Source organism: Abramis brama (assembly GCF_963993115.1).
Source record: "Abramis brama genome assembly, chromosome: 6".
In the NCBI taxonomy this organism is placed as follows: domain Eukaryota; kingdom Metazoa; phylum Chordata; class Actinopteri; order Cypriniformes; family Leuciscidae; genus Abramis; species Abramis brama.
The window spans coordinates 22,317,335-22,378,282 of NC_139968.1; the positions used below are offsets into that span (position 1 = coordinate 22,317,335).

At 36.5% G+C, this 60,948-nt stretch overlaps 5 protein-coding genes across 5 annotated transcripts; 1 reads left to right on the top strand and 4 right to left on the bottom strand.

The window, feature by feature from the left end:
• Positions 1 to 25,075: 25,075 nt before the first annotated feature.
• On the top strand, positions 25,076 to 27,355 carry nphs2 (NPHS2 stomatin family member, podocin; the record flags this gene model as incomplete). The annotated part of the gene is made up of 8 exons (XM_084117934.1): positions 25,076 to 25,382; positions 25,455 to 25,558; positions 25,676 to 25,748; positions 26,076 to 26,158; positions 26,526 to 26,729; positions 26,804 to 26,859; positions 26,936 to 27,014; positions 27,089 to 27,355. 8 exons carry the CDS (start codon positions 25,076 to 25,078, stop codon positions 27,353 to 27,355), a joined length of 1,173 nt encoding a protein of 390 aa, XP_083974060.1.
• A 197-nt stretch (positions 27,356 to 27,552) lies between these two features.
• axdnd1 (axonemal dynein light chain domain containing 1) lies at positions 27,553 to 35,715 on the bottom strand (the record flags this gene model as incomplete). Its single annotated transcript, XM_084117935.1, has 25 exons — positions 27,553 to 27,736; positions 28,850 to 28,980; positions 29,060 to 29,151; positions 29,238 to 29,351; positions 29,463 to 29,591; positions 29,681 to 29,782; positions 29,876 to 29,960; positions 30,048 to 30,247; positions 30,737 to 30,830; positions 31,059 to 31,275; positions 31,358 to 31,592; positions 31,687 to 31,741; positions 31,823 to 31,989; positions 32,075 to 32,176; positions 32,297 to 32,417; positions 32,534 to 32,638; positions 32,722 to 32,862; positions 32,948 to 33,069; positions 33,735 to 33,843; positions 34,019 to 34,075; positions 34,157 to 34,242; positions 34,327 to 34,429; positions 34,522 to 34,625; positions 34,964 to 35,136; positions 35,622 to 35,715. 25 exons carry the CDS (start codon positions 35,713 to 35,715, stop codon positions 27,606 to 27,608), a joined length of 3,069 nt encoding a protein of 1,022 aa, XP_083974061.1. The 3' UTR covers positions 27,553 to 27,605.
• Positions 35,716 to 36,567: 852 nt separating this feature from the next.
• Positions 36,568 to 47,594, bottom strand: nrd1b (nardilysin b (N-arginine dibasic convertase)). Its single transcript, XM_084116741.1, has 31 exons — positions 47,476 to 47,594; positions 47,072 to 47,259; positions 45,938 to 46,124; positions 45,785 to 45,866; positions 45,550 to 45,703; positions 45,385 to 45,458; positions 45,211 to 45,306; positions 45,000 to 45,122; positions 44,850 to 44,907; positions 44,686 to 44,759; positions 43,629 to 43,698; positions 43,331 to 43,408; positions 43,121 to 43,241; positions 42,949 to 43,007; positions 42,669 to 42,723; positions 42,463 to 42,567; positions 42,258 to 42,381; positions 41,246 to 41,332; positions 41,048 to 41,167; positions 40,912 to 40,963; positions 40,658 to 40,808; positions 40,444 to 40,571; positions 40,205 to 40,367; positions 40,090 to 40,121; positions 39,394 to 39,532; positions 39,254 to 39,301; positions 39,113 to 39,165; positions 38,943 to 39,026; positions 38,642 to 38,849; positions 37,545 to 37,634; positions 36,568 to 37,415 (listed from the first exon to the last, which is right to left on the bottom strand). Exons 2-31 carry the CDS (start codon positions 47,242 to 47,244, stop codon positions 37,191 to 37,193), a joined length of 3,213 nt encoding a protein of 1,070 aa, XP_083972867.1. The 5' UTR covers positions 47,245 to 47,259; positions 47,476 to 47,594; the 3' UTR covers positions 36,568 to 37,190.
• An 899-nt stretch (positions 47,595 to 48,493) lies between these two features.
• Positions 48,494 to 54,072, bottom strand: rab3b (RAB3B, member RAS oncogene family). Its single transcript, XM_084116386.1, has 5 exons — positions 53,865 to 54,072; positions 52,991 to 53,215; positions 51,471 to 51,589; positions 51,267 to 51,391; positions 48,494 to 50,600 (listed from the first exon to the last, which is right to left on the bottom strand). Exons 2-5 carry the CDS (start codon positions 53,213 to 53,215, stop codon positions 50,416 to 50,418), a joined length of 654 nt encoding a protein of 217 aa, XP_083972512.1. The 5' UTR covers positions 53,865 to 54,072; the 3' UTR covers positions 48,494 to 50,415.
• A 799-nt stretch (positions 54,073 to 54,871) lies between these two features.
• Positions 54,872 to 58,628, bottom strand: atpaf1 (ATP synthase mitochondrial F1 complex assembly factor 1). The gene is made up of 9 exons (XM_084117562.1): positions 58,413 to 58,628; positions 58,216 to 58,324; positions 57,944 to 57,991; positions 57,786 to 57,848; positions 57,625 to 57,675; positions 57,408 to 57,455; positions 55,673 to 55,768; positions 55,487 to 55,594; positions 54,872 to 55,402 (listed from the first exon to the last, which is right to left on the bottom strand). The coding sequence occupies exons 1-9, from the start codon at positions 58,619 to 58,621 to the stop codon at positions 55,226 to 55,228; spliced, it is 909 nt and encodes a 302-aa protein (XP_083973688.1). The 5' UTR covers positions 58,622 to 58,628; the 3' UTR covers positions 54,872 to 55,225.
• Positions 58,629 to 60,948: the final 2,320 nt, after the last annotated feature.

Here is a 60,948-nt window from a genome sequence, read left to right on the forward strand (position 1 = left end):
CGTTATATGAATAATCACATCAATATATTATTTATTCCAAGGTTACCCAGTTGCCAGATATTGTATGAAACCCATCCTACTCGCGCAATTAACACATCATACAGATTTCAACCCTCAACCTGGCAACCTACAACTAAGTAGCGCTGTTGACGTGCGCAGATCGACGCGGGAAGTTGGAATTAAGCGTCACTGGTAGAAATGGGAAGAGAAGTAGCCTATATAAGTATAAATATTTAACGCAATTAACGCAGCATCCGTTTCTTCTGTCATCCTTTGGCTGGTGTTGATGCGCTCTTATTCTTGCAAATGCTTTTAAACCATTCAAGCAAAGACTGAGCGCCAGCATTGAGTTCTCTTTCGGCTTGAAGTTGACCGAACACTAACACACGCAATTATGCCAAAATATCCGTTTTGTCGAGTATCCTCCTCATAAGAGCAGACTGAGCTCAGATCTGTGCTCTAATTATTATAAAATATATTAAAAACATTAGTTTTTTTAATGGCGATTCATCGTGAGTAATCACAGAAAAAAATGTGTGATAATCTAGTTTTTTTTTTTTTGCAATCAATAAAAATAAATAAATAAACATGATTAAGTCTTATTCATGTTTATTTTTATTGAATATTATGCATTTATTTATGTTAATATCTGCGCAATTAATTTCTATTTAGACTGCCTCTGCCATCCAGCACCCCCCATAATCCCCAGCATAAACTGAGCCAAAAAAAAGTGCTGTTGATAGCCTTGTGGTCAGCACACTGACATTTATTGCTTTTGGTTTTTCGGCGAACCGAGATCAAATCCAGGCTAGTGGACTTTTCTGGATCCCATACTGTCCTATCATATTAAAAAGCAAAGACAGCAAAAAAAAAAAAAAATCTTTAAATTGTTTCCGGATAAGCTCCATCCACACAAAGAACAGAATAAGCATATTTGAAGCCACTACCTCAACATCTCTCATATTGGGACTGGGGGAACGGATTTCGACAGCTGGTTTGTTTGCCGTCGGATTCTGTTCCCCCGATGGTTCTAACATAACGAGGTTCTAATATTTAACAACCTGCAAAAGAATAAGTGTTGTTGATAGCCTAGTGGTCAGTAGGCTACACTGACATTTAGTGATTTAGTTTTTTGGAGAACCGAGTTCAAGTCCAGGCTCGTGGACTTTTCTGGATCCCATACTGTCCTATCATATTAATAAGCAAAGACAGCAAAAAAAGATTTTTTAATTTGCTGCCGGTTTAGCTCCATACACACACAGAATAGCATCTTTTAAGTCACTATTTCAACATCTCTCATATTGGGGGTGGGGGAACGGATTTCGACAGCTGGTTTGTTTGCCGTCGGATTCTGTTCTCCCCATGGTTCTTACAAAACGAGGATCAAATATTTAACAATTTGAACCAGATTAAGTGTTATTGATAGTGGTCTGACTGACATTTAGTGCTTTTGGACATTTTAGACATTTTGGAGAACCGATTGCAAGTCCAGGCTCGTGGAATTTTCTGGATCCCATACTGTCCTATCATAATAAAAGGCAAAAAAATATATTCTTTAAACTGATGCAAGTTAAGCTCCATCCACACACAAAAATTAAATCAGCATTTTTTAAGCCATTACATCAACACCTCTCATAATGGGAGTTGGGGAACGGATTCCGACAGCTGTTTTTTTTGCCGTCGGATTCTGTTCCCCCACATATTTTCGACACACTGAGGTTGTAATATTTATCAAATTGATGCTGTTTAAGCTCCATCCACACAGAGAATAGAATAAGCATATTTTAAGCCGATACATCAACATCTCTCATCATTGGGGTGGGGGAACGGATTTCGACCGCTGAACTATTTGCCGTCGGATTCTGTTCCCCCTATGTTTCTTACACAATGAGGTTATAACATGTATCACATTGCAATTATTTACTAAACCCAATAGCCTAGTGGTCAGTACACTCTGCACTGACATTCATTGTTTTTCAGCTTATTGCGACCCGAGTTCAAGTCCCGGTTCGTCAAACTTTCTTGATACTATACTGTCCTATCATAATAAAAGGCAAAAATATATATTCTTTAAACTGATGCAAGTTAAGCTCCATCCACACACAAAAATAAAATCAGCATTTTTTAAGCCATTACATCAACACCTCTCATAATGGGAGTGGGGGAACGGATTCCGACAGCTGTTTTTTTTGCCGTCGGATTCTGTTCCCCCCATTTTTCTGACACACTGAGGTTGTAATATTTATCAGATTGATGCTGTTTAAGCTCCATCCACACATAGAATAGAATAAGCATATTTTAAGCCGATACATCAACATCTCTCATCATTGGGGTGGGGGAACGGATTTCGACAGCTGAACTATTTGCCGTCGGATTCTGTTCCCCCTATGTTTCTTACACAATGAGGTTATAATATTTATCACATTGCAGCTAAGTACGAAACCCAACAGCCTAGTGGTCAGTACACTCTGCACTAACATTCATTGGTTTTCAGTTCAAGTCCCGGTTTGTCAAACTTTCTTGATACTATACTGTCCTATCATAATAAAAGGCAAAAATATATATTCTTTAAACTGATGCAAGTTAAGCTCCATCCACACACAAAAATAAAATCAGCATTTTTTAAGCCATTACATCAACACCTCTCATAATGGGAGTTGGGGAACGGATTCCGACAGCTGTTTTTTTTGCCGTCGGATTCTGTTCCCCCACATATTTTCGACACACTGAGGTTGTAATATTTATCAAATTGATGCTGTTTAAGCTCCATCCACACAGAGAATAGAATAAGCATATTTTAAGCCGATACATCAACATCTCTCATCATTGGGGTGGGGGAACGGATTTCGACAGCTGAACTATTTGCCGTCGGATTCTGTTCCCCCTATGTTTCTTACACAATGAGGTTATAATATTTATCACATTGCAATTATTTACTAAACCCAATAGCCTAGTCGTCAGTACACTCTGCACTGACATTTGTTGTTTTTCAGCTTATTTCTATCCCGAGTTCAAGTCCCGGTTCGTCAAACTTTCTTGATACTATACTGTCCTATCATAATAAAAGGCAAAAAAAAAAATTCTTTAAACTGATGCAAGTTAAGCTCCATCCACACACAAAAATAAAATCAGCATTTTTTAAGTCAATACATCAACACCTCTCATAATGGGAGTTGGGGAACGGATTCCGACAGCTGTTTTTTTTGCCGTCGGATTCTGTTCCCCCACATATTTTCGACACACTGAGGTTGTAATATTTATCAAATTGATGCTGTTTAAGCTCCATCCACACAGAGAATAGAATAAGCATATTTTAAGCCGATACATCAACATCTCTCATCATTGGGGTGGGGGAACGGATTTCGACAGCTGAACTATTTGCCGTCGGATTCTGTTCCCCCTATGTTTCTTACACAATGAGGTTATAATATTTATCACATTGCAATTATTTACTAAACCCAATAGCCTAGTCGTCAGTACACTCTGCACTGCCATTAGTTGTTTTTCAGCTTATTTCGACCCGAGTTCAAGTCCCGGTTCGTCAATCTTTCTTGATACTATACTGTCCTATCATAATAAAAGGCAAAACAATATATTCTTTAAACTGATGCAAGTTAAGCTCCATCCACACACAAAAATAAAATCAGCATTTTTTAAGCCATTACATCAACACCTCTCATAATGGGAGTTGGGGAACGGATTCCGACAGCTGTTTTTTTTGCCGTCGGATTCTGATCCCCCCATTTTTCTGACACACTGAGGTTGTAATATTTATCAGATTGATGCTGTTTAAGCTCCATCCACACATAGAATAGAATAAGCATATTTTAAGCCGATACATCAACATCTCTCATCATTGGGATGGGGGAACGGATTTCGACAGCTGAACTATTTGCCGTCGGATTCTGTTCCCCCTATGTTTCTTACACAATGAGGTTATAATATTTATCACATTGCATCTATTTACTAAACCCAATAGCCTAGTGGTCAGTACACTCTGCACTGACATTTGTTGTTTTTCAGCTTATTTCGACCCGAGTTCAAGTCCCGGTTCGTCAAACTTTCTTGATACTATACTGTCCTATCATAATAAAAGGCAAAAAAATATATTCTTTAAACTGATGCAAGTTAAGCTCCATCCACACACAAAAATAAAATCAGCATTTTTTAAGCCATTACATCAACACCTCTCATAATGGGAGTTGGGGAACGGATACCGACAGCTGTTTTTTTTGCCGTCGGATTCTGTTCCCCCACATATTTTCGACACACTGAGGTTGTAATATTTATCAAATTGATGCTGTTTAAGCTCCATCCACACAGAGAATAGAATAAGCATATTTTAAGCCGATACATCAACATCTCTCATCATTGGGGTGGGGGAACGGATTTCGACAGCTGAACTATTTGCCGTCGGATTCTGTTCCCCCTATGTTTCTTACACAATGAGGTTATAATATGTATCACATTGCAATTATTTACTAAACCCAATAGCCTAGTGGTCAGTACACTCTGCACTGACATTCATTGTTTTTCAGCTTATTGCGACCCAATTTCAAGTCCCGTGTCGTCAAACTTTCTTGATACTATACTGTCCTATCATAATAAAAGGCAAAAAATATATATTCTTTAAAGTGATGCAAGTTAAGCTCCATCCACACACAAAAATTAAATCAGCATTTTTTAAGCCATTACATCAACACCTCTAATAATGGGAGTGGGGGAACGGATTCCGACAGCTGTTTTTTTTGCCGTCGGATTCTGTTCCCCCCATTTTTCAGACACACTGAGGTTGTAATATTTATCAGATTGATGCTGTTTAAGCTCCATCCACACATAGAATAGAATAAGCATATTTTAAGCCGATACATCAACATCTCTCATCATTGGGGTGGGGGAACGGATTTCGACAGCTGAACTATTTGCCGTCGGATTCTGTTCCCCCTATGTTTCTTACACAATGAGGTTATAATATGTATCACATTGCAACCATTTACTAAACCCAATAGCCTAGTGGTCAGTACACTGTGCACTGACATTCATTGTTTTTCAGCTTATTGCGACCCAAGTTCAAGTCCCGTGTCGTCAAACTTTCTTGATACTATACTGTCCTATCATAATAAAAGGCAAAAAAATATATTCTTTAAACTGATGCAAGTTAAGCTCCATCCACACACAAAAATTAAATCAGCATTTTTTAAGCCATTACATCAACACCTCTAATAATGGGAGTGGGGGAACGGATTCCGACAGCTGTTTTTTTTGCCGTCGGATTCTGTTCCCCCCATTTTTCAGACACACTGAGGTTGTAATATTTATCAGATTGATGCTGTTTAAGCTCCATCCACACATAGAATAGAATAAGCATATTTTAAGCCGATACATCAACATCTCTCATCATTGGGGTGGGGGAACGGATTTCGACAGCTGAACTATTTGCCGTCGGATTCTGTTCCCCCTATGTTTCTTACACAATGAGGTTATAATATTTATCACATTGCAGCCATTTACTAAACCCAATAGCCTAGTGGTCAGTACACTCTGCACTGACATTTGTTGTTTTTCAGCTTATTTCGACCCGAGTTCAAGTCCCGGTTCGTCAAACTTTCTTGATACTATACTGTCCTATCATAATAAAAGGCAAAAAAAAATATTCTTTAAACTGATGCAAGTTAAGCTCCATCCACACACAAAAATAAAATCAGCATTTTTTAAGCCATTACATCAAAACCTCTCATAATGGGAGTTGGGGAACGGATTCCGACAGCTGTTTTTTTTGCCGTCGGATTCTGTTCCCCCACATATTTTCGACACACTGAGGTTGTAATATTTATCAAATTGATGCTGTTTAAGCTCCATCCACACAGAGAATAGAATAAGCATATTTTAAGCCGATACATCAACATCTCTCATCATTGGGGTGGGGGAACGGATTTCGACAGCTGAACTATTTGCCGTCGGATTCTGTTCCCCCTATGTTTCTTACACAATGAGGTTATAATATTTATCACATTGCAGCTAAGTACGAAACCCAACAGCCTAGTGGTCAGTACACTCTGCGCTAACATTCATTGGTTTTCAGTTCAAGTCCCGGTTCGTCAAACTTTCTTGATACTATACTGTCCTATCATAATAAAAGGCAAAAAAAAAAAATCTTTAAACTGATGCAAGTTAAGCTCCATCCACACACAAAAATAAAATCAGCATTTTTTAAGCCATTACATCAACACCTCTCATAATGGGAGTTGGGGAACGGATTCCGACAGCTGTTTTTTTTGCCGTCGGATTCTGTTCCCCCACATATTTTCGACACACTGAGGTTGTAATATTTATCAAATTGATGCTGTTTAAGCTCCATCCACACAGAGAATAGAATAAGCATATTTTAAGCCGATACATCAACATCTCTCATCATTGGGGTGGGGGAACGGATTTCGACAGCTGAACTATTTGCCGTCGGATTCTGTTCCCCCTATGTTTCTTACACAATGAGGTTATAATATTTATCACATTGCAGCTAAATACGAAACCCAATAGCCTAGTGGTCAGTACACTCTGCACTAACATTCTTTGGTTTTCAGTTCAAGTCCCGGTTCGTCAAACTTTCTTGATACTATACTGTCCTATCATAATAAAAGGCAAAAATATATATTCTTTAAACTGATGCAAGTTAAGCTCCATCCACACACAAAAATAAAATCAGCATTTTTTAAGCCATTACATCAACACCTCTCATAATAGGAGTTGGGGAACGGATTCCGACAGCTGTTTTTTTTGCCGTCGGATTCTGTTCCCCCACATATTTTCGACACACTGAGGTTGTAATATTTATCAAATTGATGCTGTTTAAGCTCCATCCACACAGAGAATAGAATAAGCATATTTTAAGCCGATACATCAACATCTCTCATCATTGGGGTGGGGGAACGGATTTCGACAGCTGAACTATTTGCCGTCGGATTCTGTTCCCCCTATGTTTCTTACACAATGAGGTTATAATATTTATCACATTGCAATTATTTACTAAACCCAATAGCCTAGTCGTCAGTACACTCTGCACTGACATTTGTTGTTTTTCAGCTTATTTCTACCCGAGTTCAAGTCCCGGTTCGTCAAACTTTCTTGATACTATACTGTCCTATCATAATAAAAGGCAAAAAAAAATATTCTTTAAACTGATGCAAGTTAAGCTCCATCCACACACAAAAATAAAATCAGCATTTTTTAAGTCAATACATCAACACCTCTCATAATGGGAGTTGGGGAACGGATTCCGACAGCTGTTTTTTTTGCCGTCGGATTCTGTTCCCCCACATATTTTCGACACACTGAGGTTGTAATATTTATCAAATTGATGCTGTTTAAGCTCCATCCACACAGAGAATAGAATAAGCATATTTTAAGCCGATACATCAACATCTCTCATCATTGGGGTGGGGGAACGGATTTCGACAGCTGAACTATTTGCCGTCGGATTCTGTTCCCCCTATGTTTCTTACACAATGAGGTTATAATATTTATCACATTACAATTATTTACTAAATCCAATAGCCTAGTGGTCAGTACACTCTGCACTGCCATTAGTTGTTTTTCAGCTTATTTCGACCCGAGTTCAAGTCCCGGTTCGTCAAACTTTCTTGATACTATACTGTCCTATCATAATAAAAGGCAAAAAAATATATTCTTTAAACTGATGCAAGTTAAGCTCCATCCACACACAAAAATAAAATCAGCATTTTTTAAGCCATTACATCAACACCTCTCATAATGGGAGTTGGGGAACGGATTCCGACAGCTGTTTTTTTTGCCGTCGGATTCTGTTCCCCCACATATTTTCGACACACTGAGGTTGTAATATTTATCAAATTGATGCTGTTTAAGCTCCATCCACACAGAGAATAGAATAAGCATATTTTAAGCCGATACATCAACATCTCTCATCATTGGGGTGGGGGAACGGATTTCGACAGCTGAACTATTTGCCGTCGGATTCTGTTCCCCCTATGTTTCTTACACAATGAGGTTATAATATGTATCACATTGCAATTATTTACTAAACCCAATAGCCTAGTGGTCAGTACACTCTGCACTGACATTCATTGTTTTTCAGCTTATTGCGACCCAATTTCAAGTCCCGTGTCGTCAAACTTTCTTGATACTATACTGTCCTATCATAATAAAAGGCAAAAAATATATATTCTTTAAACTGATGCAAGTTAAGCTCCATCCACACACAAAAATTAAATCAGCATTTTTTAAGCCATTACATCAACACCTCTAATAATGGGAGTGGGGGAACGGATTCCGACAGCTGTTTTTTTTGCCGTCGGATTCTGTTCCCCCCATTTTTCAGACACACTGAGGTTGTAATATTTATCAGATTGATGCTGTTTAAGCTCCATCCACACATAGAATAGAATAAGCATATTTTAAGCCGATACATCAACATCTCTCATCATTGGGGTGGGGGAACGGATTTCGACAGCTGAACTATTTGCCGTCGGATTCTGTTCCCCCTATGTTTCTTACACAATGAGGTTATAATATGTATCACATTGCAACCATTTACTAAACCCAATAGCCTAGTGGTCAGTACACTGTGCACTGACATTCATTGTTTTTCAGCTTATTGCGACCCAAGTTCAAGTCCCGTGTCGTCAAACTTTCTTGATACTATACTGTCCTATCATAATAAAAGGCAAAAAAATATATTCTTTAAACTGATGCAAGTTAAGCTCCATCCACACACAAAAATTAAATCAGCATTTTTTAAGCCATTACATCAACACCTCTAATAATGGGAGTGGGGGAACGGATTCCGACAGCTGTTTTTTTTGCCGTCGGATTCTGTTCCCCCCATTTTTCAGACACACTGAGGTTGTAATATTTATCAGATTGATGCTGTTTAAGCTCCATCCACACATAGAATAGAATAAGCATATTTTAAGCCGATACATCAACATCTCTCATCATTGGGGTGGGGGAACGGATTTCGACAGCTGAACTATTTGCCGTCGGATTCTGTTCCCCCTATGTTTCTTACACAATGAGGTTATAATATTTATCACATTGCAGCCATTTACTAAACCCAATAGCCTAGTGGTCAGTACACTCTGCACTGACATTTGTTGTTTTTCAGCTTATTTCGACCCGAGTTCAAGTCCCGGTTCGTCAAACTTTCTTGATACTATACTGTCCTATCATAATAAAAGGCAAAAAAAAATATTCTTTAAACTGATGCAAGTTAAGCTCCATCCACACACAAAAATAAAATCAGCATTTTTTAAGCCATTACATCAAAACCTCTCATAATGGGAGTTGGGGAACGGATTCCGACAGCTGTTTTTTTTGCCGTCGGATTCTGTTCCCCCACATATTTTCGACACACTGAGGTTGTAATATTTATCAAATTGATGCTGTTTAAGCTCCATCCACACAGAGAATAGAATAAGCATATTTTAAGCCGATACATCAACATCTCTCATCATTGGGGTGGGGGAACGGATTTCGACAGCTGAACTATTTGCCGTCGGATTCTGTTCCCCCTATGTTTCTTACACAATGAGGTTATAATATTTATCACATTGCAGCTAAGTACGAAACCCAACAGCCTAGTGGTCAGTACACTCTGCGCTAACATTCATTGGTTTTCAGTTCAAGTCCCGGTTCGTCAAACTTTCTTGATACTATACTGTCCTATCATAATAAAAGGCAAAAAAAAAAAATCTTTAAACTGATGCAAGTTAAGCTCCATCCACACACAAAAATAAAATCAGCATTTTTTAAGCCATTACATCAACACCTCTCATAATGGGAGTTGGGGAACGGATTCCGACAGCTGTTTTTTTTGCCGTCGGATTCTGTTCCCCCACATATTTTCGACACACTGAGGTTGTAATATTTATCAAATTGATGCTGTTTAAGCTCCATCCACACAGAGAATAGAATAAGCATATTTTAAGCCGATACATCAACATCTCTCATCATTGGGGTGGGGGAACGGATTTCGACAGCTGAACTATTTGCCGTCGGATTCTGTTCCCCCTATGTTTCTTACACAATGAGGTTATAATATTTATCACATTGCAGCTAAATACGAAACCCAACAGCCTAGTGGTCAGTACACTCTGCACTAACTTTCTTTGGTTTTCAGTTCAAGTCCCGGTTCGTCAAACTTTCTTGATACTATACTGTCCTATCATAATAAAAGGCAAAAAAAAATATTCTTTAAACTGATGCAAGTTAAGCTCCATCCACACACAAAAATAAAATCAGCATTTTTTAAGTCAATACATCAACACCTCTCATAATGGGAGTTGGGGAACGGATTCCGACAGCTGTTTTTTTTGCCGTCGGATTCTGTTCCCCCACATATTTTCGACACACTGAGGTTGTAATATTTATCAAATTGATGCTGTTTAAGCTCCATCCACACAGAGAATAGAATAAGCATATTTTAAGCCGATACATCAACATCTCTCATCATTGGGGTGGGGGAACGGATTTCGACAGCTGAACTATTTGCCGTCGGATTCTGTTCCCCCTATGTTTCTTACACAATGAGGTTATAATATTTATCACATTACAATTATTTACTAAACCCAATAGCCTAGTGGTCAGTACACTCTGCACTGCCATTAGTTGTTTTTCAGCTTATTTCGACCCGAGTTCAAGTCCCGGTTCGTCAAACTTTCTTGATACTATACTGTCCTATCATAATAAAAGGCAAAACAATATATTCTTTAAACTGATGCAAGTTAAGCTCCATCCACACACAAAAATAAAATCAGCATTTTTTAAGCCATTACATCAACACCTCTCATAATGGGAGTTGGGGAACGGATTCCGACAGCTGTTTTTTTTGCCGTCGGATTCTGATCCCCCCATTTTTCTGACACACTGAGGTTGTAATATTTATCAGATTGATGCTGTTTAAGCTCCATCCACACATAGAATAGAATAAGCATATTTTAAGCCGATACATCAACATCTCTCATCATTGGGATGGGGGAACGGATTTCGACAGCTGAACTATTTGCCGTCGGATTCTGTTCCCCCTATGTTTCTTACACAATGAGGTTATAATATTTATCACATTGCATCTATTTACTAAACCCAATAGCCTAGTGGTCAGTACACTCTGCACTGACATTTGTTGTTTTTCAGCTTATTTCGACCCGAGTTCAAGTCCCGGTTCGTCAAACTTTCTTGATACTATACTGTCCTATCATAATAAAAGGCAAAAAAATATATTCTTTAAACTGATGCAAGTTAAGCTCCATCCACACACAAAAATAAAATCAGCATTTTTTAAGCCATTACATCAACACCTCTCATAATGGGAGTTGGGGAACGGATTCCGACAGCTGTTTTTTTTGCCGTCGGATTCTGTTCCCCCACATATTTTCGACACACTGAGGTTGTAATATTTATCAAATTGATGCTGTTTAAGCTCCATCCACACAGAGAATAGAATAAGCATATTTTAAGCCGATACATCAACATCTCTCATCATTGGGGTGGGGGAACGGATTTCGACAGCTGAACTATTTGCCGTCGGATTCTGTTCCCCCTATGTTTCTTACACAATGAGGTTATAATATGTATCACATTGCAATTATTTACTGAACCCAATAGCCTAGTGGTCAGTACACTCTGCACTGACATTCATTGTTTTTCAGCTTATTGCGACCCAATTTCAAGTCCCGTGTCGTCAAACTTTCTTGATACTATACTGTCCTATCACAATAAAAGGCAAAAAAATATATTCTTTAAACTGATGCAAGTTAAGCTCCATCCACACACAAAAATTAAATCAGCATTTTTTAAGCCATTACATCAACACCTCTAATAATGGGAGTGGGGGAACGGATTCCGACAGCTGTTTTTTTTGCCGTCGGATTCTGTTCCCCCCATTTTTCAGACACACTGAGGTTGTAATATTTATCAGATTGATGCTGTTTAAGCTCCATCCACACATAGAATAGAATAAGCATATTTTAAGCCGATACATCAACATCTCTCATCATTGGGGTGGGGGAACGGATTTCGACAGCTGAACTATTTGCCGTCGGATTCTGTTCCCCCTATGTTTCTTACACACTGAGGTTGTAATATTTATCAGATTGATGCTGTTTAAGCTCCATCCACACATAGAATAGAATAAGCATATTTTAAGCCGATACATCAACATCTCTCATCATTGGGATGGGGGAACGGATTTCGACAGCTGAACTATTTGCCGTCGGATTCTGTTCCCCCTATGTTTCTTACACAATGAGGTTATAATATTTATCACATTACAATTATTTACTAAACCCAATAGCCTAGTGGTCAGTACACTCTGCACTGCCATTAGTTGTTTTTCAGCTTATTTCGACCCGAGTTCAAGTCCCGGTTCGTCAAACTTTCTTGATACTATACTGTCCTATCATAATAAAAGGCAAAACAATATATTCTTTAAACTGATGCAAGTTAAGCTCCATCCACACACAAAAATAAAATCAGCATTTTTTAAGCCATTACATCAACACCTCTCATAATGGGAGTTGGGGAACGGATTCCGACAGCTGTTTTTTTTACCGTCGAATTCTGATCCCCCCATTTTTCTGACACACTGAGGTTGTAATATTTATCAGATTGATGCTGTTTAAGCTCCATCCACACATAGAATAGAATAAGCATATTTTAAGCCGATACATCAACATCTCTCATCATTGGGATGGGGGAACGGATTTCGACAGCTGAACTATTTGCCGTCGGATTCTGTTCCCCCTATGTTTCTTACACAATGAGGTTATAATATTTATCACATTGCATCTATTTACTAAACCCAATAGCCTAGTGGTCAGTACACTCTGCACAGACATTTGTTGTTTTTCAGCTTATTGCGACCCAAGTTCAAGTCCCGGTTCGTCAAACTTTCTTGATACTATACTGTCCTATCATAATAAAAGGCAAAAAAATATATTCTTTAAACTGATGCAAGTTAAGCTCCATCCACACACAAAAATTAAATCAGCATTTTTTAAGCCATTACATCAACACCTCTAATAATGGGAGTGGGGGAACGGATTCCGACAGCTGTTTTTTTTGCCGTCGGATTCTGTTCCCCCCATTTTTCAGACACACTGAGGTTGTAATATTTATCAGATTGATGCTGTTTAAGCTCCATCCACACATAGAATAGAATAAGCATATTTTAAGCCGATACATCAACATCTCTCATCATTGGGGTGGGGGAACGGATTTCGACAGCTGAACTATTTGCCGTCGGATTCTGTTCCCCCTATGTTTCTTACACAATGAGGTTATAATATTTATCACATTGCAGCCATTTACTAAACCCAATAGCCTAGTGGTCAGTACACTCTGCACTGACATTTGTTGTTTTTCAGCTTATTTCGACCCGAGTTCAAGTCCCGGTTCGTCAAACTTTCTTGATACTATACTGTCCTATCATAATAAAAGGCAAAAAAAAATATTCTTTAAACTGATGCAAGTTAAGCTCCATCCACACACAAAAATAAAATCAGCATTTTTTAAGCCATTACATCAACACCTCTCATAATGGGAGTTGGGGAACGGATTCCGACAGCTGTTTTTTTTGCCGTCGGATTCTGTTCCCCCACATATTTTCGACACACTGAGGTTGTAATATTTATCAAATTGATGCTGTTTAAGCTCCATCCACACAGAGAATAGAATAAGCATATTTTAAGCCGATACATAAACATCTCTCATCATTGGGGTGGGGGAACGGATTTCGACAGCTGAACTATTTGCCGTCGGATTCTGTTCCCCCTATGTTTCTTACACAATGAGGTTATAATATTTATCACATTGCATCTCTTTATGGAATCCAATAGCCTAGTGGTCAGTACACTCTGCACTGACATTCATTGTTTTTCAGCTTATTGCGACCCGAGTTCAAGTCCCGGTTCGTCAAACTTTCTTGATACTATACTGTCCTATCATAATAAAAGGCAAAAATATATATTCTTTAAACTGATGCAAGTTAAGCTCCATCCACACACAAAAATAAAATCAGCATTTTTTAAGCCATTACATCAACACCTCTCATAATGGGAGTGGGGGAACGGATTCCGACAGCTGTTTTTTTTGCCGTCGGATTCTGTTCCCCCCATTTTTCTGACACACTGAGGTTGTAATATTTATCAGATTGATGCTGTTTAAGCTCCATCCACACATAGAATAGAATAAGCATATTTTAAGCCAATACATCAACATCTCTCATCATTGGGGTGGGGGAACGGATTTCGACAGCTGAACTATTTGCCGTCGGATTCTGTTCCCCCTATGTTTCTTACACAATGAGGTTATAATATTTATCACATTGCAGTTAAGTACGAAACCCAACAGCCTAGTGGTCAGTACACTCTGCACTAACATTCATTGGTTTTCAGTTCAAGTCCCGGTTCGTCAAACTTTCTTGATACTATACTGTCCTATCATAATAAAAGGCAAAAATATATATTCTTTAAACTGATGCAAGTTAAGCTCCATCCACACACAAAAATAAAATCAGCATTTTTTAAGCCATTACATCAACACCTCTCATAATGGGAGTTGGGGAACGGATTCCGACAGCTGTTTTTTTTGCCGTCGGATTCTGTTCCCCCACATATTTTCGACACACTGAGGTTGTAATATTTATCAAATTGATGCTGTTTAAGCTCCATCCACACAGAGAATAGAATAAGCATATTTTAAGCCGATACATCAACATCTCTCATCATTGGGGTGGGGGAACGGATTTTGACAGCTGAACTATTTGCCGTCGGATTCTGTTCCCCCTATGTTTCTTACACAATGAGGTTATAATATTTATCACATTGCAATTATTTACTAAACCCAATAGCCTAGTGGTCAGTACACTCTGCACTGACATTCATTGTTTTTCAGCTTATTGCGACCCGAGTTCAAGTCCCGTGTCGTCAAACTTTCTTGATACTATACTGTCCTATCATAATAAAAGGCAAAAAAATATATTCTTTAAACGGATGAAAGTTAAGCTCCATCCACACACAAAAATTAAATCAGCATTTTTTAAGCCATTACATCAACACCTCTAATAATGGGAGTGGGGGAACGGATTCCGACAGCTGTTTTTTTTTGCCGTCGGATTCTGTTCCCCCCATTTTTCAGACACACTGAGGTTGTAATATTTATCAGATTGATGCTGTTTAAGCTCCATCCACACATAGAATAGAATAAGCATATTTTAAGCCGATACATCAACATCTCTCATCATTGGGGTGGGGGAACGGATTTCGACAGCTGAACTATTTGCCGTTGGATTCTGTTCCCCCTATGTTTCTTACACAATGAGGTTATAATATTTATCACATTGCATCTCTTTATGGAATCCAATAGCCTAGTGGTCAGTACACTCTGCACTGACATTAGTTGTTTTTCAGCTTATTTCGACCCGAGTTCAAGTCCCGGTTCGTCAAACTTTCTTGATACTATACTGTCCTATCATAATAAAAGGCAAAAATATATATTCTTTAAACTGATGCAAGTTAAGCTCCATCCACACACAAAAATAAAATCAGCATTTTTTAAGCCATTACATCAACACCTCTCATAATGGGAGTTGGGGAACGGATTCCGACAGCTGTTTTTTTTGCCGTCGGATTCTGTTCCCCCCATTTTTCTGACACACTGAGGTTGTAATATTTATCAGATTGATGCTGTTTAAGCTCCATCCACACATAGAATAGAATAAGCATATTTTAAGCCGATACATCAACATCTCTCATCATTGGGGTGGGGGAACGGATTTCAACAGCTGAACTATTTGCCGTCGGATTCTGTTCCCCCTATGTTTCTTACACAATGAGGTTATAATATTTATCACATTGCAGCTATCTACTAAACCCAATAACCTGGTGGTCAGTACACTTTGCACTGACATTTGTTGTTTTTCAGCTTATTTCGACCCGAGTTCAAGTCCCGGTTCGTCAAACTTTCTTGATACTATACTGTCTTATCATAATAAAAGGCAAAAAAATATATTCTTGAAACTGATGCAAGTTAAGCTCCATCCACACACAAAAATAAAATCAGCATTTTTTAAGCCATTACATCAACACCTCTAATAATGGGAGTGGGGAACGGATTCCGACAGCTGTTTTTTTTGCCGTCGGATTCTGTTCCCCCACATATTTCGACACACTGAGGTTGTAATATTTATCAAATTGATGCTGTTTAAGCTCCATCCACAGAGAGAATAGAATAAGCATATTTTAAGCCGATACATCAACATCTCTCATCATTGGGGTGGGGGAACGGATTTCGACAGCTGAACTATTTGCCGTCGGATTCTGTTCCCCCTATGTTTCTTACACAATGAGGTTATAATATGTATCACATTGCAATTTTTTACTAAACCCAATAGCCTAGTGGTCAGTACACTCTGCACTGACATTCATTGTTTTTCAGCTTATTGCGACCCGAGTTCAAGTCCCGTGTCGTCAAACTTTCTTGATACTATACTGTCCTATCATAATAAAAGGCAAAAAAAATATATTCTTTAAACTGATGCAAGTTAAGCTCCATCCACACACAAAAATTAAATCAGCATTTTTTAAGCCATTACATCAACACCTCTAAAAATGGGAGTGGGGGAACGGATTCCGACAGCTGTTTTTTTTGCCGTCGAATTCTGTTCCCCCCATTTTTCTGACACACTGAGGTTGTAATATTTATCAGATTGATGCTGTTTAAGCTCCATCCACACAGAGAATAGAATAAGCATATTTTAAGCCGATACATCAACATCTCTCATCATTGGGGTGGGGGAACGGATTTCGACAGCTGAACTATTTGCCGTCGGATTCTGTTCCCCCTATGTTTCTTACACAATGAGGTTATAATATTTATCACATTGCAGCTATCTACTAAACCCAATAGCCTGGTGGTCAGTACACTTTGCACTGACATTTGTTGTTTTTCAGCTTATTTCGACCCGAGTTCAAGTCCCGGTTTGTCAAACTTTCTTGATACTATACTGTCTTATCATAATAAAAGGCAAAAAAATATATTCTTGAAACTGATGCAAGTTAAGCTCCATCCACACACAAAAATAAAATCAGCATTTTTTAAGCCATTACATCAACACCTCTAATAATGGGAGTGGGGAACGGATTCCGACAGCTGTTTTTTTTGCCGTCGGATTCTGTTCCCCCACATATTTCGACACACTGAGGTTGTAATATTTATCAAATTGATGCTGTTTAAGCTCCATCCACAGAGAGAATAGAATAAGCATATTTTAAGCCGATACATCAACATCTCTCATCATTGGGGTGGGGGAACGGATTTCGACAGCTGAACTATTTGCCGTCGGATTCTGTTCCCCCTATGTTTCTTACACAATGAGGTTATAATATGTATCACATTGCAATTTTTTACTAAACCCAATAGCCTAGTGGTCAGTACACTCTGCACTGACATTCATTGTTTTTCAGCTTATTGCGACCCGAGTTCAAGTCCCGTGTCGTCAAACTTTCTTGATACTATACTGTCCTATCATAATAAAAGGCAAAAAAATATATTCTTTAAACTGATGCAAGTTAAGCTCCATCCACACACAAAAATTAAATCAGCATTTTTTAAGCCATTACATCAACACCTCTAAAAATGGGAGTGGGGGAACGGATTCCGACAGCTGTTTTTTTTGCCGTCGAATTCTGTTCCCCCCATTTTTCTGACACACTGAGGTTGTAATATTTATCAGATTGATGCTGTTTAAGCTCCATCCACACAGAGAATAGAATAAGCATATTTTAAGCCGATACATCAACATCTCTCATCATTGGGGTGGGGGAACGGATTTCGACAGCTGAACTATTTGCCGTCGGATTCTGTTCCCCCTATGTTTCTTACACAATGAGGTTATAATATTTATCACATTGCAGCTAAGTACGAAACCCAACAGCCTAGTGGTCAGTACACTCTGCATTAACATTCATTGGTTTTCAGTTCAAGTCCCGGTTCGTCAAACTTTCTTGATACTATACTGTCCTATCATAATAAAAGGCAAAAATATATATTCTTTAAACTGATGCAAGTTAAGCTCCATCCACACACAAAAATTAAATCAGCATTTTTTAAGCCATTACATCAACACCTCTAATAATGGGAGTGGGGGAACGGATTCCGACAGCTGTTTTTTTTGCCGTCGAATTCTGTTCCCCCCATTTTTCTGACACACTGAGGTTGTAATATTTATCAGATTGATGCTGTTTAAGCTCCATCCACACAGAGAATAGAATAAGCATATTTTAAGCCGATACATCAACATCTCTCATCATTGGGGTGGGGGAATGGATTTCGACAGCTGAACTATTTGCCGTCGGATACTGTTCCCCCTATGTTTCTTACACAATGAGGTTATAATATTTATCAGATTGCAGCCATTTACTAAACCCAATAGCCTAGTGGTCAGTACACTCTGCACTGGCATTTGTTGTTTTTCAGCTTATTTCGACCCGAGTTCAAGTCCCGGTTCGTCAAACTTTCTTGATACTATACTGTCCTATCATAATAAAAGGCAAAAAAAAAAAATCTTTAAACTGATGCAAGTTAAGATCCATCCACACACAAAAATAAAATCAGCATTTTTTAAGCCATTACATCAACACCTCTCATAATGGGAGTTGGGGAACGGATTCCGACAGCTGTTTTTTTTGCCGTCGGATTCTGTTCCCCCACATATTTTAGACACACTGAGGTTGTAATATTTATCAAATTGATGCTGTTTAAGCTCCATCCACACAGAGAATAGAATAAGCATATTTTAAGCCGATACATCAACATCTCTCATCATTGGGGTGGGGGAACGGATTTCGACAGCTGAACTATTTGCCGTCGGATTCTGTTCCCCCTATGTTTCTTACACAATGAGGTTATAATATTTATCACATTGCAGCCATTTACTAAACCCAATAGCCTAGTGGTCAGTACACTCTGCACTGACATTTGTTGTTTTTCAGCTTATTTCGACCCGAGTTCAAGTCCCGGTTCGTCAAACTTTATTGATACTATACTGTCCTATCATAATAAAAGGCAAAAAAAAAAATTCTTTAAACTGATGCAAGTTAAGCTCCATCCACACACAAAAATAAAATCAGCATTTTTTAAGCCATTACATCAACACCTCTCATAATGGGAGTTGGGGAACGGATTCCGACAGCTGTTTTTTTTGCCGTCGGATTCTGTTCCCCCACATATTTTCGACACACTGAGGTTGTAATATTTGTCAAATTGATGCTGTTTAAGCTCCATCCACACAGAGAATAGAATAAGCATATTTTAAGCCGATACATCAACATCTCTCATCATTGGGGTGGGGGAACGGATTTCGACAGCTGAACTATTTGCCGTCGGATTCTGTTCCCCCTATGTTTCTTACACAATGAGGTTATAATATGTATCACATTGCAATTATTTACTAAACCCAATAGCCTAGTGGTCAGTACACTCTGCACTGACTTTCATTGTTTTTCATCTTATTGCGACCCGAGTTCAAGTCCCGTGTCGTCAAACTTTCTTGATACTATACTGTCCTATCATAATAAAAGGCAAAAATATATATTCTTTAAACTGATGCAAGTTAAGCTCCATCCACACACAAAAATTAAATCAGCATTTTTTAAGCCATTACATCAACACCTCTAATAATGGGAGTGGGGGAACGGATTCCGACAGCTGTATTTTTGGCCGTCGGCAGGGCCGGTGTTGTGCCGAATTTCGACCCCCTGCCAAATTATTACCCCCCTCGTTGAAGTCAGTACCTGATTGCCTAATCCTAACCCCACCCCTAATCCTACCCTAACCTTTTTGCCAAGCGTGTCAGAGGTTCTGAGTTCTAATCCGCACTCATTTAGTTTTTTTAGTTTTTTTTCCTCATCAAAACCGATTATGTTTTTCAGTGGTTGTATATCAGGCAGGGACACTTTTTTGTGCTTTTTGTTTTCTAATTGCACCGGAACGAATAGTCTCTCCACAAAGGATTTAAGCGCGCGTCTGAGTGAAGGCTGTACGCGAGCCAAATAGTGGTGGGGACATGTCCTACCCGCAAATTACGCCTATGCGTGTATGCATGTCTTCTTAGCAGCATATAAAACAAAAACCGCTCCTTATAAAAAATGAAATGTAGGCTATTATTGTAGTAGGCTATAGCCTAGTTACAAACAAAGGTTTATTTTATTTTATTTTAGTTTTATTTTATTTTAAGTGTTTTTTCCCCCCTACATCTAGAAACTTTTAGTTTTATAAATGGGGGTATAATCTTTGAAGGATGAACAAAATAATGTTTTGGTCATCACATTAAAAATAACATTTAAATATATGATCATATTTGAGTTTTGAAGTGCTAGAAAATATATGTGATGTAGGCTACTTGAAAGCATTTTATTCCTGCCAAACTTCCATGGTGACAGTTCTACTACATTAAATCCATTGTGGATGTTTCTGATTTGTGGACGTAATCATGGCACAATGTTTCTCCACGGCAGCGCTGTTTAATCTTATAGAGATCTACGGGTAATAACGGAGAAATTTGAATGCGACTGCTATCTAAATTTTGGTTGGCAGGACCGAACCGAAAGCCAATAACGGTTCAATACGAATATATAATTATAATTTATTTCTGTGATCAAAGGTGAATTTTCAGCATCATTACTCCAGTCTTCAGTGTCACATGATCCTTCAGAAATCATTCTAATATGATATATGAATAATGGTCAAAAAGCATTCATTGTTAGTATCAATGTTGAAAACAGTTATTTACATTTTTTAGGATTCTTTGATGAATAGAAAGATCTTTTTATTTTTTTGTAGAAAGCCTTTCTTTAAAGTGAATTTCGTTTTGTATAAATTGTAGGCTATCTTAATTTTAATCAATGTTTCATCAACCAGTTGCCTGGATTTAATAAATTAGAAGGCAAATATAGCAGATCATGGAGGCGTATGGAGTTATTCTTGTGCCAATAAAAATGAACGTAGCTTTTCAAGAAACTAATGAAAATATAAATTGAAACTAAATGAATTATCTCTAAAACTGAAAAAGAATAAATCGCAGGCAAATTTTTTGACTTCGTTTTTAATACACTGCATGTTTTGCTAACTATTTCTCATATTTCAATCGCTGATCTGAACTTACAAATGCGCTTCCAGAGTTTTCATTTCCGCTTCTTAAGTTTTCGTTTATGCTCCCTGAGTTTTCGTTCGCCGTTCTGACACATTTCTCTCGTGGGGGCGGGGCTAGTAGCAGTGTGTTCTCATTGGTTACTGAGCTTTTGATTGACAGCTTCGTGACCTGGAAGTGAAGACGTCAGTGGTGTGTTTATGTGTGGATGTGAGCGTCTGTAATCGCAGCTTTCTATTTCATTTTAGTGATATTAAGTTTATATCTGTATTTATTTGCTGCTACACTATATTGTTGAGATGATTTCTTAGAAGGAATAGTAGCCTACAGACGAATGATATTTATCATAGTCATCGTCGCTTTATCAGGAGGATGGATAACGTTAGCCTACTCGTGGTAAGTCTGATTTTTTTTTTTTATACTATACTAATACTATTTATAATACAGTACTGGCTTTTTTCAGGTGGAGAGGCATTTTAGAGCTCAGTGAGAGTCCATAACATTATACCGCTGTGTTGTCTTGATTTAACTGTTAGCCCAATCATTACATGACTTGTTTATCTACATTCGGTTACAGTCTTCGATTAGATCATATTTCCCCCCAGCCACCCCAAACAACATTGGGCTAGAGTACAGTATCTTCTGTACTGTATCAGTCAATGACCGATGCCATAGGACCAGAGCGCTGTCAATCACTGCCTGATTCAACTTTGGCAATGTAAAGCCTTTTTTACCATGCCAATAAAGCTATTTAAACCTGAATTTCTCAATTGCTGATTAATTTGCGATGCAAAGTTTTTGAAAGAGGAGAGACACGACTTGACCACAGACCACGTCTCTGTTCGTAATATGTAAACACTCATTTATTTTGAAGTATCGCCCTGGTTGCAATATTTATTCTGATTACTTTTGTGTGATAAAGATGACTGATAAAGCTATTATATGTATCTAGTATGAGTAACAAAATGCTTTTTCTGTGTCAATATTTGACTAATAATAATGGGAAAAAAAAGTGCACTTCAAATGAACATTTCTGAGAAAAATGTTTAATCTTTAATAGTCTTTAAAGTATTAAGTATTACAGATGATAAATGCTGCTTGACTCCGAGGTAAATATTTAGTACTGTAAAATCCCTTAAATATATATATATATATAATAAATATTTTAAGTCTGCAACTTGTTACTGTATGGGGAGTTCAAAGCAGTTTGTATTGTTAGATTATAATACATTTCCTCTCTCATTTTCCAGGAAGTGGAGCAACTTTTCCATAAACAAAATTCTGATGCTGACACAGAGGATGGAGTGATAGTACCAGAGATCCACTGTCCCTATCAGACAATAATCTTACTTTGTTCAGACACATTACTTTGTTACTTTGTTCAGACACACACCTTTGAATGACTGGGATCTTGATCTTCAGATACCTGATTTATTTTAATATAAACTAGCAAATATTTCAATTTCCTCTAGATTAAAACAAACATAGTTCACAAGTACACAAGAGGTTTCACTTTATTCTTATTAATCTGTGCTGATCTTGGATTAGCATACCAACAGCATATGAATGTTGAGGGGATAGTTCACCCAAAAATACAATTCTCTCTTATTTTACTCACCCTCATGCTGTCCCAGATGCATTTTACTTTCTTTCTACAGATAAACACAAATTAAGATTGTAAGGAAAGTAATCCATCTCTGCGAGTCCTAAAGACGCTTTAAAAACCACACACAGTGAGCGTGACGGTAATCCATGCGACCTCAGTGGATGAATCAATGCCTTCTGAAGTCAAACAATAGGCTAGATAAGAAAAATACTAATAATATGACTGTTTTAACTATTAAAAATCACTTCTGACCAACTGTCTTACGTACATGAGTTACAATCCACTTGTATTATGGACTCACAGAGATGGATTATTTCCTTAAAAATCTTTGTCTATGTTTATGTCAAGAAGAAAGTCATATACATCTGGGATGGCATGAAGGAGAGTAAATGATGAGAGAATCCTCATGTTTTGGGTGGACTATCCTTGCACTGCTTGTGTCCAGTCACTGCTTTGTTACTTGTACTGCAACAGGAACTGCTCAAAGAATCATTGCAACATTAAAAATGTATATGAATTTTTAAAATGTATTCTGTATTTGTAATTGTGCATTTTGTATAGCTGCTAGTAATGTATATCATGAGAATACTGTGCATTACATGTATATTATGCAGTTAATGTTTTGTGGATTCTGGTCTTTCCGGTCACAACATAATTGCATCCAAGACTTTCACTTTGATACTTGAGTTTATGCTTTAGTGACAATAAAGAATGTAAATTTATTTGAATTCATATTTTCAATTACATTAATTTAACTGGTTGTATAAGTCACGATTGAAACGGTTGATGATTGTTAAAATATAGCCGACCCCCTAGAGCTGTCATATAGCACAACTTTTCAGTGTTTTCAACCACATAATGTTTATTTTAGGTTTCAGACATGTAAGTACTAAAAAAAAACAATACATTTAGAGTTTGTAAAATACACACTGATGTTAAAGGAAGAGGCAATAATAATCATTTCAACAAAACACTTCCACTTGCATATATTTGACAATCGGAATATCAGATATTTCATGCCATATCTAACAAATTTGCGAATATTTTGAATACAAAAGGAAAAATGACATAAAAGCAGATCATCATTCATTCAGCTCTGTTGTTGCTGCGGTGTGTCACGTGACAAGCAATGACGCGTCACCATGGAAACCATAAAGTGACACATTGGGGTCAGTCAGAATATTTTAAACTTACGTGTGAAAGGGTTAAAGTTTTTCAACGTTGTAAAAATAATACACGAATAAATAAAACGAAACATAATACATTAAAATTATAATGGAAGTTAAACTTAAAGCACGATCGTACAGCAGAGTAGTCACGTGGTGCGTCATTCTCTCCAGGATGCGCTGCAGGGAAAATAAACATTTAATCATGAATGCTCATTATGTATTTGTTGCCTACTTATCATTTTGATACTAGGGGGCTATTAAAGCTAATATAGACACTTACAGCATGTGTTGCCTTCATTATAAGGCTTATATAAGGCTTTTAATTTTTTGCGGCTCCAGACAGATGTTTTTTTTTTTTTTTTTGGTCCAGTATGGCTCTTTCAACATTTTGGGTTGCCGACCCCTGGCCTAGGCTATAAACAACAGTAGGCTATTGCTATTGTGATATATTATTACAATTTTAAATAACAGTTTCTATTTGGACATATAGTAAAAGTTTTTTTCTTTTTTCTTTCTGATTTCTAATTTTAACGATCTCATAGCTTTATTTATGCAATTGTAAATGCAGTGAAAATTAATGCCAGGTCTGATGCCACTTCTGTGTCACCTATGCACTGCAAAGATGGATTTTCATTTAATGATTTAATTTGACTGGTAACAGTGGTATTGTGTAATTATTCTAATAGAATTTAGTCTTTTCTCTCTGTTTTGCATGCGCCATCATAATCATTATTGTTATTATTATTTATTTAATTCATTTTTTGCCTCTATCACAGTGTATTCTTAACCTGAATTAGCACTGTTCATAGAGGTATACGGTAGGCAACACCAATAGGTATCATGTAACACAAAATAAACATAGGCTAAACCTTAAAAATAATTCAAAATGTTTAGAGGACATTCATAGAACATAAAAACTAGGCTTTTAGTAGCACGTTATTTTACATTTAGTGCATCTAACAAAACTGTGTAGGAGGCCACCATTGTGAAACATTCATTAGAAGAGCTCAAACACTCCCCCACCATCATGAACCTTCACAGAGATCCTCCCCTTCAGAACACAGGAGCTGAGCAGACACCAGATGAAACCTCACAGCAGATGCTCCTCTCACTGAACACTGCATGCTTCTCGCAGACATGGAGAAAAGAGCAGAAACATCTCATTCTTCAAGATCTGGACGGACAAAGAGGGAGCCGTCACCTTCTCCTAAAGAGAGAAAAACCAAAGCACCCAAATCCGTCAAGCTCCAAGAGCCCCACAAAAGAAAAGAAAAACCAGAAGTGACTGAAGAAGAAGAAAGTGGTGAATCCAAAGAGCCTCACATGATCTCCAGCAGCACTGTTGTAAATGTAGACAGCGTGAGGGAGCGAATTAAAGAAGATCGAGAGGAGTTATTGGGGTTATTGGAGACTGAGGGGCCTGGAGAAGGTAAGTTTAGACAAGAAAACATCTAAAAAAGACGGAGAACCTGAGTCACTCATCATTTATTTTTCTCGAAAGGCTTGAAGAAGAGATACCTTGGAGTTTGTGAGCAGCTTCTCATCGTTTTGGTCCTGTCTGTGGTGATCTTCTTCTTTCCTATTTCAATCTGGTTCTGTGTGAAGGTATGCTTTCAGTTTTTGAGACTAAATATTACAAATCAAGATATATTTGATAACTCTTTTAATTTCCAATAACTATAATTTATAACCGTTATTATATATAAAATTGTTTATTTGTAGATTGTGAGAGAACATGAGAGAGCTGTGATATTTCGGATGGGGCATTTATTGCAGAAGAGACCCAGGGGCCCTGGTATGTTATCATTTACATATTAACACTTTTATATATAGTATATTTGCAGTTATTATGTGAAGAATGTATTATAAAAAAAAATGTAAATAATTTTTTACAATACATCGAATTTTATTTCATTATAAATAATTAGTGCTGTCAAATCGATTAATGGCATCTAACATAAAAGTTTGTAAATATATAATATATATGTGTGTGTGTGTATATATAAATGTATATACTTTTTTTAAGTTAAGTCAACTGATCACTTTACATTATCACAAAACATTATTTTTACTAATTTAATATTTTTGCATTTTATTACATGCATGTTTAATTCTGCTGCAGGGCTGTTGTTTTATCTCCCATTTTTGGATGTGTGCCATATAGTGGACGTTCGTCTGAAAACACTGAAGATCCCTCCTCACACGGTAACGTAACAAAAAAAGCCTCCATATTTTCTGCATGTGTAAGTTTGCTTTGTATTTTCTGAGACGACCTCCGAGTCATCAAATGAAGTGCACTCTAAAAAGCTGACAACGACAAATACCATCCCACTGACGCATGTATGTAAACATGAGGGAGGCAGTTGGTCACCCGTAAGTCTCTAGACTGGGCTTTCGTGTAGCTCAAACAGTAGATCATGGTGCTGGCAACACCAAGATCATGGGTTCGATTCCAGAGAAAACAACTGATAAAATGTATTATGTACCTTGAGTCGTTTAGGTTTAGGATAAAAGCGTCTGCTAAATGAATAAGAATAAACACCGTATGATTTGAATGTCCTTACATCCTCAGGTGGTGACCAAAGATCTGGTGTGTACCGAAGTGAGTGCGGTGTGTTACTATCGTATCGAGAATGTGTCCGTGTGTTATTCATCCCTCGCCGGTGTCCCAGATGTGCTGCTGGCTCTGACCCAGGTCTCCGTTAGAGAGATACTGGCCCATCATGCCTTCACTGATATTTTGCTGGACAGAAAACGGATGGCCCAGGAGGTTCAGGTACCTCAACAGATACGAAACCTCATGAGGGCTTGAAATAAGAAGTTTTAACGAAGTTGTCATTTGTCGGACAGGTCACTTTAGATTCGGTAACCTGCAGGTGGGGAATCAAAGTGGAAAGAGCGGAAATGTAAGTACATAATGTAAATAACAGATTAAACTCCAAAGGACGTTCCATGGAGTTACTCATATGTCCACTGTTGCAGAGAAGATATCAGTCTTCCACCTGCGCTTCAACACAACTTCGCTGTGGAGGCCGAAGCGAGACGTCAGGTGCAAGTCAAAGTAAGGCCAACGGTGCAAAATGGGATTCAAACCTACAACCCTTTAGTTACCAACCCAGCTCTACTGTATCACAGGTGATCGCGGCGGAGGGAGAAAAGGCAGCTTGTGAAGCTTTGAAGGCCTCGGTGGAGTCTCTCTCTGGTTCTCCGCTGGTCGTGCACCTTCGACTCCTGCAGCTCCTCCACAACCTGCGCTCGGAGCAGCCCGCTGTGGTCCTCAACATACCTCCTGATGTCCTGACCCAATCCATCGACCTCGCCAGTTTGACCCGACCTGCCAATCAAAGCCTGACCGCAGCTGACGGCTCCGAAGATGCTACCAAAGACTCACCCATGATGTAAAGACGTGTTTGTCAGTGTTTACTTGTGAAGACGTGAGCAGCTTCATGCTACTAATTTTACGTAGGTATGCATAATATATTGGTACTCGCTTAAAGCTAATCTTTAAAAAACACTATAATTTAATAACACTTAAATGTAATCTTAATCATTAATGATATGTGCAATACAAGCACACTTTAAATACAGATGTGTCTATTAAATACTTTATTACTTTGCCCCACATGAGCTCTAGTACGGTTTTTATTCGCATTTAGTGTTTCTTGGTGTCTCTGGACAGTTTCGAGCTGGCTTCAGATTTCTGACTTCTTGTCTTCTGAGCTTCAGAAGTTGCGACAGGGGTGCTGGGGGTCTTGGGTGCTGGTGGAACCTTCTTTTTGCTCACTGAAAATAGTCAGAAAATAGAAATAGGTATATATATTATATATACACCATTTACATTCATAACAAAGACATTTTTATTGGTTTTGTTTACTTATTTGACCAACTTAAACTATATACTGACACCTAGTGGTGTGGATGCAACATTAAAATACATATGGCTTCAACATGGCAATTTTTATTTTTAACATATATTTTCAGGGGTAAAATAATGTTTTTAATTTTATGGTACTAAATTATATTGCAGTAGTTATAATTAATTTATTCACTTTCTGAGCATGGACCGGTCATAAATTTTGAATCTGGAGCACAGATTTAAGTTTGGCCTCTTTTTTTTTAAAGAGACACTTGGCAGATCATTGCTGAAGTGAAAGTTTAAAAAAGTGAACTTGAAAAAAGTACCATTTTACATTTATTGTTAAGAAAATGCACAAAAATACCATTTTCAGTTTTTATATGAAATATATTTTCCAAAACACGTTTTACTCTAAAACTATGAAAAAATCAAAGCCATAAATCTAAACAAGCTGTGTTCCAAATTTGAGGTTGATATCTTAAAAAATTAGCTTTCAATTTGGTTGCAGTACCAAACATTTCCAATAGATGAAATTTTTTTTTTTTTTCAGGACCATTTCGAATCATGTTTTTTTGTTGTTTTTTTTTGTGTTCACAAAGCAAGTGCCAAAACCTTTACCAAGTTTCGTACTATTCCAATGAAAAAAAACAAAAAAAAACAGAGGGTTAAAATTGCAATAAACTACTTCAAAACCCATTTAAAGCCTAAGAATAAGACTTAAGAATAAGATCTCCCAACACAAATTAAGGTGTGGTCACATTTACCGCTGTTTGGCAAAATTTCTGAGGCAAAATCCAAATTTCAATAGGAATCTACCATTTTGGGAATTTTGGCCGAAAGATTTCCCCACACACATTTCACAACAGGTCACACAAGTTTGATTTGAAAGTTACTTCTGTGTGAGCAGTGCTTCATATTTTGTTACACTTTTGACAATAGACAAAAGACAATGGAACCTTTGTGCCCACAACATATGTGACTGCACCTTTACCCGTCTTGTTCAGTATCTGAAGTGTAATGTTAGCCCCTGACACACTTACACTTGGTCTCCACACTGGGACGAGCCTGTAACTGCCTCTCCAGATCTTGTATCTTGTCCAGAGCTGCCTGCAGGTCTTCCTCTGCCTTTAACGCTCGTTCCTCCGCACTTATAGCCTGTGTTTCTACCTCCCTGGAAAATATAGCTTATGTAGAAAAGAACTGTGGGATCTCATTAAAGAGAAATTTAAGTTCACAATGATAATACTTACAGAAGCTCTTGCTGAAGAGTTCTCACTGTTTCTAATGCATTGAAGGCATCCTGGGCATTTTCAGTGTGAGGAGACAGCACAAGTTCTTCAGTCTAGAAAAAATTAAGATTTTGATGATTAATGCTTTACACTCTGTAGATGGGAAGCTGATCACATGTAGAAGATACGATATACTCACCCCTCCAAGTTGGACGGTGTACTCTCCTAAGTTCTTCTCAGTGATATTGCCGTCATAACCAACTAGCTTGATGACTGAGCCATCTTTATCATGTCTGCTGGCTGTTTCATCCCCCTGTGGAGGTGATTTGGTGGCATTTAATAGTGTTATTGGGTGCTAATCCATTGGACCAAGCTAGCTATAAGGCTAGCAAGCAAACAGCTTATATGAAAAAGTGTTAGTTACATATTCATCAGCTCTTTGGAAAGAATAAGACCCAATGGAATCTTTCATGGCTGGTTCCTCTTTTTCTTCTACTTCTACTTCTACTTCTTCTTCTTCTTCTTCGGTAGGTTCCTCTGGTTGTTGCTCAACCTAAGAAGATGAACAAGGAAGTTATCCACATTTTGTACTACTTAGCAAAGCTGTATTCTACCATACGAGTCCATACGGATGTCACTCACAGGCTGTGTTACAGTTTTTCCAGACAACTGCAGTTCTACCATGTTTCCCTTCACATCTGACAGTAGTATCCGGCAGGTCTCCACCCATTCACCACACTCTTTCTGAACAAACACAGTGCACAAGACGCAGTGGCATTTCAGGCAGGATGTCAATCTCTATTGCTACTCTATTGCTAGATCTTAATTGCTAAGCACCTGAAGTTTGGCTAGTTGATACAACTCATTCTCTGTGTCAGTTGTGTTCTTCCGGATCACCTCCTCCACAACAGCCTGACAAGAGCTGCACGACAAGTTGTGTAATGAATTTCAGCTTAACCATAACTAGCTAAGGTGTATCCTCTCACGATGTTGAGTTTAGTGAGGGTACCTTGTGATATACTTAGAAAAGTAGTCAAGCTTCTCCGAGAGATTCCTAGCATCCTCCTCTAGCTTCTCAACAGACACGTCCACAATGAAGTTCAATTCGGGCGTTGGAAGATACGGTTCCTGGTCATCCGAATGGACTGGAACCATTAGTAACAGAAGGTCCACCATCCAGCGAATCAGCTTTGTGTGAAGTGAAGCTACCTGCCAACACAAGATGAGATCATTACTCATGGCTTAGGGCATCCAGTCCTGCTCCTGGAAGTCCACCTTACTGCAGAGTTTCACTCGAGTCCTAGATAACACACCTGAACCAGCTAATCAAGGTCTTCAGGATTACTCTAAATGTCCAGGGCTGCATTTCCCAAAAGCATAAGTAGATCATAGAGACCATTGGCTTACAATGCCTTTTGGAGACGCAACAGTCCTGCTCTAAGCCAAGATGAGTGATGAGTGTTCATGAGTGATGATGCTTGTTTTGTCAAGCCCAGGGCAGCGTTTCCCAAAAGCATTGTACGTCTAAGTTGATCGTAGAGACCATTGGTGGCAATTATTCTACAATCAATTTAAGCTTACAATGCTTTTGGGAAATGCAGCCCAGGTCAGTTGAACTCTGCAGGAAGGTGACTTCCAGGAACAAGTATGAACACCCCTTAGGGAATGAAAGAAAGGTTACACAGGTCTGTGCTGTACCTCGTCACGAAGCCTCATATTTTCACAGTGGAAAAAGTTTTCTTGAGAGAACAGGAATTCCTTCATTGTCTTGAAGACATCATCCAATTCAATCCTGTCACAGACACATACAGGGAAATTGGACATGGTTCAACCAGAAACATGAATCAAGTCTTGTGTCCAAATTTCTGTCCATGTAGATCGTTCCAAATCAGTCACTTATGAGGCTCCATTTCAGTTACGATGCTGCCTTAGAAAGTAGCCGCTAATTTAGACAGTACATAAAGGCACTCACTAGATTTTTCAAGATAGCTATAATGTTTGTCCCTTGCATCTCTCTTACTTGGTGTGGGGTTTCTTTTTAGCCCTGTCACGTTCTGACTGTGTGCTGTCCACTAGCAGAAGAGCCTCCTCAGACATATTCATCATGTTGCCAAGAGCTTCTTCCAACATAAGGGAATCACCCGAAGACTGCTCCTCTGGAAGTCCACTCAAGGCCTTTAACCTTCTCGACCAGAACTCCATAGTTTCAATAAGCAACATTAGCGTTGCGTGAATACCTGCATTAACAACCAAGAGCAGACATTGATATCCATTGGAGAAAAAAAGACTATGTCAGGAACCAAAGGCCTTGGTTCTCACCACTTTCTCCATTGATACGGATTCCCAGTTGATTCTGGAGCTCAGTGATGGTCTTTGCCAGCTCCCTCATGGCCTCCTGGCCTTTAGGTGGCACTCCATCTAGACCAGGGTGTCTCCTAAAGAGCTGGAGGCAAACATCAATCCAGGACTCTTGTAGGTTAGTTAACATTTCTAGTGTTTCCTGACCAGACATTAGGTCCTCCCCTCCATAACGCTCACACTGCTGCATCAACACCTATAGTTGGAACATAGATAGCTATAATTTTTACATTTAAAGTTAAACAGTTTTACAAAGATAATTGAGTAAGAAATAAAAAAGGATTGCTAACCTTTGACCATTGCTTCAGGTCTTCAGACAGCTCGTCAACTTTCATATTAGGGTTCCTATGAACCATAAAAGAACCAATAAAAGTCAATAAAAATCATATAAATACAAAGAAAAAAAGCAACATTTTCTTCACTGACCTTGATTTGTCTTCATAAAATTTGTGCCACTTGACAAAATGAGCATTGACAGATTTGATGGTCTCACGCTGGTTGCTTTCAGCCTTTCTGAGATTCTTCATGAAGTTGGTCAGTTTATCTTTCCATCGGTCAGTCAATTCCATGAAATGGGATACATCCTCCGAGTCCTGTGAATAAAAATAACATGGATATAACCATTAGTCTACATGTTATAGTCTTGACAGACTGAGGTAAGAGGTATTGTAAGTGTACCTTCGTTGTTAGGAAACCAGTGAAACGATCTGCAGTCTTGGCCCAGGTCTGCTCACTAATATTTAGCCGTCTGACCAGATGAAGTTTATTTATCTTTACTATCTGAAAGAAAAATGTGAGACATTTAGACTAAAATATTATAAATTCTTTCAATATGAGAGTCTAAATTAGTGAATTGTGCTTGTTATCTAACATGTCAAGGGGATTGTGACAAAAGATCACCTTGACTGCAAGACTGTAGGTGGCTTTTCTCCAGAGGTCTCTTTCATCATATAGCTGGGACATCTGTCCTTCAAGTCTTCTCCTCTGCAGCTCATAAAGCTCATGGTACTCTGCCACAATACTGCAGAATGAATGTTATTTCAACCAGACAGATATAAAGTTTCAATAAATCAATGTGAACCCGCAGTAAACACTCCGTTCACACTAATAAACTGGTTTAATGATTCATTCACGCACTTTGCATTGCGTTGTGACTCCTCCAGGGCTTTAGCAAGCTCCTCTTTGGTTTCCTCTGCCTCTTTGGACACACTCTCATCATGTTGTTTCAAAGAACTCAGGTCCCTTTTAGAGATTAAATATACATAAGGTAAAAAAAAAAAAATATTCACACTCAATTGTCAATTTTTAAGTTGTGTTAAGCTTACATATTAAGCTTTGCAATGGAGCTTTTGAAGTGAATGATGTCTTCAGTGAGCCGGCGGTCTAGAGCCTTCTGCGCTAAGGTTTCTGTGTGCAGACCCTTCACCTGCCGTGGGATACGGTCGAGTAGAGACACATACCTCTGCCTAGACAAGTGGAAGAGGAAGTGAAGTCACTCTCTAATGAAAACACAGAGAAGGGGAAAAAAAGAGGTAAAACAGTGATGGAGACCTGAGCTTGGCGAGGAGCTGACCCCTCTCGGCACATTCAACGCTGACCTGGCGGATTAGCTCGTGGAATACTATGTTGTAGATGTTCTGCTCAATTTGAACCAGCTCCAGTAAATTTTCAATCTGAACAGACATAGCATTATGAAATAATTTATGGTTTGTGATGCAGTGCTGTAAGATCCAATCCAGCTCGCTGCTTCATCTTTCAACAAGTTTCTTTGCAAACACTCCATTACACTGCGCCTCGTTTACAAAACCAAATGCTCTGAACAAACATATAATCCTTCAACGCAATCCACAACACCAATAAAATCAACCACCTGCTTGTTTCCAACGCTGGGAACCTCTGAAGTCTGTACAGAGACACAAACTAGCTGTTTAAACTGCCAAAGCTAACGTTCATTCACTCTTCTATGTCAGAAACTGAACGCACATCTGTATACTGTATCCAGTGTAGACAGCTTCAGTGATTATAATGGGTTATATTTACTTCTGACGTGACGCTCACATCCAGTGTAGGCAAATGTCAGCCATTAAGCAACTGAATGCCAGTGGGCGGGGCCTATGGTGCGTTGATCTGTAACTATTCGTCGATTCTTGCTCTGGTGGCGGGCATATGCAAATGTATTTTCCTGTGTGACGTCACAGATTCCGCAATATCAAAACGCGCCTTTAAATGCTTTATTTGTAATAAGGAGCTATAAAACCTGCAGGATGTTTTAGTGGCACAAAGACAAATTTGATTTCTCTTGTCATGAGCCTTTTAAAAACCATTGAAAAAAACGAACCTGTGAGACTTCGGTTAGCTCTTGACACTCTTGATTGACACCTGCTTTTTCCAACATTTTGTCCATCACCTTCATTAACTGAATCACCTCAAGACGGCCGCTTGGTTTCCTAGTGGTTGTTTAGAAAATATTAGAAATATTAATATCAATCATTTCAAATAAAGAAAGAAAAATTAGACATGCATATGACATGTCTTCCTAGTTTTTGTTTAGAAAATATTTAATATATTGATCATTTTTAAATAAATTAATGAATCTTAAATAAATATGTTAGAGCAACTTACAGTGATGGAAAGGCTCTTAGCTTCTTCTTGTCATCTTCTAGGATAACTGTGAATTTGCTAAAAAAAAAAAATAATTATGCCAAACATTTAGCTGTAGTACTAAAAGAGAGATGTTGTCACTGACCAAAGCTCACTTACTTTTCATAGCACTGCAGTCCCTTAAGGCCTTTGTTTTTTATGATGTGATATTCTTCTGGGATTAAAGTTTCCAGTGAACTCGAGTCCTTCAACCCAAAAACAACAACATGAAGTTACAACATATACAAAGTCACTGTGCATCAAATTCAGTTTATTCTCCTGTCACTTGCATTGTGATCTCCTTGAAACTGAGCAGAGCTTCTTTCAGCCATTTGTGGGAGAGACACTCGGTCCCTCTGAGACACCAGAGCATCACAGAGAAATGATATGTCTCTGTTCAGATTCAAACAAACACAGTGAGCTAGAAAATGTCTTCAGTGTATTATGGATAAATGTATGTGTTATGTGCAATGATTCACTCCAACCTTCCAGCTCCAGTCAGAGAGGTTGGCTGGTTGAGAAAGTATTGGTATTTATTGCGTCTAGTGGGATGGTGCCACACTGCATCAGGGCGGTGCGTGAAACATACCTGGTGAAACAGGTCAAAAGAGCTGATTCAGTTACTAGAAACAATTTTGGCGAACGTTATTTTACCAAGTACAACATGTTCCTGGATCAATGTCTTTCTCGATCCTAGAACAACATTCCAATCAACCAATCAGGATGAACATGATTACAGCTTATGTCAAGTTTAGGGTTAGGTGCTTCTATCCTTCACCTATCATTTCCCTCTGATTTTAGGGATAATTTATGGATAGGGTTAGGGATAGGATTAGGACTACATTTGCAGGTCAGTAATGTTGTTCCCAGATCAATGTTGATCTTACTTGGCAAAATCACGGTGAAAGATACTCAAGTGCCACAAACCTTGAAATCCTTAGGAGTTTTGGTTAATCTGAGGGGTCCAAGTGTGTCTTGAGGACATTTGGTGGACGTTAAAGTTGCGAGGAGCTCGTCTGGGATTGAATCGTCACGCATTTGCAGGCTGCTTCCGTCTTTTATAAGTGTCCTCTCCCTCACCTGAGGAAGCTCTGTGGCCACTAGACAGATGAATAACATAAGTAAATAAATAAGAAAAACAGAAAATGTTTGTGATGTGGCACATGTCCTAAATGAATATTAGTAATAACAAAAAACTAATTTGGTGAAATTACATGAATACATTTATAATAGGCTAGGGAAAAAAGTGTTGGTAACCACAAAGTTTACAGCACCCATTGAAAAAATAAATAAAAATACTATAGAAGGCTGTTTGGTGTCCAACAGTCAAATGTCTGGTTGCCAACATACTTTAAAATATCTTCTTTTGTGTTCGTCAGAAGACAGAAACTCGTACAGGTTTGGAACAACTTAATGAAGGTGAGTAACGTTAAATGATGACCTAAGTTATATGGGTGAACTATCCCTTTAAGAAAGTTTTTGATGTGGCATTAAAATAAACACACAAACAAATAAATATTAAGTCAAACAAAGATTATGTAAAGTGGATTCTGTAATTACTGATCATATATAAGAGTTTCCTCACTGTTATTGACAGCAGTAGTCGATCTCTTCGTCCTGCGACTCTCTGGTTTTGCTCCATCCGGAGGAGACGGGCTGCACTTGACAGACACCGACATTTTGAGGCTGTTTAAACTCGCAGGACACTATTTAATTACGAATAACCGCAGAAAAGACGCAAACGCGCGAAAACATTACACTTTCTGCCGTTATCCATGCTAGAATGCGCGTAAACGCTCGCTACTGTGCATGAGCTCCAACTCTTCAATAGAGCAGCTTATAAAAGTTTGTTGCCATGGACGCGTCGCGTGTCTATGTAACTTTCAACAGTTACAAAATCACACTCGAGAGACTCATCTGAAGATAATACTTTAATAAGTTTTTATTCTCTTGCTAACATATGTTCTTTCCTGTATAAAACTAAGTCTTTTAAATATTCATAAGATGTTTCATGAATATTTTAGCGGGTAATTGATGCCATGGTAGCCAAACAAAGCCCAAACTGGTTGCTGGCCACCGGCGTTGTTGTTGTTGCTGCTGCTAACTAAAAAATAATTTTCGGTAATTGAAATAAAGTAAAATAAAACATAATTATTAGATGAAAAACAAAAACTGGAACGAAGATTAAAAATGTTGCTTTGGCAAAAAACTGAAATAAAATTAGGTTGAAGTACTAAATAAATTAAAGCTACATATAAACGAATCTAAAGAAATAAATAAAATATAAAACCCCTAATTTTTTTTATAAAAAGCTATATAGAAATATAAAGATCTAAAACTGATAAAATAAAGTTATATACCCCCCCCCCCCCCCAAAAAAAAGAACATTTAAAAAAAATGAACAAATTACTAAAAGTTCAACTAAAATTAAAATAAAATAATAAAAAACATTAATACTACAGTAGTATACAAAAAAATACCAAACAGTTAGCCTGTTCCTTTTTTTAAAAACAAAAAGTCATAAAAAAACATAACTTTTTAAATTACAATTTTTATTATTAAAATGAACATTTAATTGTTAGACTGCTGAATAAAACATACTAAATACCACATCCTCCAAATTTTACATAAGTCTTTGCTTCCACATCTCCACATTTTCATTCACAGTTATTCTTACTTTAAAAAAGTAAGACTGCAATATCAATGATATGCACATATATTTATCCCTGATAATCTAATACATGTATATATGCTATTTGAATTTTTTTTGTCCTCTAAAATACATGGAAAAACTAGATTACTCTAACAACAGAGTTCTTATGTCATGTGTCACTTGAATAAATGCAAAGTTTTAAATATGGATATGTTTCTTTCAAAAACCCATGGCCTTGCTTCAGAAGGCTTTTAATAACCATTTAATAACCAATAACCAGTCGTATGGATTACTTCTATGATGACACTATTCAATGCCATTACAAAGCTGAGAAGAGCCAGGATATTTTTTAATATAACTCCGATTGTGTTCGGCTGAGTCATCCACCTAGATTTTTGTGAACTATTCTATTCCATTAACACAATCAATTAAGACAGACAGAAAGTGTTTTTCCACAGTTTTCAGAGAGGTAGCCGTGGGTCATTCTGAGCGTGTTTCAGTCTACATGAGGATTTTATGGTAGGGGTGCAGATTGAGGGAAGATGTGAACGCGCGGATGTCCGTTATCATGGTGGCTTTGGCGAGGACGGGCGAGGCGGGGAGGAAGATCAGCTCCGACACATTCCCATATGAGGACGTCTTTATGTCTGCATCCTGAGTCTCTGGGGCAGAACAGGATTGATCATCTCCGTGGGTTTCCTTCTCTTTCTCTCCGAATCCAACCACCTGCATGGATCATAGAGTCATTTGGTAGATGATCAACAGTTTCAACATTCATGACCGTCTTAATGACCCTTTAAAAATTCAAAAGGCCCTTTTTTTAAATAATAGATTATAACAGAAACAAATACATACATGTATACTTAGTTTTCTACTGTTTGCATGCCTGTGCTCCATGAAAAAAGACACCAGTTCATCTTTGGTGACATCTTTCAGGACTTCAATCTGTCGGGTAGAGTAACAATGTGATGAAAACTGATGTAACTGAATACAATTCTCAAATATTCAGAAGAAAGAATTAGAATAGAAATGCACCGGCATTAAAATGTTAGCTTTTCTATAACTATTGAGAATGTTATATCTGACAACCATTAAATGGCCAGTTTTAAAATTCTATATTATTTTGTTCAAATAAATAAAACATAAAAAACTAGTCATTTTATGTGCTACAAAAATTAAGGCATAAATAAATGAAGACTAACAAAAACATTGGAGACGTGGATTAAATATATAAAATAAATAAAAAAAACTAACAAAAAATCTTTTTGAGGCACAAATAAATGTAATTAATATTTTGAATATTATTTTTCCATTTTTATTTCAATTTTAGTTTAACTTTTAGTAACTTTTTATGTGCTTTTGTCATTTTTTCAATTAGTTTTTGGGGATTTTATATTTCTATACAATTCATTTATTTCACTTTAATGAACATTTTTATGGCTTTAATAGATTTATTTGTTTCAGTTTTTAGGTTTTTTATATTTCTATTTAGCTTAAATTAATTTTTTATTTCAGTTTTTAGGTTTTTATATTTCTATAGCTTTAAATTTAGTTTTTTATGTAGCTTTAGTTTATTTATCTTTTATTACAAAGAGTTGAAATAAATACAAAAAACTATTACTAAATAAATTAATATTAATACTAACAAAAAAAAATGGCGATTTGAAATAAATAAACTGTAATAAATTAAATTTTTATCCAAATAATTAAAAAAATAAAACACTGAAAACTAAAATCAGTCATTTTCAATGCGTGAATCAAGGCATCACATTATAATTTACAGTATGAAAAATGTAATTAGTGTTTTAATGATTAACTTTAAGTGACGGAAGATAAATGAAAAAAATAGAGGAAATTAGCATGACCGATTATCCAGTATGGGCTGATGCGATAATCTGTAACACTGGATGACAACCGCTATGGTACCATTAATAATATTAAAGATTTCTCACTTCTTTATTGAGCCTCTCGAAGACATACTGCTGCGTGACCACTTCAAACCAGTTCCTGTCCACTTCGTCCCCGAGCTGCGTGTCTTCACACTCCTTCAGCTTGATCAGAGCGCTCACTTGAGTTTGAAAAGCCTCGTCCGATAAGTTAACCATTTTCTCCCCAAAGCTGACTAGAAAAGCTTCAATTTTATCTTCCACAAAGTCAGTGCTATGAGAGTACATGGCAAAAAAAAAAATGTTATTGATATTCATTGAGAAATGGACTAGAAGATAAACATCTAGTTTTCCACATAAACCTTGCCTGAACTTGGTCGCCTGAGTCTCGACGGTCACTGAAAAGCCGAGGACACAGGAGGTGTTTCTGCAGGCGGGATACACCTGATACCTGAAGGAAGAGTCGAATAAGATCCGATGAAGAAGAAAGATTTACACATGGAAACACAGTCTGGAGGACGGCGCTTTAAAACTGACCCTAGAGTTTCCTTTGTCCTCAGGAAATCAAAGCAGGGTTCTTCCATGTGCATCTGGCAAACACACAAAAAAAGTGCATTTAGGTATTAAAAAAAGAAGGACGATACATATACTTTCAGTTTAAGCGACGGCCCAAATCACCACAAGCAGCTCCATCAGCGTATGTTCTCGCAAGTTTTTCAGTCCTGTCTGGAAAAACAACAACAATGTTTTGGGTATGTTCCTTACATAAAGCTCTGAAAGAATTTCAGAAGATCTGAAATAGTCACATGGACTACTACCTGATGGTATACTGTGACTTCTGAGTTGGCGTCTGCCGTGTTGAGGGACTGGACTTTACATAAGTGGTGCGTCTGTGGTAACTCCACCACTCTGAACAGGACAGGAAGTGGAGCTGGAGGAGCTTTGTACTGAAGTTTGCTGTTAAACACCAAAGATGTTGTATTTGTCAGTAAATAAATAAATAAAAATGTTACTTAATTAAAAAAGAGATTATTCAATAAATTCTACATGTAACTAACCCAATTTTTTTTTTGCACTTCCGTTTGCACCTCATCCCCCATAATGTAATTCTTAAATATATATTTTAAATATATAAACATTTTTCTAAGTAGAACTTTTTGTAATTAAAGTGAACAAATTAAAAAAGTGATTTCATTTAGTTATTTTATGTCCAAAAAGTAACCTGATAACGTAACACGCATTACATGTAACACGCTACCTCAACATTAACAAAAAAATTATTTTATAAAATATATCAAATTAACTATTTGTAAGTAGAATTTTGTAATTATTGTGAATAAATAAAAAGTGATTTCATTTTGTTATTTTATGTCCAAAAAGTAACCATGTAATGTAACACGCATTACATGTAACACATTACCATTATTGGCAATATTATATAACATCAAATAATTCAATTATACTCTATTTCTTTTATATTTACATCTAACAAATTTAAAAAGCAGACAACTTACTCTACAAAATACTGCAGAAATTCCTTGGATTCCTGTTTGTGCAGAAATTGTAAAAGAATTAGTGATTATATTGTAAACACTTGCTAAAATGACATAAATCGTCAATAAGACTCACGGTACTTGTGAAGTTTCCTTGCATGATTCCTTCTATGTGTAACTCGGCCTTAAAGCGATTCACAAAGTCCATGAGATCAGCCACGCTGATGTCCGCCATGATGGCTTCATACCTCTGCATCACAGAGAAACGACGGTGCTCAAGAATCTGCAGTCGCACATCTCTGAAATAATACACAGTGATGAGACCGAATGATGCAAACGGAGATCGCCGGTGGTTTGAAATCTGCGATTACCCACTTTCCAAGTTGATCTGGTTTAATGAGGATGGTGTAGTAGGTTTTCTTCAGCTGCTCAGTGAACATGCTAAACACATCTGGAGTGGTGCTGAAGTCGGCCAGGTGGTCTACGATCAGGTTCAGAAGCAACTAAAGAAATGAATTAGTTTGTTCAAATGAATCAATTTCATCTGAGAGACAGATTCAATAAGAATCAGAGACACTATTGAACTCACAGGCAGTTTGTGGTTGAATCCTTTGAGTCTGAGGAACAGGCCGTGGTCTCCAGGAATTAACGTGTACTCCAGCTGAGCCACAACTGCATCGTATGCCGGCTCCGCCAGATTGTGAGCCAGAATATTCACGAAAAGATCCAACAGGACCAGACTGGGAGAGAAAAAAAGTCTCCATGTATAATGTGGAAAGAATTTGAGCCTTTTTACAGGATTGGTAGAGAATTATGAATTCAATTTGTTGAGGAACAACTCACTTTTTAGGAGATTCCAGTATGATTGGAGTGAGCAGCTGGAAGCGTGCATAAGCTATCGGAAAATACAGACATAATGACATAATTACGGATATTCCATTGGGTTTATCTCATTGAGTTTCTCTCAGTATTAAGGTACCTTTGGGTATTTTAAACTTGTTGTCCTTTCTGAACCACAGACGGCCTCTCTCGTTGTCGATTATTTTGACTGGGAAATCTGTGTCAGGGCAGTCTGCTGTTTTGAGGGTGAAATCTGAGGCTGTGGATGGGTCAGAACTGAGGTGAGAACTGTTGTAAAGAAAGGAATGAACCTCCAGTGAATGGAATGGGAACTGACCTATGAACTTGTTCTCAGCTGGGAGGTGGAGGTCAGGGTTCAGCGGGAAATCTCCAGCCCAAAGGTCACTGTATTCTTGTGGAATATCTGTGTAGGTATAACACTTCATGATTAAGGCAAACATAATAAACTGATGCATGATATATCGGTGCCATATTGGTTATCAGACAATATTATAATTTACATTCTTTATTATAAACAATATTTTTTTTAGATACTAGAAGATTATTTAGATCATAAGGTATAGATATAGATTAATGAATATTTTATTTATTTGTGCCACATAAAAAAAACACCTAGTTAGTATTCATATACTGTAGATTTATTTCTTTTTCCATTTCATTTATATATTTATGACACAACCAACTATTTTATGTAAGTCTATCTATCCATCTATCTATCCACTGTCCATCCACCCATCAATTATCTATCATCCATCCATTCATCAACTATCATCCATCCATCAACTATAATCCATCCATCCATACCTCCATCCATTCATCAACTATCATCCATCCATCCATCCATCCATCCATCAACCACTAATTTCTTGAAGCATTTAAAATAAAAATGTAAAAATATATATATATATATATATATATATATATATATATATATATATATATATATTGTGTGTTTTATTTAAACAAAATGATATACAATCTTAAAATTGTCCATTTATCAATTATTGATGATAAAATTAATTATATCAGCCATAATTTGAATTCCATTTCCATTAGGCCTATATCATATCTTACGAATATAAAAAGCAGCCAACTTATTTATTCTGCATTATATGAGATTATTTTAATTCTGTGAGAATATCATCATGCAAGTTTATTTTTCAGTGTATTATTTTTCATTTAGATTTTAGCCAAAACTATGTTGAACTTGAAGTTAATATCTTTTAATAATATTGGTTATCATCTAACAGTATCTACCAGAATTTTATGCGTCTATGCATCCCTAAAAATAAAGCCAAACCTTTCCAGGATCTATTGTTGTGGTTTACCTTCAACACTGTACTGCGTCCCAAACCACTTCTCCTTTAGCGGACAGAGACCATCATGTTTGGGTGACAGCAGTAATATGTTGGCCGTCACTGGGGTCAAGAGTGCCAAAGCAGCTGAGATGACCTTCAATGACAGATTAAACATCAGAACAGCAGTCATAAAATATTTAGCATTACTAGTTTAGTCCAAAAGACAATGCCATGCCTCTGGGTTGTATTCAAACATAAGCTGGTCTCCACACAGGAAGTCCTCTTTTGGGAAAAGCTGCATGTTCTCACAAATGTTCGCCACAAACTCAATTGGTTCCGTCTGGTACAAAAAAACATAAATATGAGAGTTGAAGGCCTGTGACTGTTCTATCTATGAATTTAGATGATTTCACTCAAGAGAATGAGGGAAAAACAGGTCACCTGCTCCTGATAGTGAAACTCATTGGCTTCAATCTTTTGGATTTCCTCATAGATTCTGAGAAAACACATAACCAAGAGAATATTGAGGTTTTTGTATTTAACAAAACCAACAGGATTGAAGGACATTATCTAAACCAACTCTTAAAAATAAAGGTTCTACAGATATTTTCTTCTTCTCAAGAACCACTTTTACAGTAAAAAGGATTTCATATTCAGCATCAGGCTGTGAAATCCTTTTCTAATTTTTTAAAGCAGAAGGTTTTAATGATCCGCTGCTCACCTCTGCTGAGGTCCAATAGACTGAAGCATCTTCAGATACTGGAAGATTGTATGAATGACCTACAACAACAATAAAACATTTCATTATTAAGATATAATGAGGAATAAAAGGATTCACACCACAGAAAAACAACTGAGGACTTCATTGAGCCAACACGAAGGGTTTTTCAGACCTGGAAGAAGTTCTGGAAGCCCTCGTCGCTCAGGGTGACTGAAACGCTGAAGATGGAGTAGGTGGTGTTCTGGTCGAAACCCGTCTCACTGTTTCCTCCGAACAGACCGATAGCCCAGCACCTTCAGATACAGAGCATTTCATTTCATCTCATTTGATTCAAACTGATTCATTAGTGATGAACAGTCAAAAAACAGAAAGTCAAACTCACTTCTTTCTGAGTAAAGACAATACACTTCCAGCTCCTTCATGACCAATCAGCCAGGAAATGTAATGCAGGGGTTTCACTCTATATCCCAACATGTACAAAAACAAACACTCTTTATTGCCATCAGCCTAATGCAAACTTGTACTATTAAGCCATTATGTCCTGGTTAAGAAGCTTGGTGGCCACCAGTGTCCCATGCTGGTCTTTTAAGCAGAGTATACGTCGCTATCTTGACCTCAGCAGGGTAAAACACTTTCACATGGTGGATAGATTTTGACAGCTGTCAGGATGTGTTACTGACCTGTAATGTTTGCCCTGAGGTGGAAGAGCCCAGCTGATGGTCAGCGCATGAACCTTTCTCACTGGCACCACTGAAAATGACACTTAGTTATCAAAGCTTCCAAATGCTCAATTAAATTCACCAACACATGAGTAGGCCTAGATCTGGGAGGCAATGAATCATGAATAATGATATTCAGTATGAACTCCGTATGTTGTTCAACAGTTAGCATTAAATTAAACACAAGTGATTCAAATAAATTGTTTAATTTTATTATTTAAATAAATGTATATAAATATTATAAGGTATATTATATTAAAATGTAATTGTAAATATAAATAATGTTTTAAATATTTAATTTAGTTTTAATAATTATTTTTTATAAAACTATTATATAATATTATTTAATATAATATAATAATATTATATTATATAATTTTAAATATAAAAAAATCTAAATGATTTATTAAATTTATTAAAATATGCTTTTATTATATTCCACTTATTATTAAATAAATATTAAATAGTAAATAAAAACAACAATGTTATTTTATTTTCAAATATACCTTTGATAATATCTTTAAATATAAATACCATAAAAACTAATAATAACAAATTATTTACTTTATGAAATGTATATCAATATGCTTTTATTACTACTACAACTTATAATAATAATAATAATAATAATAAAATAAAAACAATAGTAATTTATTTTATCAAACAAAATAACCATTTACTTTAAAAGATTTATTTAAAAATGTTTTCATAATAATAATAATATAAAGCATTATTGTTGTCATATTAATTAGTAATATAGATTGATAATATTAATATTATAATTATAAACAAAAACAATATTAAAATTGCATGATTTATATTTAATATTTAATTTAGTTTTATTACATTTTTTTTTTTATGTAAATAAATATTTCATATTTAAATTAAATATTAAGTTAAATTACATACTAAATTAAAACTTATAATATTACATTCAATTAAGGTTCAATGTAGCTTTTTAAAAAGATTCTAGGTAACCTAACTGACGCAAAAAATACAATCTGAAATCCAACGCTACCTCGGTAAAGCTTGTTGAAATCTGGGGTATCAAATGGATCCTGAAGGTCTGAAAAATTCACCCGTGGCTGGCCACTGTGGGGGAAAAAAAGAAAAGAAAAAAATGACATTAAAATAAATCCTGGGTGACAAATGGCAAGAAATATGACTGTTTAGCATACGTACTTGTTTGGGATCTTAATAAAGATCTCTCGCACCCATTCTTCCAGGGTATCAAGTGTGTCTATGAGGATAAAGTGTCCAAAATTAGACCCTTGATGTAAATATGAGGATAGTACTGTATTAATTCAGAGACAAATGATTTATTCTCATTGCCTCTGGACTGCACAGTGAGCGTCATGTAATGAGCAGAGTAAAATCTCCTCCAGAACTCTCTCAGACGCTCATAAGTGTTGATATTCTTCTCTCTGGGTTCGTCTTTCAGTGTTTGAGCATTTCCTGGTGAAATATCAAGGGATGGACAAATATCATGACCATCATTCTATTGTTTGGCATAATCTCAGAACATTATGAACATGTGACTGACCCCAGAAGAACTTGCTCATCGGATGACTGGCTTTTGCTAAACTTCCAAACAGCATCTCTTTGCGGTTAGAGTCTAATGGTCGGCCCATCTGGTACTCTGTTAAAAAGAATTACATTTCATTATTAACTTTGATACGCTTCAGCAGTGCAGTTTTTGTGACATGTTTTTACTGACCGCTATCTACGGCCTCCACCTCCCTGTCAACTGCATCGGGAATCATCAGAGGGCAGATGAAAAACTGCGCCCACCTGTGGACAAATAATGCAAGTGCAGGTTTTTAAAGGGGCAGTTCACCCTAAAATAACGAATATGTGATTGATAATTGAATATTTAGCTCACCGATCCAGTGCTTCTTTGAAGCATTTCCTCTGAACATCAAATTGGAAGATGGTCCGCTCGCAGTCCGTGGAGGCGTTGTCACTTCCTCCGTGTTTTTTCAGGAAAGCATCAAAGCCATTTTCGTCCGGATACTTCTCACTGCCCATGAAGACCACTGGAAAAATAACAATGTGAATATAAAGGAAATAAAAAGGTAAGAATAAAATAAATGACCCCTTGCTGTCAATCAACGCACTGTGTTCGAGGAAATGGGCAAGACCAGGTAGATCCGCAGGGTCACTGAAGCTTCCCACGCTGATACAGAGCGCAGCTGCGGACTGAGGGAAGATATAACATGTTGGGTATATATCTATTTATAAATGAAGTAACTGTAAAAACTGACAGTCACCTGTTTCTCTGAACGGCAATTCTTCTTCCTCGCTTCACTGCATTTATTCACGTCATTCCTGTCTTCATCGGCACTCTCACTGTCAACATTCTCTTCCTCTTCTTCGTCAGCCGGCTCTTTGCCACTCTCTGATTGGGTGAGGTCTGATATGAGTAGCACTTTGAGTCCATTGCTCAGCTCAATGTACCTGGAAAAGGTTTAATTACTTCTAGTCAGAAAAAGAACCATTAAAAAAATATATATATTTATAAATTAGAGATGTGTTATTATAAAAAAATATATTTTTTTTTTTAATGACAAAAAAAACATTTAAATACATTTTATTTCAAAAAATAAATGTGATAATATGAATAAATACAAATATAATAAATAAAAACGAATAAAAACAAAACAAGTTTTTAATATTTTATTTTTCAAAAATCCATTTATTTTCATTTAAATTGTTATTTAATTTATTTTATAACATTTAATTGATGTAAAACAAATATTATTAATAAAAATAAAATGACAACAATTTTTAACAATTTCATAAATTTAATTTAAAAAATACACTTGATATAATAATTTTAAATAAATAAAATAAAAATTTATAAAATAATATTTTATTTTATATGCTGTAAAATAATATAAATATTATTAATATATATTATAATATTATCAATATTAATATTATATATAATATTATTGAATTATTAAATTATAAATAAGACAATAATCATATATTTTTTCAAAATGCATAATTTTATTTTAAATATAAATTTGATAATATAATGCAAATATAAATAAAATAAATAAACTAATATCCATAATAAATCAGATTTATTCAATAATGGTTTAAATATTTTTTATATAATATTTACTAATAACAATGATACAATATATATGTGAAAAATAAAAGTATATTTATAAATGTATTATTATTATTATTATTATTATTAATAATATAAAGACTGATAGTATGAATATGACAGTTGTTGTTATTAATCACTATTATTATTTTATTCAATCTATTTACCATATATATATATATATATATATATATATATATATATATATATATATATAAACATTCATACATTATTATTGTTGTTGTTGATATTTTTACCATAGATAGAGCATAAAATGTCTTGTTACCTGTATTTTTTCGGGTCGTTTGGTGATTTGATTATTCTCGGGTCACTTTGATCAGACTCTGGCTGGGAGAGGGAGACTGGTGGTTCAGTTCGAGCTGGTGGAGGTTCTCCGCACTCTGGACCGGACACTTCACTGGCAGGTCCACTGGAAGTTCCACTGGAAGTTCGGGGCATTTTGACTCAAACACTCTGCGTGTGACAAACCACACTTATTATTAGTGTTCAAGAGCAGACGCGCAGTTTCATTTAACATGATTGACACCTGTCACGAATACACTTTACGTCATCTTCTGTATCAAAACTCCAGTAGCTACTAATCCCTTTCAGGACTTGCGTTAAGACAACACAACACTAAAAAAACGTTTCAATAATTAAACTTCTGAATACAATTAAGTAACATATTACCTTCCTTTCTGTTGTCGAATGGATTACGGATCGGATGTTGCGCCGTTAACGCTCATGTTGAGAACATCTAACACACCGAAATCTCATTGGCTGATACACCGTGGCATAAAAAACAAGAACCAATGTGATTGGTCCAGCGACCGGCGCTGTGAAAAATTAAATATTTATAAGCATTTGATTTAGAAACCGGTTGATCTGGTTCAGAACAGAGCTGTTGTTCTTGACTAAAAGTAAACCTAAAAATCATTGAATTAAAATAAAAAAAACTTGAAAAACTTACATTTACTTTAGCACTGAAATACTAAAATTGAAAGGGAAATAAAATTAAGTAAAAAAATAAGAATAAAAAAATGACAATCACATAAAAGTACTAAAATTTTATACAGTGCAATATTAATAAATACTAATAACACTGCTACAGAAATTCAAATAACAAAATAACAGACAAATATTTGTTGTTTAATATAAGACCATGAATTAAAGGGATAGTTCACCCAAAAATGAAAATTCTGTGATCATTTACTCTCCCTCAAGTTGTTCCAAACCTGTATGGCTTTCTTTCTTCTGCTACACACAAAATAAGATATTTTAAAGAAGGTTGGTAATTAAACAGTTGCTGGTCCCCATTGACTTCCATAGTATTTTTTTTTTTTTTTTCTACTATGGAAGTCAATGGGGTCCATCAGACATTTGGTTACCGACTTTCTTCAAAATATCTTCTTTTGTGTTCAGCCGAAGAAAGAAAGTCATACAGGTTTGGAACAACTTGAGGGAGAGTAAATGATCACAGAATTTTCATTTTTGGGTGAACTATCCCTTTAAGGTTGTTTAATCTTTTAACACTGTGTGAAAAATAAGGATAAGTAACTTGTCTTTTGTGACTTTTAAGTAAATATAGTGTCAAATAAGTTTAATTTCAGCAATTTTTGTTTGCTATCATATATAGTCTATATACTATAGTATCCTCAATATACTGGCCATCAGCATCACATTCAATGACAGACGCAGTACATAAATATTAGCATTACTATATGTGATTTGTGCTTTTATTGTTACAAATTGCATCTAAAAGTAACATTCACAACTGTACAATCACTGTACGCCCCAGTGCAAATTGTCTACAAATCAAAATACACTGACAGCAAAGGTACAACTATATATTCCAGCAGCATAAAAATAAATATCTACTCGGGGGGGATATCTCATTTGGAATAATTTCGACTATAATTACATAAAACACTCATACATCACTTGATAAAAAACCAAGGTAGATAATACATACACGAACCCACAAGGATTTGCTACAGGTTTCTGAAATATAAACATCCTGGCACAAGTTCACGATGAATCTCGACTTTCTTCTTGAGGATTTGAGTGAAGAATCATATCTTTTTGTAACAACGCCTGACTATGAAATGTGCTGATTGTGTTCAGTCTATTATTACACAACAGTAACATGTGGTTTCTGGCAATACTAAGTTTAACGTGAATTTAATGTCGTATTTTTGTGCAAGACATGAATTTTATTTTGCGTATCTAATAATTTCTTTCCTCTCAACATGAAGATAGCTTAAACAAGTGCTTATATTCTCAAAACATACTGTGCCAGCAGTTAATAGATGGAGTCCAACATACAATGTGCATCTGCTTCTGATCCAATCAGATCAGAGAATCGAAACCACCCTGAAAACTCAATTTTGCATAATGGCCATTTTGCAAAAGTCGGAGTTTATTTTTGTGCCTTTTAACAGATTATCCACCATTTTACCTCCATTAAAGTACTACATTAAATATATAATTCATAAAATTAGCGAGATTGTGCCACCACAGATTGCGTTTTAAATCTAGTTTCGGCAGTGAGCACTGAAGTTCTGAGAGCCAAGTAGTAGTTTTTGTGCTTTGCTCTAGTCCCTGCGTTAAGTTTCCTATGGACTGATTAGGGTAGAAGTGTACTATTATTACTGAACTACTTCACATGTTTGACAGCTACAAACAAACAGGGGTGTGTTTCCCGAACGCAATCGTTAGCCAACTGTAGTCGCAAGTTCCATCGTTTACCAACATTGTTTAACGAAGCAACTCAACTTTGTGAATTTAGAGCTACAGCTCTCGACTTGCGGCTTGAAGCATAGTTTCTTGTTAGTATGAAATTTAAATGCATGTACATTTAATTCTATTTATTTTAGCGCTTTAGCTTTTGATGTGTGCTTGTGCATAAACGCGCAAGGGAAACTTGGATTATGAAGAGGGAACCCGCGATGAATCAAACATCAAATGAAGGGAACAAAAATATTTAAGTGGTCCTCAGATGCAATGTTTGTACACTGTAAAAAAAAAAAGATATGATCAATGTTATAACAACATATGTTTTTACATTGCTTTACCTCATCAAAATAAGTTAAGCAATTTTCAAGTTATACAAGATTCAACTCGTCAGTTTAATGTAATTTAAGTTGAAATGACTTAAACATCCAAGTTGATTGTACTTAAAAATTTAAGGCAGCAACTTTTTCTTTTTTTTTACAGTGTAGCATCTCTGAGAAAAATTACGTTGTGGGAAAGTTCCTGACTGAATGAAATGTACGGCAATTACAAAATTGTGTTTATGATAATCTGACATCAATAGCGATGTTAAATCGATTCATTAGCAGAAGTTATTTCTCCACTACCTGTGTGTGACGTCACACATTTCCTATATTGTTGACCCAACATTGCTCAAACAATGGAAGTGCAACCATGTTACAATGATTTCAGGAAATATTTGTGACTAACTAGTTAATTTCTCTAACGATGCATCATACTAAAGTGGTTAAGCAGTGAGTTACGTTGTTTGCGCAGGAAACGCACCCCAGGTCGGTTCCGATCGGCATACAACAGAACGTTAAACCAGACGACATCGGATCCGCTGCTGATAGGTTGGCATATGAGTAGAGAGAGAAATCAGCAACAATTCTGAGGTAGCTGGGGAGGTTTATCGGTTAGTCGGGTGGTTTTGGCACCGGTAACTATGGGTGGATCCGTATCGACTCTCTCGGACATCTTCACGCAGATAATGTCGACCAAGCGCTCGAATACTTGTCTGACGTTGATGTTCTCCTTGGCGCTGGCTTCGTAGTACTCAAACCCTGCGAGAAAGAATCCAAATCCAAAATGAATCAGATTAAAGGGGTCCTGTTATGCTTTTCTAACTTTTTTTAGTGTGTAACATTGCTGTTTGAGCATAAAAAGGTCAGCAAAGTTACAAAGTTAACGAACATGTGATAATATTCCACATTTTAATAATTCTCACTCAAGGGGACGAGGCCTAGCTGAGTTGCGTTAGTAGTGTGTTGAAACCCGCGGTTATGTTAAGGGCTGTAATATTTCCCAAACACGCTTGAAGCGGTTGACCAATCACAACACACAGGTACAGTTGACCAATCAGAGCGTTCCTGCACTGTGAAAAATTATACGATCAATAAGTTGACAACATATGTTTTTACATTGCTTCAATTTTCAACTTTTTTATAACTAGGTTATACAAGATTCAACTCATTTTTAAAGTCAGTTTAATGTCATTTAAGTTGGAATGACTCAAACATTCAAGTTGATTGAACTTAGAAATTTAAGGCAGCAACTTTTTTTTTTTACAGTGTGACAGGCTGGGTGCTGCAACAATGTAAAATATGTGAAAAGAATGATTTTTTGAATATTGAAGCATGTAAACCTATTCTAGCCGACCCCAAAAACAAAATCAAGACTTTGAAAAATGACATAATAGGTCTCCTTTAAAGATTGGGCACATAACTTACCTAACTGGTCGGCCAAGTGTTTCCCCTTCTCAGAAGGCACCACCCTCTCCTCATCCATGTCACATTTGTTCCCCACTAATATAACCTGAGCGTTATCCCATGAATAGGTCTTAATCTGTGTTGCCCTGAAAGGAAATGGTCATTTATGGCATATCAGTGCATTATGGACAAAAACAAATGGATTTCTGGATTAAAACTGCTCACCAGTCCTGCACTGCATTGAAGGACTCTTCATTTGTGATGTCGTACATAAGGATGAAGCCCATGGCTCCTCTGTAGTAAGCTGTAGTAATAGTTCTATACCGCTCCTGTCCAGCTGTATCCTATAGACAACACAGAAAAAGCCCATAGATTTAAGGCCATTCACACAAAGAACTATAACTGTAAAGATAACTACAACAATAACTATATTAGCATTCACACAGACGGACAATAACACTTCTGTCGTTCTGTCTTCAGCTGCTTTAAATGCTCGAGCTCTTCGGATTCTGATTGGCTGTCAATGTTTTTATCATTCATCAGCTGGATTTTTTTTCTTCAAATGATTAAATTTCAGTGTGTCGTTATCATTATAGTTGTGGGGTGTACTTCTCGTAGAAGGTCTCAAATATTCAAAGAATTAGAACAATTATTCAAATTTCAGCGTTATAGCTATCATTGTGATATCCTTTGTGGCCCTTTAGAGACCAGAATATAACATAGCAACACCCTGGCAACCACCTACAACACCCTTAAATTGTGTGGCTTCTTAATATATTAAATGTGCGTAAAATTAAAAATAAAAATATTTTGTGTATTGGTTATCTACAAACTAATTGTATTATTTTTTAATCATTCCAATTATTTTCATTATTTTGATTTATTCAGAAAAATGTAAAAATTAATAGGCTACAGTTATCTCATTGCAAACTAATCTCAATTTATTATTGAGATTATTACCTATTATTATTTTTTATTTAATCTACAAATATATAAAAAATAAATGGTAAATTAATCTTAATTTATTATATATATATTTTTAAATTAAATTATTAATTTAATCTCACTACAGACCTTGGTGGCATTTTATTTTTAACAGTGTGACGTATCATGACCTTCAGTGCTCCATGAATGCAATAGCTATCAAGCATGTGGAGGACAAACTAAATGAAAGGTTGTAATTTCTCTATTTTGGGCCCTTGATTATTCAAAGCCCATTTTGTTTGGTTCGACTTGGTGCCAGTTTCCCTGCAGCTGTTTTGAATGAGAGCCTATTTTTAAGACCTTGTGATCAATACGCCCAGATTATGAATGATCACACATTGTGGCTGTGTCATACTTGTCACCCCGGCGCTCGTGTGCTTTCGAAAACTCTGCCCGCCCCCTTACCCTCAGGGGCCGCTTTAATTGGCTATGAGGATCTCTCTCTGCCAGGGAGGAGCAGTATGGAGTGCTGCTTCCATGACAACCAGCATCGATGATGCATGTGGGGTGTGGGGGGGTGGGGAGAAGGCGCTTGCTTTCTTTTCCTCCAGTAAAAGATGGCTCTCAATCACAGGCTGATAGAAGGTGAATGTGGAAGGAAGAGGATGGATGCAGCTGGTTTGCGTTTAACGATGCCAGCCAATCACATTAGAACAACAAACAATCTGGGGCTAAAAATATCATCATTTTCATTCACATATTGCATGATTCATGCAATATTAGGGATTTAATTACACCAATAAACCTGCTACAGCACTCACCCATATTTGGAGCTTCACTCTCTTTTCGTTCCTGTAAACGGTCTTCACCTTAAAGTCGATGCCGACTGTGCTGACAAAAGAGTTGCTAAAGGAGTCATCTGCATATCTGAATAAAAAGCTGGTTTTTCCTACACTGCTGTTGCCAATGATCAGGAGTTTGAACATGTAGTCAAAGTTCTGATCAGATCCATCTCTCTGCCCAAAGCGTTGGTCTGCTTTTGCCATCTGTGAACACGGACAAAAGTATAAATACAGGTAAAGGTTTAAGCAGGAGTCGAGACTGCATCAACCCTGTTACTAATAGTGAATACTGAAAATGGTGTGAGCAAAACAAATCATGCCTATGTGTGTGTGTGTGTATATATAGCCTATATATATATATATATATAGAAATATATACACAAACACACACATACATAAACATGGTAAGACAAGAATAAAGACTGGTGTCAGCCCTGTTACTGAGATGCAGTAGCATCTACTAAAAATAAAATACATTTAAAAAACAGGACCACCAGCTGTGTGGTCTATGTATCATCAAAACAAGTCTTGATGATGCATAAGCCAATGCATAATTTCGAGCCTTCATCTCATTTTACACTGGTTTGTTTGGCGAGAGCATCGTTAAAGCGTCACAGAATCAACATAACAGGTCCAAATACAAGTGATTTTTTTCAGCTATAGTCATTCACAAGCATAAATATCATTGCATAATCAGAGGATGTTATTTTGACCATGTACTGTAAACACACGAGCTCATTCACAACTGTCATTGAGACAATAACGACATCTTGACGGACGACATTCACCGACAAACATCCATAAATGACAAGCACCCGTCAATGAATCAATGGCATATGATGGAGATGCTCACCTCGGATGTAAGCGTTGCTCTATCTCGTCTGGTGCTGTTCTAGGTGGGCGTTTATGGACGCTGCAGCACCTGACGACGCGTCTTCACTGACTCGCCTGTTAACGCGCACAAAACGCCTGCTTAACGCTCGTGTTAACGCGTATAGCCTAGCGAATGTAAGCGGTTAAATGGATAGTTATCATCGGGTTTATTTGAAAGGGCGCTGTGTACAGTAGGGTGGGGCATTAGCGACAATTAACCTGCGTTTACAACGCTGAATGTAGGCTAAACGATTCATATTCAGCTTACAGTGACACTTTTAATGTCACTACATTAGACAGAAAAAATATAAAACCCCGGCAACAACAAAATAAAATTAATTATAAAAAGGTAAGAGCACACTTTTCCCAAAAAAGTTTTAAAATGATAAAATATCACTTTCAAAACAATCAGCTTTTTTGGGGTTGTCGCGGAATTCGCGCTACTTCTTTTGCGAAGTTTGTGGAGATTTTTTTTCGCCCTCAAGCGAAATGATGCCAGATGGAGTGAAATCTTATTGAAATAACCGGATTTCACCTGCGAAAAAAAACAAACAAACAAAAAAACTGTTTATGACACGAAACCGCACGAAACGATAAAGTTGTGCACCATATCAATGCGCAGAACTCACAGCGACGTTCTGTCAGGAACTATATCTTCTAGCGGAAGGATGACATTTCATGAATTAACATTTTTATTAGGCAATGTAAAGCAGGGCAAGCTTATTCACAATTTAGCACAGCCTTTTGTACACTATTTCTTAAACAGTTCAAAATGAAGTCAAACCTTTTTGAAACATTATTGCGAACTTCTTAAATTCACTAAAAATAACTAATAATTTGGTTAAAATTCATCAGCAAATTAAAAGACAAAATGAAGCATCATTTCACTACATGTCACTTTTATATTTTGTTTTCTGATTTTTATGCGTGCCATAAGTGTTCAAATAATTAAAGGGTTACCGTAATGATATGTGAAAAAGAATTAGGTACTGCCAAAATGTGAAGTTTTATTATGAATAATACCACACAGTGGATCCATAAATATGTAGTAAAGATTACTTATTTTTGTGGGAGACATACCATATCTATGGCACCTTAAAGGCATCCTAATAATAAGCTTCCTTTTTGTATTTTAAGCACAAAATAATCATAAACACAGAAGAGTACAGTATTTTGTGTCAGTATTTTGTCTGTTGACATGTCTGTTTATCTCACAAATGCTGAAAGACAACACATATCTTCTTATCTGGCTGCAGAGACTCTCATGGGACTCAGTTACAGAGCGTTTCTTTCCCAAGGCGACAGTCCACATTAAGCAACACCATATTTAATGCCATAGGATTAGTTTGTAGTGACTGCTGGTTCAATACCACTCTGTTCTAGTTCTGCTATCACAGACATGTGTTTAAACTCTTCTGGTTGGTGGTTGAAGTTCTCGACCAATCGGAAAGTCTCAAGCCGTTGCGATCCGTAAAACAGCTGCACCTGATTGGCCAAGCACTGTGCCTGGTGGACAGTCTGAAAGAGGTTTGCAAAAAAAACCAAAATAATTAATTTACATAGTTAGCTTTTTGTTTTACTTAGTAACTTCATTGAACTTACCACAAATTTGTTATCCATCTCAGCGGTCATCAGCACGATGCCTTTGTCCTTCTGTAGGTCTGTATAGTGGTATAAAATAAGCTGGCTGGGTGCATTTTCTCCCATAGTCTGAAATAGAAACCATTTTTAGTACCTAAACCAGAAAACAGTGTGGAATTTATATTAAAAGATTTAAAAATATAATACCTGAACATTGATTAAAGATGTGAAGTGCATCTCATGACCAGCCCACTGGCCGACAAAAAACTCATAACCCTCCCTCTGGGGTAGAGCGTACAGAAACTGCACAAAGATTGACAAAATTCATAAATACTGAGTGGATTTCAGTTTAAGCCAATATAAATGCTGGTGAGCAGTGCTGGGTAGTAATTGATTACATGTAATCTGTATAATGTAATCAGATTACAAAAATTAAGTACTTGTAATTCGATTATATATATTACATATTAAAATACTCATAATCAGACTACTGATGTAATTAATTTGAGAATTGAACGACTAGTCATGCTGCGAATAACCAACTCATAAGTCATTCCCTCATACACTGGTTACATTGTACGTTTCATTAACTAAAAAGAACCGCTTCATTACTAACTAACTAAATTAGTAAGTATGTTTTTCATTCACTAAAAAGAACCATTTCATAACAGTTATTCATTATCTGTTTCACACTGTAGATTCATTAGCAGCATTACACGCCACTGAATAATGAATGCAAGAAACTCCAAAATCGCCCCCTATACCGTTAAATAGGGCACTATTTGAGGGAACAGCCATTTGTAGTGGTGTCCGAAACCATAGAGGATGTTATCGAGTGCACTCATTCAATCCCACAATGCACTGCAATAACAACTGTACAACCGATGTACGCTCAACGGCTAGAAAATACCCATAATGCACTGTGAGAGACGCACCGAATGAATTCCCTTGTCTGACCAGAAGATGGCGCTTTTTCCAAACCGCTGGTCCAATGTGGCTACAGCGTAATATCATACAGGTATTAATTCCTTTTTAATTGATTATTAAATTGTTTAATTAAGGTTTATACATAGTTTCCATGACAGAGTTCAAGATAAATCTTTCCATTACTACTGGAGCTGCCAGTTTGCAAAGCTTTAAATAATCATAAACAGCAAAGTGTTCAAGTTCAAGTGAACTATATTAGTGGAGTAATGTAGGGAATAGTGAATGAGGGCGATTTCGAATTCAGTCGGTGAAAGAACGCACGCGTGAGAACCATGTGTGCCGCACACGTCCTGAAAAGTGAAGCCAAAACATTTCCATCGCCCCCCAGTGGCTGGCTGCAGTGCAAGTCATAAGCCCCGCCCTCTCCATGTAATCAAATGAGACATGAGACAAAATAAACAATTTTATTTTTATTTTTTTCCAAAGATGGGTTGTGTCATTTTAGGTAGTTCTTATCACGCTGACATATGTTCGAGTGTTCGTTTTTTCCAATAAGTTTGGTTTTAGTTTGTTATCCCAGTTATTTGATGATATATTATGATTGACAGCTGTGTTTGCGATTGAGTCTGGTGTGAGCGGGATCACTACAGCGTAGACTCAGGCTCCAAATGACGTAATCGTCAACGACTGTTACTGGGATATTTTGGCCTAATTTTTCTACAGTGGAAGGAAGTAGAGATGTCATCCATTTTTTTTTGCCATCTGTGGTGAGAACCATTAACGGAACCGAATATCACATTATTCTGATATTCTCTTGGTTGCCACAGATATGATCAAGATATTCAAAAGACACTGAAAATCCTCAATCTTGAAACCACTATTGAAAGCATCTACTGCCACTAAGTGGCCATTTAGCATTTTGCAGGGTTTATTGTTTGGTGGTATGACATTTTACTTGACCATTTAAAAAAAAAATTACTTCACCTTTTCTGTTTCAGAGTATTAAAATTCTTACCGTTGGGCAAGATTTGGCACGTCCAAAAATAATATCAAATGTTGAGCCCTATAATGGAGAATTACAAGGTTATTCATCTCTGGTGAAAACATTATCGATCTGAAGACAAAATCGGATCTAAAATTTGACTTCTCATCACAATAGATTGAATTGCATTGAAAAAAAGCAAAAACAGTTGTTAATGGACTGATAAGAGAACATATAAAACAGAACTCACTGGTATGACGGCACTAATTGTGTCTTTCTTCGAGAAGTGCTGCATCCAAAGCTGCACAACAAAGTAAAGGGTTTGGGTCTATTTAATCTTTCTACAAATTATTTTACAGTTGAGCGCAGACTGAAAATAAATATGTGTCGTTCTATGAATATTTTTCTTACCTCTGCAATTTCAGATCCAGATTTCTCCTGAACCATATCAAGGTTAAGAAGAGATCCTAACGTCTAGAAAATAACAAAAAAAGGTTGCAAATAATAAAATGCAAGTATATCAAAATGCACAATATGGAATTAAATACTAATGAGGTTTGATTTCTTACCTTATCTTTGGTGAAGCCCCCAGGTCCTGCTTTACCACGTTTGTCCAACTACAAATATGACAACATGAGCAAATTATGTTTTTGTACATTATAATATGTCTATATACTAATGTTTTATATATATATATATATATATATATATATATATATATATATATATATAAAATATTCATTTAAATCATAACAACTTGTATTTGAATTCTTACTAAATTAGAATTAATTCACTTAATACATTTGTAGAATTAACTGTAAATGTGCTCATCAGTGATCACCTCTTTCTCCATGTACTTCACGAACTCAGCTTGTCTGGACTGTCCGAGCGGCTCCGTCTTCTTCTCACTGCGCTTCTCTAGTCGGGCTTTATATTCTTGAGGTTTTGAACTGATGTTACAGGAGTACAAACTAGATTAATGCTTGACATTATTTTATTATATAGAAACTACATCAGCAGCATTTGACAGCTCCTCACCTGCGCAGTTTCCTGATCTTCTCTTCATATTTATTATAATACGGATTTTCCTCTAACTCCGGTTCTTTCTTTATGGAAAACGCCCTGAAGTGAGATGGCACAAGTCCTGGAATCAGCGGTCGGATGCCAGTGGCCCTGACCGCCAACATCCCACGGTACAAACATGACATTTGTACCATGGCCGCCGCCATCTTTTCCCCCTCCAACATCTATGAGTGTCCGGGCGGAACCACGTTTAAAATATGCACAAAATATATTAGTTCCTACCCTAGATTATTTTATGTCTCCTAACCTATGCTCCTAACGCAAAACATATTATTATTATTATACAGTTATAACCATATAATGCATATTATTAATAGTTATTATATATTATTTCTGTTTAATTAAATTATATAAAAAACAAGAACCAAGAAATATATATGAATAAAATATATTGGTTCCTTATCATTTTGATGTAGTATGTCCTTGTTTGATGTTGAAACCAAAATATGAGAATCAGGAATATTATATTATATTTAGGGCTGGGAATCGATTAAAAAAAAAAGTAACTAATTAATTGCACAATTTGCTGTAATTAATTAATTGCAATTAATCCCCAAGCTTGTAATCATCAATATTTAAACTTAGAATCACCTAATTAAATTAAACAACACAGGGAAAAAAAGGAACAGAAAATAGCCCTATATTAAAATAATATTAAACATCAATATATAAATATATTATTATTTTTCAATAATCAATCAACATAATCAATTTAACAGATTTATTTTTATTTTTTTACTAATTATCAAAATAAAATATAGTCCTACAAAGCTATTACCAGAGCATGTGATCAGAGCAGGTCATTTTACCATTGTTGCCCAGCATGACTATACCAGCTCAGTAGTGCTATTGCAAACAGAAGTTACTAAGTTAACAATTTAGAAGTTAGAAGTTAACAATTTCACGTTATTTGAGCGGACTTTGCTTTTCCAGTGCGTGATCGGTACATGATTGGACCGTTTGGGCCGTTAACGACAGAGCAGAATGCGCAGCGCAAACACAGAACGGAACATTGAGCAGAGAGCGCAGCAGCGCGCCGACACACACACACACACACGGAGCAGAAAAGACCCGCTCATGAAAGCTGCGCGAGAATGAAACCAGATCGTCGAACACGGAGGAGCGGGACGGCATATTTTCGGCCTTTTCAATAGCAGCCTCAACAGGAAATCATTAAAACGAGACAAAAAAAAGAAAAGAAAAGTGCTGCGTTAATTGCGTTATTTTTTTAGCGCGTTAAACATCTCAAATTAATCTTAAAGATTAACGCATTAATTCCCCCAGCCCTAATATATATTATAAATTATTATATGTAAATTATAACAAGAAAAATGTAATTAAAAATAATGAATAAAATATATTGGTTTCTACCTTAAGGAATGGATTATTTGATATCTCTCAATAATAAAATTATATATATATATATATATATATATATCACAAGTCAAGTCAAGTTTATTTATATAGCGCTTTTCACAATACAGATTGTATCAAAGCAGCTTCACCTATATATGGATTATAGGGCGATAGAAGATCCGTTAAATAGACTGGAGCTAAGCCATTTAGGGCTTTATAAGTCAGTAGCAATACCTTGTAATTAATACGGAACTTTATAGGTAACCAATGTAGTGATGATACAATTGGTGTTATATGATCATATTTTCTTGATCTAGTAAGAACTCTAGCGGCGGCATTTTGGAACAACTGTAGCTTGTTTAATGAGGACGCAGGACAACCGGCCAACAAAGCATTACAGTAATCTAGTCTCGAGGTCATGAATGCATGAACAAATTTTTCTGCATCAGAAACTGATAGCATGTTACGTAGCTTAGCAATGTTTCTAAGGTGGAAAAAGGCTGTTCTTGTAACATATGAAATATGATTTTCAAAAGACAGGTTGCAGTCTAGTATAACACCCAGGTCTTTTACTGTAGAGGATAAAGTAACAGGACATCCCACTATGTTAAAGTTGTAGTGTGAGAGGTTTTGTGGGCGTTTTTTTGAACCGATGATTAGTACCTCTGTCTTGTCTGGATTTAATAAAAGAAAATTGCGCGTCATCCAATCTTTTATATCTTTAACACACTCTGTCAATTTGGATAATTTAGCGTTTTCATCTGGCCGTGATGAAATATAGATTTGAGTGTCATCAGCATAACAATGGAAACTAATTCCATGTTTCCTTATAATATTTCCAAGTGGCAGCATATATATTGAGAATAACAGAGGGCCTAACACAGATCCCTGCGGCACTCCATAGTTTACTGGAGTTATGATCGATTTTTCTCCATTTAAATAGACAAAATGGTAGCGGTCAGATAAGTATGATCTGAACCAACTTAATGCTTGTCCTTGAACACCAGTATAATTTTGTAGTCGATCTAAGAGTATTGTGTGATCTATAGTATCGAACGCAGCACTAAGATCAAGTAAAACTAGTATTGAGATACAGCCTTGGTCAGATGCTAAAAGTAAATCATTTGTAATTTTA

Coding starts and splice junctions, on each gene's coding strand:
- atpaf1 (XM_084117562.1), bottom strand. CDS start 58,621: ATGTTGGAGGGGGAAAAGATGGCGGCGGCCATGGTACAAATGTCATGT. Junction 57,456..57,624: donor CAATTAGTGCCGTCATACCA/GTGAGTTCTGTT, acceptor TCTCCATTATAG/GGCTCAACATTTGATATTAT. Junction 55,403..55,486: donor AGATGGATAACAAATTTGTG/GTAAGTTCAATG, acceptor AACCTCTTTCAG/ACTGTCCACCAGGCACAGTG.
- nrd1b (XM_084116741.1), bottom strand. CDS start 47,244: ATGCCCCGAACTTCCAGTGGAACTTCCAGTGGACCTGCCAGTGAAGTG. Junction 42,382..42,462: donor TGTTTGAATACAACCCAGAG/GCATGGCATTGT, acceptor CTGTCATTGAAG/GTCATCTCAGCTGCTTTGGC. Junction 39,027..39,112: donor AGGACAAAGGAAACTCTAGG/GTCAGTTTTAAA, acceptor CTCTTCCTTCAG/GTATCAGGTGTATCCCGCCT.
- rab3b (XM_084116386.1), bottom strand. CDS start 53,215: ATGGCAAAAGCAGACCAACGCTTTGGGCAGAGAGATGGATCTGATCAG. Junction 51,392..51,470: donor TTCAATGCAGTGCAGGACTG/GTGAGCAGTTTT, acceptor ATTTCCTTTCAG/GGCAACACAGATTAAGACCT. Junction 50,601..51,266: donor ACACTTGGCCGACCAGTTAG/GTAAGTTATGTG, acceptor TCTTTCTCGCAG/GGTTTGAGTACTACGAAGCC.